Genomic DNA, 72,089 nt, shown 5'->3' with positions numbered 1-72,089 from the left:
GTCAGCTGGAATATATGGAATATCAATGTGCTCCTCCTCATCATCCGACTTGTCCATGTCAAATGCAAAGATTTCTAGGAGCCCAAAAAACCATCCACCTAAGGCATCAAGTACTCCGTACATATGTCCAAGTCCTCCTCCACGACAAGGCAAGGTCTCCCTGTGTGCATGCATGCTCTCATGAAAGGGCCAATCCCCCCCCAAGCTCAAGAACTGATCCCTTTTATGGACACAATGCCTCCAAAAATAGCATCATATGGGGAGTGCTTTTCTCGAGTGGCTCCCGCCACCCGCCGCTCTTGCTTGCCCTCTTAGCTCTACTCGCGATGATGGCATGTAGTGTGTCATCACATGTGGATATGTCTTGGAGCAGTACTTTTGCAACCTTGTTAAACCAAGTCATATAAAAATAACACCAATCATTACTTAAATGCACACATTCTTTTAAGAAATAGACAAGCTTTCAAAAACGTTCTTAAACACACATGTTCTTTTAAGAAACAAACAAGCTTTCAAAAATGTATCCCAAAGACAAAGGTATAAGAATACCTTTTACATTTGTTGCATGTAAACATGAGGGCTCTTTTCACGCTTGTGCAAAACAAACATTGTGATCGTGCACATCTTCAAACATTCAAATAAGAACGATTCAAAACAAGCACCTGTACCAAGAATATAACCAATGGACATATGATGGAATCCATTATTGCCTTGTATTCCACACCATATTTCTTCTCTTTTGAATATGGCTCCGAGCCTCCAAATTCCATTTGAATCCCACCACCAAACCCATGCGATGTGCGAGGTTCTCTACCATAATTGCTGTAGATAGAGACATTAACACAAGCACCCACCCCACGTCATCCATGATAGACGATGCTACCACCAAGGAAAACTAGAAGGCTTTCGGCAACCAGCCTCCATCTATCTTGTAGCTGCTGTTGCTGCTGGGTGACTTGTGCCATTGCATCTTGGTGTGCAATGCTAAGCATGTTTTTAAGGACTTATTTGTTTCTCAAATATGCATCATAAAAAACAACCTGTATGAAGGTCAATTATAGTTAGATCCACACTCCAAGAACTTTGCTTTGAAGCCCTTCGCTTAGGTCCACTCCCTTGATCCAAGTAGAAGCAATGCATAATTTTAAAACCATCCTTATAATTGCCGTCTAAGAGCTGCCTACCAAGAGCAATATAATTTTAAAACCATCCTTATAATTGCCGTCTAAGAGCTGCCTACCAAGAGCAATATAATCATATGGCCAAACGTTTATACTCTTTGAAGATCCAACTCTTTTTATGCTTGTGAATGTAGAAAGAGGTTGAAATGTGGTACACTCCTTCTTTAGAACAATAGGTGTTTCCTTATAGTTTCCTATCCATAAAGTAGCAACAACAAAAGATGCGCTATTGATTGAATCAGACAAGGAGCATCAATATGCCACAAAGACCCAACCATACATACAATTAAGTTTTGGATTTCCATGAGATGTTCAATCATACCTGTAGAATGCTTGGAAAAGGCCGACCTCCCTTGTTGGCCCCTTCTTTGCGCTCCCTCTCTTCCTTCTCTTTCATTGCTTGAAGCTCCTCCTCAATTTGCTTTTTCTTTGCGGCATCCAACTCCCGTGATGAACCGAAATTTGACATATACTGCCCCTTCAATGTTTCAAATATGCCACCTTCTATCCTTCATTGCTTGAAGCTCCTCCTCAATTTGCTTTTTCTTTGCGGCATCCAACTCCCGTGATGAACCGAAATTTGACATATACTCCCCCTTCAATGTTTCAAATATGCCACCTTCTATTCCTCAACACGTGATCCTTTTTTCATGTCTAACCACCACGGGCATTTTCTCCTTTCATAATTAGTCAACAAAAAATTCCCATCGGGTTGACCACCCTCTCTAAAAATAGGCGAAGTGTACATACAAAATTAGGGAGACTCATGGTTTGTCCATGCCTTACAAACCTTAGGCATTTTTATATTATGCTTATTGTCAATAAGATGCATTAAGAATCTGCACACCAAGATGAGTCTAAACTCTTAATGAAATAATAGCAAAGATATCTCATGCAAAGCTCTTCATTCCACAAAATGTTGTCAACACACAATATCATAGAGTAATGGAAAAACATATTCTCCATTAATAGGAAAGTCATGTTAGAAACGTATCTATGCACCAAGTGTCTAGCTGAATTTTGTATGTCCACATGATTAGCCCGAAAGTGGCCACATTTATCTGTGTCTCAAATGCATGAAATAAGACCCCTCTATACTACCCCTCTATACTACGCTACTATGTCACGGTAGTAACTATCAAGGGAGGGCTCTTCTGGCAGCACAATAACAATGTCGGACACCTTTGAGTTAGTAACGTGTGAGAGTAAACAATTTGATTCCTCCAATAATTGATCCATCCAAACTTCTTTTGCAATGTAAGGAATGAACACATGATCACCCATTGGCATGCCAAAAGACTATCTCATATTCTCATCCATCCCAAGGAGAGTAAGCAACCGCATTTTCAACCCTTTTGATGATGCCGTTGATGAAATGGAGTAGAGTTTCTCTATGGTAATACTAAACTCACAAAGAACCTCAAACCAGTCATCCCCATTTTTTGAAGGATTCACAACAGACAAGAGCTACATTCAAAATATTTCCAATATTATCAATTGAATCACCATTCAAAATACAATCTTGATTACCTTAAGAATATGCACCTTAAGCTTGATTACCTTAAGCATATGCACCATTTGATTTTGACTTATTGAACCACAACAAGATCTCAATAGGAAACCAAATCCACATACCCTTGTCATCTTTCATGTGTAAGACCTTGTGTATGTCTTCTTTGCCTTAACAACGTGTCCAACATACTACACAAATACATTTATTTTATCAATTAGTAATCCTTCTCTCTCTCTATCTCTCTCTCTCTCACACACACACACACTTGAAGGTTATATAAAGCAACATTCTCTCTCTCTCTCTCTCTCTCTCACACACACACACACACACACACACACACACACACACAACATTCTCTCTCTCTCTCTTGAAGGTTATATAAAGCAACATTCTCTCTCTCTCTCTCTCTCACACACACACACACACACACACACACACACACAACATTCTCTCTCTCTCTCTCTCTCTCTCTCTCTCTCTCACACACACACACACACACACACACACACTTGAAGGTTATATAAAGCAACATTCTCTCTCTCTCTCTCTCTCTCTCTCTCACACACACACACACACACACACACACTTGCTTGCTATTCACATTATTAAAACATTTTAAAATATTTTTATAAAACTAAAACATTTTAAAATACTTTCATAAAACTAAAAAATACACACACCCTTGTGATTCACATCTTAAAATACTCTCTCTCTCTCTCTCTCTCTCTCCACACACACACGCTATTCACATTATTAAAACATTTAAAACTAAAATACTTTCGTATTATTTATAAAATTAAAAAAACATGCTTGCTATTCACATTTTAAAATATTTTCATATTATTTAAAAAATCTTTCACTAGCATGGGCGGTGTAGGCTTACGTTTGAGGAAGCCGAGTTGAGGGCAAGCGAACAAAGCTACACGCAAGCAACCACCTTGACCACGAGCTGTGCATGATACCTGCAAAACCACAAAAAAAAAAACAAAGAGAGAGAGATGAGAGAGAGAGAGAGGGAGGGAGGGAGAGAGAGAGAGGGGGGAAGAGAGAGAGAGACATGGAGAGAGAGTGACCACCTGCAACCACGACCACAGCGAGCGAGCGAGAGAGGGGGAGGGAGGGAGGGAGGGAGGGAGGGAGGGAGAGAGGGACCACCCCAGAGAGTGAACCTACACAACCACCACAGCGAGTGAGAGACCTGCACAACCACCAAACACCAGAGAGAGAGAGAGAGAGAGAGAGAGAGAGAGAGAGAGAGAGCAACCCTTCCAGCAAAAGCGGCAAAGTAGCAATGACGAGACACCAACTAGGAAGTGAGGGGAGTAAACAACAACGATGGAATGGAATCGAGAGAGCGAGGGGAGCAAACAACAACAGAATGGACTTGAATCCTACAACCGAAGGGATGGAGGGCGACGGTAGTAAAAGGAGGCGGCTTGTAACTGGCACAGGCCTTGTGAAAGAAGGATGGAGGCCTGCAATAAAAGGAGATGGCCTACAACCGGCACTGGACGCTGCATGGCGTTGCACGTGGACACCTTTAAGTTAATAATATGCAGACGGCGTCATGCGGCACCTCTAGGAGACATGCAGGCAGGGCTAAAAAAAGCCGACACACTGCGGGCAACCCCAAATTCCCAATTATATATAGAAAGAAGAAAACTAAAATATTGTAACATAGTATTTGATAATGACTGAGTTTGATTACTTATATATACTTTTACATCCCTTTGCATACTATTGAAAATAAGTACATTCATGAATTAATACATTACTATGAAGATGTTGGAATGTGCATATTTGATTTTTAACTCATGTGATTTTGTTGAATTGATTATACAAGTGGATGAGCTTATATTCTCCAATTTTAAAGCTATCATCACATGCTTAAGTACTAATATACCTTTCTCATAATACAAATTTGATATAATTACAATCAAGTCATATAACACATCATGTGCCAAAGCGCATGTAAACAACCAAGGTGCAAAATTTTGATATATATTTCAAGTCAAAGTACAATTTTTACAAAGCATAGCTAAAGTGCGCGTTCACATCTATGATTTCTGGGGCACAATAGGAAGGCTCATTGCTCCAGCATTTTCAAATACCAAACCCGGATATCTGCATGCAGTCTCACCACATCATCATTTGTAAACTAATCATCACGAGCAAGTTGCAAAACAAGGCAAGGCAAGTGAAGAATAAGATTTAGGGACACAAAAACCACCACAAAAGGATTTTTAATATGAATGCTTACCCAACCCCTAGGCATCTTCCGATCGAAGTCATCCTCCGCCAAGCGCTTCATTGCCATCATGGTGTAGAAACCATAGTCAATGGCATTGGGTTGTTGGGGCCGCTCAATGGTCACAAACCCGAGCCTACGGAGACGCCACTAGGAAAAATCTGAACTCATTTTGGGGCCTTTTAGGGTTTAGGAAAAATAGCCCTCGACCAATCAATGGAGGGCCAACGTAACGTTGGAGGAAATAATAAATAGGAGGAAAAAAGAATAAAAGTCATATTCAGATAGAGAACGGCGAGTTTGCATTGAATGAAGATATCTTTTTCATTTATTATAATTGATATTATCATCTTCGGTGCAGGATTTGCAATGCAAAATTTGGTGATTTAGACATCGCCGACACATCCGAAGCAGTCCAAAACCCCCAAAACGACACCGGAAGCGCTGAAAACGGGCATCCGGAGGCCCTGAAAAGGCCGGCCAGGAAAATTCATCGGGAAAAGCGATGTGGTGTCAGTCTACTGCCAGACTGACACCAAATCGCTTTTCCCAGCGAATTTTCCTGGCCTGTCCTTTCCGGCCTTTTTTGGGCCTCCGGATGCCCGTTTTCAGCGCTTCCGATGTCGTTTTGGGGGTCGCGCCGACGATGTCCGAATCACCTGCTACCAGACTGACAAATCGCGTTTTTTGGCAAATCTCTGTAGTTGCATGTACTTGCTTTAATATTTTTATTGATTTTGGGAGAAAAAAATCAAAAAATTACGAATTTCTTACAGGGCCCCAAAATGAGTTCCCTCTTTTCCTAAATGACAAAGCTGTTAGGTGATGGCTCTGAACACGTCTTGGCCATGCTTTCCATCACCTTGTAGTACCATAAAAAAAGTGGGCATGTTAAATATCAGCTCGGGCAGATACATAAACCTGGGCACAGTTCAATAGACGGATGGTGGGGACACTGTTAACCCAATTCTAGGGTTAACAAGATCTACCACCATTATCTTACATCAAGGAGTCATGATAGATACACCAAAGGGTCATACATTCAAGATATGAAGCAATAGTGTCCAAAGCTACAACTTGCATGGGCGCCTGTAATGGTGTGACGGAGTATTTATGGCGATTTTTGCTTTTAAGAGCGTATGGTAGCAAGCTAAGATGAAGTCCTAAGTGATGTAATTCATGGATATATTATGAGAGTAGTCATTGTAATAGCATTAAGCCTCTTCTGTGAGCCTAAAGTACCTGGCCAGCCACAGTTTAAGTGAGTGTGAACAGTGAACACTTATGGCCATGTATATAAGTGAATATCTCTCATAATACAACATACTCTCCCATTGTGCAATTGAGTCTTGTTCTTGCTAATCCTCTTTGCTAATCTCTCTCCCTAATGCATGCTAGTGAGTGTGTGTGAGTGAAGTGAGGTGAGAGGAGGGACGAGTCCCCGTAGTGCAATGCGGCGGTGTGACAACACTCGAGGGAGGCATGGTGGAATTGCTTCTCAAGGAGTTGTAGAGATTGGGGACCTCAAGAGTTACGAGTTCGACCATTGGAAAGATCCTCACGACAATTGTGGTTCACCATGTAATCTCTTTTGGATGTGTTTCAAGGAGGGTTAGGGTGAGCCATAACATTTTTGGCGTCGTTGTGCCGAGGAGCCATTTCTTGGCTTTTCCATCGTTTTTCCTCTAATCTACACATTACCCATTGCCCATTATCTTGATTAATGGTTTTCCATGAAAAATATGTAGATTTGATGGTGATTTGTATGTGATTTGGTGTAGAATAACTCTCTTTTTTATTTTTTGAAAAGAATGCTTTTTGCTTAATTTTTAGCTTAATTTGTTGTTTTTATTGTTGTTATTATGGTTTTTCATGTTCTTAGGGCTTATACATAGTTTGTATTAGGCTTAGTTTGCATCCATTGCATAGCTTAATTGTGTGCTTGTTGTTGAAATTGTTTGCATTAGAGTGTTAGCAAGCATTAGTAGTAGCTTAATCTTTCAAAAAAAATTTTAAACCATAAAAAAATCCTTGAATTGGACTAATTTCTCTTAATGGATTGGTTTTTGTCTTAAGGGTGATTAATATTATTTAAGAGATAAAAAATTTAAAAAATGTGTTAATTGGGATCTAAACTGATCATATGAGTAGTCAAAATTAGTATTTTTGAGTGTTTTGAGAGCATCTAGATGTATCAAAACACCTAATTACATCAATTTCTTCATTAATTAGAGGAATTGGACTCTCTTTGCTTAGTTTTGCCTTAATAGAGGAGACCAAAATTAAGAGTCTAATTAATCTCTTATTTTAGATTAATTTACACATTTTGTTGATGCACATAGATTAGCATTGCCTTTCTTTTTTGTTAATCCCATTTTGAATTAACAAGTATGGGCCTCCAATTTGAGGACATTAATAAGTGTCATGAAAAGGCACTATAAAAGTTGTACATTATGAGATATTGGCCACCCAAGGTCTTAGTTAAGTAAGTTTTGGACGTCCAAGTGTGAATAAGGACCAAATGTATATAAGGCATTTTCTCATAATGACAAGACACAATCCCCCTTTGTGCTATTGAGAGCTCTTCTTATGCCTTGAGAGAGATTGAGAGATATTGAGAGAGATTGAGAGAGAGCATTCTATCATTTGTGCCTCTTCTATGCTTGTATGTTCATGCTTGTGTGGGAGAGTGAGAGAGAGTGATTACCTTATGCGACGGTGTTAGCGACTTTACGGTGATAGCGTGGAGGTAGAGCTTGGAGGTTTGCTTGTATGTTCATGCTTGTGTGGGAGAGTGAGAGAGAGTGATTACCTTATGCGACGGTGTTAGCGACTTTACGGTGATAGCGTGGAGGTAGAGCTTGGAGGTTTGGAGCTCAACAAGTGAGCTTGGAGGCCTCAAGGGACTCAAGCTCGAAGCATTGGTAAGTGCCCCACGACAGTTGTGTTCTATTGCTCTTCCCTTAGGTGAATGCATTAAGTTCCCTCTTGGAGATGTGGTAGCCCCCATAACATTTTTAGTATCGTTGTTTGCTGGGGAAACACCTTTGTTTCTTTCTTCCTCTTGGAGTTTCAACTCCCATTGCATAAGATTCATAATTGCCTTTGCATTCTGGTAATGCATTATGATAAGATTCATAATTGCCTTTGCATTCTGGTAATGCATTATGATAAGATTTGTGTGGAAGTAAAAAATCGTGAGAAATTGGTTGTGTTTGTTGTGTATGTGTGTGGTGGAGTGGTCTTGGAATAGAGCTTCATTGTTTTTTTTAGTTAAGTTTGATATTTTCATCACTAGAAACATCAACGTGAACGAGCAGATTGGTGTTATGTTTTTCTTCTTTCTAAAAATTCACAAAAATCTAAAAAATAAGGAGCCACTGATATTGTGCCTTGAACTTGTATTCCACTCCTTAGGTTTGTCACAATCATTTTGGAAACTGTTGGATAAGTATTTTGCACCTAGAATCACATTAGTTGATGCGGGAAGTTTCCATATGAAATTGTAGGAAAATGTTCACGTCCTGAATTGTTTTTTGCAAATTCACGCCGTTAACCACTCTCGACATCAACGCGATGATTAACGCCACAATTCATGGGATTACCTTGCCAAAAATAAGTAGCCTTTTCTTGACACATCTGACGCCACGAGGTCTGACAAAATTAAGAATCGTGAATATACAGAAAATCGTTCACGACGTGAACTATTTCAGAACGCTTCACTCATGGCATGAACCAAATCGTTCACGATGTGAACCATTTTCTGAACCTTCATGGCGTGAACCATTTTTTGTTCGTGAACCCATTATTTTTCACAACGTGAAACCTTATCTCTTCATGGCGTGAACTTTTTCAGCAATCTCACACCTTAATCAAATCGAACTCACGAGCTTGGTATAGTCAGGTTAAGGCTAAGGAAGTCTTGAAAAATTTGACTCTCATAACAAGGTAACGTGGAATTTTGATCCCAAGAGCAAAAAAATTTTAAACACGTGAAAGTGCAAAAAATCGTTCACGACGTGAACTATTTTTTGACACTTCATGCTGTGAACTATTCTTTGCAATCTCATGGCCTCAGAAACAGGTCGACAGAATCTCATCAAAAATTAATTGGGTAAATCACTCAGGATCTTCCTATCAAAAAAGTGTGGGTTCAGGCCACTCAGTAAGCACTCACTTGAGTGTCTTAAGGAATCTGACCACCGTTGAAACTAGTAGTGAAGAATCCATGGAAGAAGGGCTGAGGTACTCTGGGTTTGGGGAAGAGGAGAAACCACCCTCCCCAACCAGATCCAGTGGTATTATTGATATAGCCTGGGATTTTTTTGGTCTCCAAACCAGTCACATCATGAGACAAAGAAGCACAATCTACGGGCATGGGTCCGTCAACCAGCATTGGACTTGGTCCAAGGCAAGAAGTGCCCATCCAAATGTCAAATTCGAGGCTGTCAAACACCGGTACCACCCAAATGAGACGAGAGATAGAAAGTGCGGCCAAGACGGGTCAAGTATTTTTTCCAACCTCAGAGGAAGTAGAGTTAGATCTAAAAAGGATCGAGGTGGAACGACAGCTACTACGAGAGTTGAGCTTAAGGAAATAAGAGCTCGATACTTGAAAGGCGAGAGCCGAATAAAAGGAGATGGGAAGTTTAAACTTACTCCAATCATGGGGTAAGGACTCGAAAATAGTCATGGGAAGAAGTGAGGGAGAAATCCCAAACTTAGAACCCATAAATGAAGAGCCCAGAGCAGTTGAGGAAGGATTTGTAATCCTAGAAGAAGAGGATAATCTAGCAAGAGCGACGGGTGAAGTGGAGGACCGTCTGTACACCAAAAAGAACATTGAACAGATGATCAATCATCCTATGTTCCTATAGGACATGAAATTTTTAATTCTTCAAAGGCGTATAGAGGAAACTAATGATGAGCCATTCCAAGGTGTAGTGGCAAGACCATCCCATGGACCAGGGATACCTAGAAGAGCCAACACAAGAAGAGGACGAGATCTAGGTAGGGGGAGAGAAATTCCTCAAAGACCAAGGGTGGATCCAACCATTGATCTTAATGAAGCCACAAGGATGGATCTGTTGAATATGGCGGTAGAAATGGGCCGAGGAATGGTTAGGGAACTAGGCACTGCTCTAGAATCTCGACCCTCCCAGATGAAGCCACACATCATTTCTAAGCTCGTCCAAAATTCTCTGGGGACGGGGATCCTATTCAACATGTAGAGAATTTTGAATCCACATGCGAAACCTATGGGCCGGTTAGTGATGTGACAATGATTCATGATTTCTCATGACCCTAGAAGGGAAAGCGCATCAGTGGTTCCAAACCCTCAAACCTGAGGATAAGGTGAACTTCACACGACTCAAGAATGTGTTTGTGCCCAGCTTTGTCAGATGTGGCATAGCTACACAATATCAAACAAAAGGAAATGGAGTCAATGAGAGACTATGTGTCTCGATTAAAGCACTTAAATTCAAGGTGCAAACCACGGGAGAGCTTAACTGACGATCAGTTATTGCCTTGCTTCCGGAGAGGAGTTAGGGACCACAAGATGCATGATTATTTGGTACTAGCCCGACCAGCCACTCTAGATGCATGTTGCAAACTGGCAATTGAATTTGAAGATAATATGCTAGAATTGTCGGAATCGAAAGATGTCAGAATATCTTCAGGGGCAACAACGACTTCGCGTGTTTTGAGTCACCAAGAGAGATTAGATCTCGGAGCAAGCAAGTCGAAAAAATGATTGTGGACGAGCTCACTAACGGAATACTAGAGAAATTGAAGGTAAAGGAGGGAAGAGAAACATATGGGCATGGGAATAACCATCTTTACCCTCATAGGGAATTGGTGTGGTGCTTCATGTGTAGATTGAATCACACTACCACTGAATGTCCATAGTTAAGAGCAAGGTCACTACACTATTGTGCACACTGTGTAAAATTAGGGGATCATGACACTTCAATGTGCAGATATCCAAGGTTCCAAATAGTTTCACAGCTGCTAGCACCTAGAGCTCCATTGGCCTTACCAGCACCACCTGGACAAAACACTACAGCTCTACAGGACAACCCAACTCTTCCTGTTTGCCTAGGGGGATGTTCCGAGTATAGGACACTCCACCTCTACCACCACTTGCTCTACCACCACAACCACCACACGCTAAAATCAACCAAGTATTAATTGAAGAGCCATCAGAAGATATTGATATGGTACGTGAAGTAGAACTTAGTGGAGAGTACTATGAGGAAGCTGCGGAGGTCACACCTGAATTCTATGTCCTACAGAATAACATGCCAATACTTGTGTTTCAAACCATGGTATAGTGGAAGGGTAAGGACATAAACTCAAACATGAGGAGAGGACCGCTACAATGTTTTGGTTGTGGTGGGCCGCATCGAATTGCTGAGTGCCCAAACAAAAATGTGGTTCATACGCACCAACCCCAACAATTGTCTGCTTCGCCCAATGACATGCCAGTACTCACTTGTACTAAATGTGGTATTGATCCTTTGATCAAGGATTGTCCATACCGCGCAAGTGGTTCGACTTCCACTTCTAATCAGGCCACCATCCGAACCATTAGTGTGCAGCTTGGAAATATGACGCCACTCAATGTCCTCACACAAGCCCATGCCCAATTGGGAGACAAGGGGAAGAACTGAGCAGATGCGACCATTTCCAAAACTGGCCCCACAAGAGAAGAGTGAAAAAAGTGGGTAAGGGTGACACAAGGGTCACAATCTGAAGAAGATACGATCGACACCGGATCCACCCAATCGAGAGAAGAAGGGGATCAAGCAATCAATCACAAAGAGTGTGACCTAGAGGAGCAAAGGGAAAGACCATCAACCCCTAAAGCAGTCGGTGAGTACCCAAATGCTAAAGAGGAGATAAGGAAGCTCAAAGATGCCAGAGCCTTAGTAGAAGATTGTCAATGGCTACATGAAACCAAGCTAACCAGGTCAGGGATACCATGTATCCAAGAAACAGGCCAACAAGGGAAAGAGAATCGGACGTACCTACTCCAATTCTAGAAGAAACGGAAGAGTGATCTCAAGCAAACATAATGACCAGGATGTTTGAGGAAAATGCGCAGAGTGAGTCCATCCATTCCTTCCTTAGGGATGAATACGAGACACACATATGGAGGGAACCCTCAATCACCACACAGAACCCAGAGACATAGGAAGCCTCGCGCGACTGTATTCCTCCGAACTTCAATGAAAACTAGATGCATGTGCTAGTTACCATAGATGTGATGCAACTTAGAGGGACCCAATATGTGGAATCTGGACTATCCCTACTACGACCTCTGTCCGTATGGTTAATTGGCAAACCATTGATGAAAATTTAGAAGAGGAAGCCTCTAGCATAGAAGGGACTGTAACACAAGGCCGTACTGTGATGACTCAACGCCACAGAAGATGGAGAAAACAGAAACGATATATTGCCCGACGAAATGCCCTATTACAAAGAAAACCCATGGATGCCCAGTGGCGGAGATACCTTAGAGCCACTAAGGTTTGGGGTGAGGAATTGAGTAAGATATCACTAGAGGGGAAACATAAGGAGAAAGTCATCCTTCAAGAGCTAGAAACACCTAAGCTTATGAAAGTTGGGCATCGAAAATGGAACAAAGCTCTGGCAGAAGCTGAGCATGAGGCTAGAAAAGTCATGGCTAAAATAAAAAGTGAGAATGAGGATAAACCAGACTTGCTCTCAGTAAGTACCATACCACTTCAAAACCTACACTGTTGAACGAATGGAAAGTGGTCCGACTGACGACAAAAAGGGTTAAGGAGGATGGGCTGTCCACATCATACGATGGCCCACGCGAGTGAAGTCAAGGAAGTTGATATTGCGAGACAGCATAAGCTGACAGCAACCCTATGGGCATACCAAACATCATATAAGGTAGCAAACAATGGGATACACTCCCTTCCATCTAGCTTATGGTCTTTAGGCGCATTAATGCCTATGGAATACCTAGTTCCGAGCTTAAGTATTGCAGTGTAAGAACGTTTGACGGGCGGAGAATGCATTAGCTTGAAGGCTAATCAATTTAGAGAAGCTTGATGAGACCATACTAATTGCATCGCATGGACTCATGGTCAAGAAACTATGCGAAAAGCATTGGTTCGATAAAAACTTAAAACAAAAATAACTGAAAACGGGGGGACCTTGTCCTCATGTATGGGGTAGGAAGCACCAAGAAAAAGAAACTCAAATACAGAGGCCTAGGACCCTTTCGAGTGTCTGAGATCATACCTCAAGGGTCGGTTAGAATTGGGACAATTGACGGCATACAGATGGAGGGTTACGTTAATGGAAGCAAACTCAAAAAATATTTTGGACCCTGACCCAAGAGATGCTCTTGCAAGAAACAACAACAACAACTCGTCGCAAAGGAAGAAATCCAGCAAGCTCAAGAAGAGGCTAAGGCAAGGGAGGCCAAAGCCAAACAATTACTCCAGAAGATAATGTTGCACGTGAACATGGCTTCCTTGACTCTCCTATAGACGAAGAGGAACTGAACATTGAGCTAGCACGACTCAGGGTGGAACTCTCTATGGCTAAATGCCATGCAACGAACATTGCTCTAATAGATACGTGATCAAGTCATAACCTGATCTCATATGAGACATGCGTAGTCTTAGAAAGGTGTTACCAGTGTGCACTTGATAACTACGAAAGCTGAGGGAGTTTTAAGTGATAACATTTCCATCAGAAATAATTCCTTGGTTGGAAAGGTGTTTGTCATGCCTGCAGGTTCCATGGAAGAGGAAATAATCCTAGGACGACCCTAGATTTGCACCAGCAATTGTAATATCCAATGGGAGAAGAAGATAGCACTGCTGCACGGGGGCCACAATGTCATGTCTGTACCCTTATGGAGCCTGACAAACATAGGGAAACAAGCCATGATTGAGGAGATAGCAACACCAAGCACGGTGACATCAAATCATGAAGCAAAAAAATCATCAATTCCGTAAACCCCACACAAACAATATCCAAAGTCACAGGGTACACAACAATGGGTGCCCAAGGTTCAGTGCCCAAGGTTCAACTCAAAACCAGCCCCACAAGGAGGAGAAGGAGGTTAATAACGAAACCCATAAGAAGGATTCAAAAAGGGGCCAAAAATCAGAAATGGCCTTTACAAGCAGGTTGGCAGTACTCTAGACAAACCAACACCCCACAAGGCATTCGTAATAAGCAAAATGGGTCTGAAAGGATTTACTACTGGCACAAGGATACTACCAAGGCAATACGACAGTGTGGGTGCCCAAAACCCACCTAGTGGCCACCATTTACAAACTGCTCCGAATACAAAGGAAAGGGTAGTAAAAGCATGTGAAACCAACTTCCAACTAAAACCAATGCTCAAACTGCCAAAGCAATACCAGTAGCCAAGGAGCTGGATAAGGACCTTAAAGGGATAAATAAAGAAGTTCAGCAAAGGGACAAGGATAAAAGCCCCAAACCATAGGACTCAGTAAATAACATTGTTCAGTTGGGTGGAAGGAAGAATCAAACACTCCCACAACACGGAGCTAAAATGCCTACAACAACACCTACCCAGAAGTGCCAAGGTGTCACCTTGGTTCCCATGACAATAGAAAGATGAAGGTATCCATTAATGGATACAAGGTAAAACTAGGTATCATTCACTCATTTAATGCATGTTTGAATGACTGAGCATGAAGAGAAATAGAAGGTATCAATCTTGCACACTCATGATCCGAAAAAGTGCCAGAAGTGCCAAGGTGTCACCTTGGTTCCCATGGCAATAGAAAGATGAAGGTATCCACCATTAGCCACACAATGGATACAAGGTAAAACTGGGTATCATTCACTCATTTAATGCATGTTTGAATGACTAGGTATCAACAACACCTACCCAGAAGTGCCAAGGTGTCACCTTGGTTCCCATGGCAATAGAAAGATGAAGGTATCCATTAGCCACACAATGGATACAAGGTAAAACTGGGTATCATTCACTCATTTAATGCATGTTTGAATGACTAAGCATGAAGAGAAATAGAAGGTATCAATCTTGCACACTCATGATCCGAAAAAGTTCACGCTGTGACCTAATCTTAAAAGGTTCATGCCATGAACCAATCTTAAATAGTTCACGCCATGAACTAATCCAAAACATTTCATGCCATGAATTGGTCCAAAATGCTTCACGTTGTGAAAAAGTTACTTCTCACTCACAGGCCAATCATAAGATGCCATGTGGCATTCTTTATTAAGGTAGCCGCCCAGTCCGACGGCCGTGCTATAAATTAAAAAATCTTTCCTTTTTTTGTCATTTTGCATCATGTGCTCCAACTCGAATCGTCTTCCATCGTGCCCTCCCGCAATCAATCTTACATTGCATCCCCGCTTACTCCAACTTTAATCGACATTCACACATTAAGGTGGGAGCTTGGGCCCTACCTTGTTTTTCTTTTCTTTTTCTTTTTCATCCTCTTTTAATTTTGATTATGATCAACCAATGTCTTGCACATTATGATCAACCACCAATGTCTTGCACATTTTAAAACCGTCTGCATTTTCATCATACTATTTTTGAGTTTTTCTCTAAACTCCGCTATGTGGACTCATCACTTGCATTAATTGAACCTTTAAGAGAAAAACAAAACATAAAAACGTAACCTGCAGTTTCACACATGGAACTGCCAAAAACCTATAGTTTTACGGAACTGAGCCTACAGTTTCATGCTACGAACTCTCACAGGATTCCATCTCATGGAAATCCCTCACACGTTGTTAACTCTCATAGGATTCCGTCTCACGGAAATCCTCCTCACGTTTTTAACTCTCATGGGATTCCATCTCACGGAAATCCCTCTCATGGGATTCTGTCTCACGGAAATCCCTCTCACAGGATTCCATCTCACGGGATTCCGTCTCACGGAAATCCCCCTCACGTTTTTAACTTTCATATTTTTAACTCTCACGGGATTCCATCTCATGGAAATCCCCCTCACGTTTTTAACTCTCACGGGATTTTTCCTCAGTTTACTCCTCGTCATGACCCGAAGTTTCATAGAATTGCCAAAAACTTGCACCTTCATGCTCCATAATTGATCTATTCAAACTAACACACCTTGTTTATTGCTCCCACCACTAACACTCTTCTCATCCCAATTAACCTTCTTGCCATTAAAAAAAAAAAAGAGAAGAGAAAAGAAAAGAAAAGAAGTGGTACTTGCCCTACCAATCTGGAGACTAATTTTCTTTACATGTACAGATGTCGATCTCAGACCCCGAAGCCGTAGAGACCCCCACAGTAACACAAGCCAGTGCTACAAGCTCCCTAGTGAGTTAGAAGAAGAAGCCGACATGCGGGGACCAAAGATGAATTAATAGGGCCCATATGCCCAAGCCTTCCATGGTGCCATCATCAGCAAGGAGATCCATACGGCCCATGGAAAGGTGGCACTGTAGTATCACACCCCGGAGTGCCTCCAAATCTTGGAAGAGGCAGAAGTAAAGGAAAAACTAGAGAAAGTGGGCCTCGACAGAATGGCACAGATTCTTCCCAAGAACATCGACATGGAACTTTGTGCGAGTATATTAAAACCTATGACAAAGCTACCAAGCGAGGCACAGTAACGAAGGCCGATGGCACAACAGAGCAGGTCTTGATCACAAAAGATCTAATCCGTGAAGCTCTACAGCTCCCACCACCAGTCAAGGTACACGCTCATGCCTTTGACAAGATGCCCTTGGATGCTATGCTGAACAAGAGCTCATATAACGCCAATGGGGCTGAAGATGAGAATATCCGAGATGAGGCCATGGAGAAGGCATGCAGGGCAATGTTGTTGATCATGTAGGTGAACTCAGTGGACTGCTACACAGGGTCCCATTAAACAAAATTGCAAAAGTCCATGAAGAGAAGGAGGAGGACTGGGCATACTACATACACTGGGACATGGAAAACTACCTCAAGCCCATCAGACCAAGATATGAAACCCCTACATGCTGACAGGTCCTAAACCATATGGTGAAGAGGACCCTTCCAGAACCCAAACTAGCAGAGCAGATGCAGTTAGCACTACTTCCAGAGCAACCAACACTGACAGCTCTGCAGAGATGCAAGAAGACCAAGCTGTCCTCATAGAAACGCAAGCCATAATCAAGGAGATAAAGAAAGGGAGGAAAAAGAAAACAAAAAGGAAAATGAGGGATATCATTCCTGATGTGGCTGAAGAATCACAACGGATAGATATTGAGTTGGCGCACGAGAGATTAGATCATTACCAGGAAGTACTAACACTGCAAGAAGCCACTGTCAGTCAGGCCACTCAAGAACAAACACAGAAGATTACTCATGAGCCCAGCTCAGCTTATATTCAAAAACCTGTTCCTCGCTTCTTAAGGATTCTACCATGGCGGACACACCTGCAGAGGTGGAGCCAAAGACAGTAGTAGAAGCAGTGCCGGCTGAAGAATCACAAGAACTTGAGACAACAACATCAATCCCATTGCAAGATCCAACAACGCCACTTGATACAGGTAAAAGACCAAGAGGTGAAGATGCATCCAGTCCGAGCAAAAGAAGGCGTCTAGAGGATGAAGAAAGACTACCCCAGTTATCCTTCCTACAGAACATAGATTATGAACACTTCTGCAGGAAACTATGGAAGGTTTGGATGGACTACTAAACCTGCCGCATGCTGGACTAGAAGGGGCTGCCCCAAGCACAAGTGCACCACTATGGGAGCACAAGCAAAGAGTATGGCATTGCCATCTCCTCACTACACACATGCTTCATGATCATAACGCTGCACTTTGGAAGCAAGTTCAAGAGTCAAACACACAAGTATAGACCTTAAAGGAACACTTGACATCAACAGAGGCCATGCATCGAGATGTAATCGTGAAGAGTTTGAAGGCCAATGAGGAGCACGAGGCCAGGTAAAAATCACTGGAAAGTAATAATTTGGTTCTAAGCCAAATTCTTGTTGTTCAACGAATTAAAGAGAATACGGATCTTAAGGCAAAAATGGAACAAGCTAAGGAGCAACTCCAAAAGGAGGTTACCCACAACCACAAGCTAACAGCTCTTCATGGCCAGCAGGTATAAAAGAGTGCCATCATATGTCCATGGCCAAAGAAGAAGAGCTGCAAAACCAGATCCAGCAATTATCCTCAAGCCTGAAGGAAGCAGAAAGTAGGGCTACTCACTTACAACAAGAAAGGGAACAAACAAACAAGGCACGTGCAGAGAAGGTGAGAGCCCTTAATGATACCATTAGAGCCAATCAAATTGAAATGCAAAGAATGGAGATAGCACACCAAGAGGAAATAGCACAAGTCACTCAACAGTTTACAAGATAGCCAAAGACTGGCTGCCAAAAGACTTCAGAGAATCACAGAGGCTCAAGAAAGAGAGGCTACTACCAGACGTGCCTAGGAGGACACAACGAGGTGCTTCAAGGAGTTGGATGCTGCATGGATGGTCCGCAAAACAATCATATAAAACCTCCTCAGCAAGCACCAATGACTCCCATCTACAAAATTTGGAACGCGAATCGGCAATATAGGATCACAGTCAAAGACAAGAGCCTACGGATGAAATGTGCCTACTCCTTGAGCGAGCCTCGGAGATAGGTCAATTGCTAGTAACCCCTCGGGCCCACTCCTCAAACTCTTACTCTATTTTTGTCTATAGTAACCCTCTCCTTACTTCAATACAATATAATCTGAGGACCTAGGCCTAGGTGAACTAACCCTCATTAAGAAGAATATTGAGCGTGATGCTGACCCCACTATCATAATGGGAATTTTGCAAGAGGAGATATAGTATTGACTAATCCAGGGTATATCTACTTTTATCCATTACACCCTATTGTGTGTTAAACCTTCGTAGTTGGTGTCAGTGGTAGCACAAAGTTATCAATGGATTATAAGCCATGGGTGGCTAGAAGTCTACAATACTCACCAGCATTTAAACTTATGTGAGTCTTCTTTATATCACCCTTTCAGAATTCTAAAACTATACTCTAATACTTATAAACATTTAGAATCCATGTTAACAAGTGTACTTTACACTTTTGATGCCACCCACTCCCCAGCTTAGGTCATGGTCAGGAAGAGACACCATCTTCATTTTCCATCTCCACCACTTACCCAATATATTTTAATGTCTCTAGTAAACTACTTAATCTCTATCCTAATGCCCCACCTATTAACAAGTCTTAGGCCGACTGCATCTTTTCTACTCTCATTCCTCAACATATAGATTTTCCCACTAACCCTCTAGCGCCCGAGGAGATACTGGCACCTCACTTGTCTCCCCAACGACAACCTTAGGAGGTATGCCATACTGTCCCCCAAGACAATATTGAAGCTTTTACTGATGATACAATTTTGGAGTCATTGTTTGGTGCAGAATATGAAGGCTTCATTCGAGCTGGCAATCAACTGTTAAAGCCAAAGCTGATGTTCAAGGTGTTAATGCAAATAACACCATTTGAGCCAACTCGAAGAATTCTACCTGAGGTCTACTCCAAGGTCACGCCGACAAAACAACATTATGTACCATACCGTCTAGCACCTCACCCAAATCTAGAAGAACTACTCCCTTTGGCTGGAGAGGGTACACTGTGGTCTAATGTGGCACGGTAGACAAAATTAGCCAATCCACAATTGGCCAACCTATTGGAAATCCGAATAGTTACCTTCATATAAGTTATTGCTTTCGTAGAGGTGGTGAAAAGCTCACCCAGTCCACACACAAGGGGGCCATGCAACTATCAACACAAGTCAGAGGATTTTGGAATACAGCCGGACTGGAGAAAGGAATTCTTAACAATTCCATGTCTATATGTGTGCCCTACCAACTCAACGAGTTGACCCATTGTACATGCCACTAAAGAGAAGATGGACTCCATTGGAGTTTCAGGAGGCCAAGCAGCGTGACTCGCATGCCTCATAATGCCAATCCTTAAAAAGCAACCAAAATACAAAGCCCAGAGGAGTACCGCTTCCCCTTTCAAGAGGAAGACATACTCTCTACAGAAGAATCATTTGAGATAGATTGCACGAATTATGTGCTTGAGAAAGCACGTGAGGAATTCGATAATTCCCTTACAAAATTAAAGCAATCTCTCAAAACCTCATTTGGAGGAATGCTCTTCTCTCATGGTGGTGAAGCCAACATGACATCAACACTTGTGCCTTTTAGGGCTCAACATGGGTTATACCAAGATATAAACTCCATAGAACAGGACTGTGAGGATTCACTACTTTCCAAATAGACCTCATTAAGAATTGTCAGAGGGCCAAGTGTGCCAGTGTACACATTGGGTACTCTTGAAAAAGCTGAGAGCCAAATAGAGGACGAACGTGAATGGAAATATGAAACAGAAACAGGATCTAAAGCTGAAACAAAAACCAAAACATCCATGGTTCCTCGTGAAGATTCTATCATGGATGGTTGAATTTCCCTATAGGCAATGATGTTAAGCGCAAACATGCATTGATTAGCCCTTGTGCTAGTTAACATCATGACAATAGACACGGGTGTCATTGGGGCAACCTAAACTCATCCCTACAGACATAGTCTTGCAAGAGGAGCCAATGGACAAAACATTGGAGTTCCAGGTTACTTTAGCTACACTACTCAAACAATTGGTGTGGCGATGGAATTTACATTCCATGTTCCTCTAGATTCCCTTGAGTATGATGTAGTTCTTGCTAGAACTTGGATAGGTGAATAGTTGTATTCAATAGATCAATCCATGTAAATAGTCACCTTGAACACTCCTACAGGAAATTTACAATTGCTATTACGGGAGGAAGAGACCTTGGAGGAGTTGGAAATTCTAACATATCTTACTGAAGAGATCCCTAGGATTATGGTTGGATTGGAAATTTGAAATAAAATCACCATAGCTCAAGCACAGCTTTATCCAACATGAGAACACAATCTCATGACCCTCGAGTTATGGGATTTATTAGGTCAACCAACACTCAAGGCACATCCTGAAAGAATTCCCTTTACACAAAGACTTGAACATGCCATGTTTGGGGTACTTTGAACATACAATGTATATTGAAACTAAACCCTTACTTTCAAGTTTTTTGTGGTTAAGTATGTATTGGAAGAACATTTGATCTTGGGACATAAATAAACTATTGCTGCCCAAGCACCACTGTGCTTTGCTAGCGATAGAGTCATCGTGATGGTCAATGACAAAAAGTTGACAATACCGTACTGCAAGGAAGATGATCCAACTTTAATGGATTTCTATGATGCTGAACGCAAAAGGTTACAAGCCTCTTCCACAGAAGCCCCTCTACACAATGACCTACCATCTTTGTCAAGGACCGACTCCGATAAAGCATCTACTCTTTCAACCCCATCTTCACCAATGAAGCTAGATGCCAATCAACAGCTATTCCTGATGAAGTTCCCACAGTGCAGCCATCTATCTCTGACAAGGAACTCAAAGGAAAAGCCCCAAAGCCTATGCCTCTTCATCAACAAACCTCATTAAAGGAGACAATCGCATGCTTGAAAGCCTCATCATTGACCAGCCACTCCACAAGAGACTCTAGCCTCATCATTGTCAACAATGCCCATGAGTCTCAAACCTGCAGCTTAGCACCAACCAAAGTTAAGAAGGGCCCAAAACCTTCCACATCAACCCAAAAAACTCCACCAAGACAACCATAATCAAGGTATCTGAAAACGGAATCGTTCTCTAGGATAGCTTGTGGAACACTTGAGAAATTCAACACATAAATTCAACCATGAAAACACATGCTTTGCAGGTTTCAACAAAATCAAATAAATTGAACAAAAGCATAGCAAACATAATACTTAGCTCCAAGACAAACATGCTGGGTGCAATCTTCCCCCCCTTGTGCGTAGCCTTCCCCCACACAAGAGTATTTTTATTAGCTTTCAACCAAAAATAGGCCATAGCCCCCAAAAATATACAAAGTGTGCTTTTTGAGAGCACGACACTCTTCCACAACAAAAATAGAGTGTCCCAAAAATTGGGGCTAGGGTAAAGCCTTTAGGCTTTAATAAATTCAACATTATAAATGTATTTTTTCCAATGTATCAAAATGGAAAAATCAACTACTAAGGTTACAAGCTACGCTTGTAAAAATAAATATGATGCGCATAAGAAACATTCTCCTCGACATTATATTCATCAATCCTCGTAATCTTCATCACCTGAAAATATAAGCCCAATTAATAATTAAATTAATCCCACAAATATTAAACAGGCACAAACCATCAACAACTCATGAGTCTACCAGGCGTAAGTACCCCAGGAATCACCCTACCATACGAACCTAACTGAAATAATCATAGATGGCCCCAAGCATACGTCATATACCGCACGTATTAATATTTATAGTGGTGTCACCCACGATATTAACCTAGCTGGCATGACGCAAGAGTAACCTAGGCATCCCCCAAATTACTCAAGAGGGAAAAATAATATTCTTAAAGAGGACTTAAAATATATTCTCATGACATTCCTCTTGCTTGAGTTTGCAATTGCCCTCAATTGCAGGTTTGCTGGGTTTGAAAAGAACGAAGGATCTCAGGATAAGCTCGAAAAAATTTCTCGGGCGTCCATTTTGCATCTTCTTGAGGATGGTTTTTGAATGTCAAAAGATATTTGATGTATTGGTTCCCAGTTCTTGTTGTTGTCGTCTCTTGATCAATAATAGCATCAAAAACTAAGACTTCTTCCTCTCCTTCAACAAGAGGTGGTTCCTCATAAATTGGGTGAGAAGGAAGTGTTCCTCGAAAGGGTTTCAAGAGATGAATATGGAAAGAGTTGTGGATATTCCAATTAGATAGTAACTCTAGTCTATAGGCCACATCGTTAATCTTTTCAATAATTTTAAATGGTCCATAGTATCTAGGTGCAAGTTTAACTGCAGGGAATTTTTCCACACTCTTCAATCGTCGCTTCTCAATTCTCAAAAGTACATAATCACCTTCTTGGAATGAAAAATAGATTTACGCTTCCTTTTTGCTTGAAAGGTATACTTCTCTTGAGCTCTTGCAATACAATCACGCACTTCAGATAAAATGCGATCAAAGTCTCGAGTATATTGGTCAGCAGCTTCAATCTTATGGGAGAGTCTAGTAGCTGGAATAGGCAATGCTCTACCATAGATAATCTCAAATGGTGCTCGACCAGTAGAGCAGAATGAGGAGTATTATTATAAGCAAATTGGAGTAGATGTATGTACTTATCCCATGAACTAGGTTGCTGGGAAACATAGGCTCTAAGCATATCCAAGATAGTGCTATTCGTGACTTCGGTCTGTCCATTTGATTCAGGATGAAAAGTCGTAGAAAAATCTAGCTTAGTGCCTAAGTTTGAGAAAAGAGTAATCCAAAAGTGACTACAAAATTTGGAATCTCTATCAGAAACTATCACTTTGGGTAGACCATGATGAACAAAGATTTGCTTGACAAATATGGTCGCAGCTTGCTGAGAAGTTAGTGTCTTTTTACATGGAATGAAATAGGCTTGCTTACTAAACCTGTCCACCATTATCCAAATCATGTCATGATGACTGGAAGTAGTAGGAAAGCTTGTAATGAAGTCCATAGACACTTGTTCCCATGGTTGGTCTGGAATGGGTAAAGGTATAAGCAATACCAAAGCTTTGCCTTTGTAGCTTTTAATTGCTTGACAAATGGTACACTTAGCTACAAATTTTGCTACATCATTTTTCAAATGAGGCCAAAAGAATTCTCGAGAAACTACTTGAAGTGTTGCGGAAACTCCTCTATGTCCCATGAATGGTGGTTGGTGCATCTCTTCCAAGACAAGTTGTCTATAGTCTAGACATCCCGTGACGTCAAGAGCACGAACCACCCAAAGAATCTAACGGAGAGGGATTCCGTAAAGGAGACCACCTGCTACAAGAATGGTGTCTCTTCTGCCAACTAACAAAGAACAGTGTCTCTTGTGCCAACTATCATAGAACGTTGAGTGTCGGCTATCAAGCAGAGAGCAGTGCTTGTCCAGTCGCTCCAAGAACGATATAGAGGGAGCCCACTACAATATCTCAAGCCTCTTGCTGCAAATGACAGGCAAGTGTGGATAGAGCGATCAATGGTGGGCGTGCACCCCATTGGACATCCCATCATGCCTCTAACAAGCGAGCATTGTTGGCCTCCAAGCGCTCAAGTTGTTCCGTCATTATGCCGCAAAACATAGCCGTCACTCTCTACATCCATGAAGGACTAGGAACCGGTGATCAGGGTTGAGTAACACATAATCTTTTCTCAAAGAAAAGATAGCCATCATTTGGGCCTAAAGTGGCAGTAAATATCTCTCATAATATAACATACTCTCCCATTTTGCAATTGAGTGTTACTCTTGATAATCCTCTTGCTAATCTCTCTCCCTAATGCATGCTATTGAGTGTGTGTGAGTGAAGTGAGGTGAGAGGAGGGACGAGTACCCATAGTGCAACGTGGCGGTGTGATAACGCTCGTGGGAGGCGCGGTGGAATTGCTTCTCAAGGAGTTGTAGGGATTGGAGACCTCAAGGGTTATGACCTCGTCCATTGGAAAGATCTTTATGACAGTTGCAGTTCACCAAGTAATCTCTTTTGGATGTGTTTCAAGGAGGGTTAGGGTGAGCCATAATAGACACTTACCGGTACACCTTTGGAAGGCAGTCTTTTGGATCAACAAGGTTGAGAGAATCAAAGAAGAGTATCCTAGGGTTCACCTTGGGAAGTCGTAGCCCTCTTATGTGAGTTGTTATACAAGGCAAATAAACACCAATGCTCCTTGCATAGAAGCACAAACCAAGAACAAGTGACAAAAGTATATAAAGAGAGTACAAGCTACCAGAAAAGGGGCCCTTACCAGATTAAAACTGGAAAGAAGACAAACACGTAGGACATGAAATCGAGTCCCCCCCAGCATGCTGAGACTGCGTGTTGTTGTCTTCTTTCTTGGGTGTGACTGAATCGGCATGCCAAACCATAGTGTTTGAAGACTGAAGGATCCTATTCAATAAGTGTTCTTTTGAGATTCGTCTCTGGGTTGGTGTGGTGATAATGGTGTACGGTTGGGTTTGCTATATAATGGCCTTGGTTTTGTCTTCGTTTGGAGTCAGAACGTTCTCTCGACACTAGGTTTGGATTCCGAAGTCCGTTCAAATTTGAGACTATGAACGGTGACATGACAACCTTGGAGAAATGAATTAAATGCATGACCCTAGTTGAGCTAATTATCACACTTCAAGATAAAATAAAGCTAGGGGTATGGGTTGTGACCCTTCCAAATACTTCTAGCTATGTATGAAACCATGCATTCTCTCACACTCACCGCTTTTATTAGCCCTAGCTATTTCCACCCTTTTCCTATCCAACTACTCACTCTTAGCACCCATTTGCATGCTAGCTAGTTACACACACATGGGATTAGCAATTCACTTTGATGAGGAAGTCACTCGGTGTGACAAATCCTTACCACATTCAAATACCCATTGGTGCATTCATACTCATTTACCATGGCCAAAGGAGCACCAAGGTGGCATTATATCACCACACAAACTCTAAACCCTTCGCCTTAAACTCGAATCTTGATCCCTCTTGACTAAACAATAGACCACCCAAAGAACCAACCAGATTATAGCATTTGAAAGGAGGTCGTCCGCAACGTACTCATCATGCATATAGAAAACAAGTTCATTTCCTTAGTGCTAGCCTCACCCCCAACAAGCTATTTACCACAGCCTTGTCAATCTCTGCCCCACAACGAGAGGCATCCTCATGCCCTCAAAGTGTATGGAGCAAGTCACGAACAGCCTACAATAAACAAAACCCCACAGTCATTGACAGGTAAACCCGGGCACATAAACCCAAGCACAACAGTGTGTCTTGCTTGTACATTGAGAAGAAAGGCACATATACTCAACTCCACTCGGCCAAGTGCTTCATTGGTTGGCCCACCTTATGCCCTGTCTCCATGGGCTCCACCACTCTAACTTGCATTTGAAAGGAGGTCGTCCACAACGTACTCATCATGCATATAGCAAACAAGTTCATTGCCTTAGTGATAGCCTCACCCCCAACAAGCTATTCACCAGGGCCTTGTCAATCTCTACCATAATGGGAGGCATCCTCGTGCCCTCAAACTGTATGGAGCGCCACGACGAGCCTACAACAAACAAAACCCCACGGTCATTGACAGGTAAACTCGAGCATATAAACCCAGGCAGAATAGTGTACCTTGCTTGTACATTGAGAAGAAATGCACATATACTCAGCTCCACTTGGCCAAGTGCTTCATTGGTTGGCCCACCTTATGCCCTGTCTCCACTGTCAAACTTGACCTCAGGCTCGAGGGGAACTCATTATTTTTATTGGTGAGGGGCATAACATTCGAGGCCTCAAGTGCCTTATGGTGATACGAGCACTACCTCCTCCTCTCGTCACCCTCATTAATACCATTGCCCTCATCATCACCCTCCTCAATGTAGTCATCATCACCCTCCTCAATGTAGTCATCATCACCCCAATCATCGGTTTCCTCGTGCACCTCCTCAATTATCTCCTCTCTATTGTCACCCTCCTCTGGGTCCTTGTTCTCCTCTTCCTCCGCATTCTCCTCAATCCCTCCTCACTCACACCCTTGACCCCACCATCACTCTCCTCCATGGCACCTCTAGAAAGCCCATGATCCTAAATGTCTCTATCATCATCCTCGGAGCTAAGGTGAACATTTTTGGTTCACGTTATACGCCTCTGCAACAATCAATAAACAAGAAGTTATGAACAAAGCACACATGAAAAACTGTAGATCAACAACAAGTAAAAGAATGCCCCACATACTCACAGTGGTGTCATACCCCTCCCATATATGCTTTCGTAGGGCCTCCTTCTTCTCCTCTTACCTCTCCTCATACCTTTGGACATGCCTCTTTACAAATCTATTGATGAACTTCCCCCATGGCATAACACGTTGCTCCTCCGGGATTGCATCCCATGCCTTGATTGCCCTAATATGAGCCCTAGCCTCCACCTTTCACGTATTCAGAGAATATTTGCGATCCACATCCTTAAATCGATTGATTGACCGTGCTTGGTCCTCATTGATGACTTTGGGGCACCCCCAAGCCTAGAGCCCATGCGTCTATCCCTAATCTTGCACGGGATATCAACATCTAAGCCATGTGCACGCTTCAAATGTTTGACCATCCTTGTGTGCTTTTCCATGCACATGTTTCTTTGTGGACACATCAGGGTGGCATGGCACTGCCTAACAATTTCCCCCAAGGAATAGCTTTATATAGGTTCTATATAGAGCTGTAAAGTAAACTTGTTAATTAATACACAAACTAGTGGTGGTACAAGGAAGATAACCCTAAACCCAATCACACAGTACCTTCTCTTCGTGTGGAAGGAGATTCCGCAAAAACAATCCTTTTTGTCGGGCATGTCGCCAGCTTGCCTTTCTGTGAGTGTCGGTGTGTGTCGCATGCTCCTTCCCCTTCCCTTTAGCCACTTGCAGTAAAAGGAATAATTGTCTTAGCCCCGTCGAAATCCCTGGTCCCTAATTCCTTAACTTATACAAGTAAACCTGAGCAATGGAGAGAGAGAGAGAGAGAGAGAGAGAGAGAGAGAGAGAGAGAGAGAGAGAGAGAGAGAGAGAGAGAGAGAGAGAGAGAGAGACCCAATTACATACATGTAACATCCATGACGGAGATAGAGAGGGAATGAAAGATTGAGAGAGAGGGGGGAGGGGGGGGAGAGAGAGAGAGAGAGAGAGAGGGGGGGGGTATCGAACCTTGCGTTGAACTATTTTTCATCTCGCTTTTGAAGGCTCTTCTTCATCGGGCAAGGCTTCTTTTCTGAGAGCCTCTTTTGCTAATTTTCCCCTCCTTTGAGTTGTTGCAACCTTCTCCTCCTGGATCTCAATGAGAACGGGCATAGTACTTACTGTGGGGGGTGTGCCCTCCATCGTTTGCAGCCCCCGTTCCTTTTCTCTTTCTTCCATCATCACCCTAATTCTCCTTTTTAGACTTCTCCACGTGTAGCACAAGCAAAACCCAACATCAAAGCCACTGTGGTATAGATAAACCCAGGCAAGGTCATACAGGTGAACCCGAGCATATACATGTAAAACTTGCATTGAATACTTACCGTGGGGGGTGTGCTCTCCGTCATTGCCGCCATGTTCCTTTTCTCTTTTCACTATCACCTGTCTCCTTGTTAGACTTCTCCACTTGCAGCACAAGCAGAACCCAACATCAAATCCACTATGTACAGGTAAACCCGGGCAAGGTCATATAGAGACGAGCATATATAAGTTAACCCGGGCACCGAATACTTACTGTGGGGGGTGTGCCCTTGGTCGTTTTACAGCCCCACGATTCCTTTTCTCTTTCCACCCATCATTGTCTAATTTTTTAAACTTCTCCACTTACAGTTTAAGCAGAACCCAACATCAAATCCAAACATATAGGTAAATCCACCATCATACAGAAAAATCTGAGCATCCACAGGTAAACCCGAGCATATACAGGTAAACTCGGGCATTGAATACCTACCGTGGGAGGTATGCCCTCCGTCGTTGCAACCCCTGCCATTCGTTTTCTCTTCCCACCACCACCACCATCACCGTCTAATTTTTTAAACTTCTCTGTAGGCAGCCCAAGCACAATCCAACATCAAATCCAAACATAAAGGTAAACCCGCCATCATAGAGAACAATGTGGGCATATACAAGTAAACCCAGGCCCCGAATACTTACTATGGGGGGTGTGCCCTCCGTCGTTACATCATCCGCTATTCATTTCTCTTTCCACCATCATTGTCTAATTTTTTAAAACTTCTCCACTTGCAGTCCAAGCAGAATCCAACATCAAATCCAAACATACAGTGGTCATATAGAAAAACCACGGCATCTGCATGTAAACCTCGGCATATACAAGAAGTAAACCCGGGCACCGAATACCTACTGTGGGGGGTGTGCCCTCCGTCGTTGCAGCCTCGTTTAAATTCTCTTTTTCCACCATCACCTGTCGCCTTTTTAGACTTCTCCACTTGCAGCACAAACAGAACCCAACATCAAATTCGCTATGTTACAGGTGAACCCGCGCGGTCATACAGAAAAACTTGGGCATATACAGGTAAACGTGGGTATATATTGGTCAAGGACATCGAATACCAACCGTGGGGGGTGTGCCCTCTGCCACCGTCATTGTCCCCACTTGTTTTCTCTTTTTTCCACCATCACTCGTTGCTTTTTTAGACTTCTCCACTTGCAGCACAATTGGAACCCAATATCAAATCTACAATGTATAGGCAAACCCGGGCACGAAGTACTTACCGTGGTTCTTTGGTCCGTTGTCATTGCAGACCTCATGCGTTTCCTATTGCCCGTTTCCACTTTTACCGAGGGGAGTAGGTCCTCTGTCAGCCGCTCCCAACACAACTATTCTCTTGTTAGGCTGACCCTTCTCCACAGTGACGCGTGGTGGCGGAGGCTTGCGAGGTGGCTGCCTAGGTTCCACCCTCTCTCCTTTTATCCTGCCTTGTAGCATCAGACAAAGTGCGTGCAAATTGCGGGGCTTGGGCGCACAAGGGGCGAAGAGCGCTGCTGCGTGTAGATTCCACAACAACCAAGCAATGTCGAGTACAGGCCGCTCAAAATAGTGATGCAAACGAAGTTCGCAAGCTAAATGAAAAGTATGACTGCCTTCCTTCATGCGCTAGGCTCTCTAAACCCACACACAAACGCTACGTGGAAGGCATTGGATTCAAACCTCGAGCAAAGGACTCGCACATGTGGGCTATGTGATCTCCTCATGCATGTAACCACCCTCGGTACTACACGTGGCATTTTGTATACTCACAGAAGTGACCGCCTCAGTTTTTGGACCTCACCGCCATTAGCAGAGTAGGCCTAGCCCCACTTTCCGACACCATCCCACTTTTTCTGACGAGCTCACCATGCCCAAGTTTACAAAGAACGATGCCACCTGCCACGTGTACGCTTTTTGCGATCTTGCCTCTTTTCGTGCCGCTCATCGCAGGCATTAAAGGCTACGTGGAGATAGTAGAGGGGCTCTACTCACCTTGGCTCCTCTAATTTTCTACAATGCGTCCTTCCTCTCCACCTTAGCAGCTCTTGCAGCGCCTCGCTTTCTACCACCCTCTTCTTCGACCCTCACCTCACCACCATTGGACTTCTCACAGGAGCCTCGAAGTTGCCACCACTACGTACTACGGTAGCTGCTCATGTAATCACGTGCGTGCGAGTGCCAGCTGGAAGCGGGTGAGATCCCACTGCCCAAACCAAAAGAACAAAGTGAGATCGACCCTGTAACACGCCCTTGAAATTGCCATGACCCATTTGATCTACCATGCAGGTACGGGAGGGTGGTTTACATCTTCTCCGAAAGGAGGAACATCAACTCCTGTCGGGCGGAGCTCAAGCTACTCAGACAGACAATACATTAACCGGACACTCCAACCCTCACAAAACCAAAGAACTAGAGAAGAGGGTACAAGTACCCCGATGCCAAGTTCCCACCGATCCCACACGACCTTATGGGAAAGCAAGGCGGCCCTATCTTCTACAATCTAAGTTTTGGAAGGACTGTGCCATGATACATCAGGGCCTCTTCCATCCACCTTTTGCTTGAGAAGGATCCAATGGCTCTTTGTAGGGGTCATGGTAGCACAAGAAGGATCCAATGGCTGTAGGGGTAATGGCAGCACAAGGAGGGTTGAAAAAATTGTACCTCACTTACTAGTTTATCCATATAGATGGTTGTTGACAGATTGCTTGTTGTTGATCACACCTTAGGTGGTGTTTAAGGGATGTACCTCACTTACTAGTTTATCGACGTCGATAGTTGTTGATGGACCACTTGTTATCGGTCACACCTTAGGTGGTGTTGATAGCTTCTCTTTCAGGTCATGTGCCAATTGGTTATATCTAATAATGGCAGTTGTGGTTATGGATTGCCTCGTTGGGTCTCAAGTTCTCGCATTAGGTAAAATTTGGACTCGAAAAAAAAGCCCTCTAAAAAGAACCATGTCATCACTTTGCTAGAGAAAAGGAGGCCATGATAAACTTTATGAATCTTATGTCAAAACCCCTACATGTGACATATTGTTAGAAAGCCCTTGAAAAGTAGATTCTAAATCTACCACCTCCTACCAGTTTGGAGATGATATGCTGAAGTTAGGTCTTTCCACTAAAAAGGTAGATTCTCCACTAAAAGAGTAGATCATAACCGTTGGAATATCTACCTTTTAGTGGGAAAGGCCTAACTTTAGCATATCAATTCCAAATTTGTAGGAGGTGGTAGATTGAGATCTACTTAGAAAGGCTTTCCAATGATATGTCATATGTGAGGGTTTTGATATAAGATTCATAAGGTTTCTTTTATTTCCCCAGGATGTCTGCGAAAATTAGTCCTAAATCAAAAATCAGGGAAACCTATGCAAGATGGAATCCTTGGAATGGATTGGCTCTGTAAGAATCAAGCTGATATTCATTGTCACAAAGGAATCATCTCTTTTAAATTTTGCCTAATGCTTCTGTTTCATCTTCTTCTTTCGGAATCACAAGCACATTCGAGTGTCTGCATGCTTACTTTTGTTTTATGCGGGTATCATGTCTTGTTGATTGCTTTTGGAGGTTTAAAAGAGTGATGTCATTGAGTTCTTCTTTTTGTGCATGGCCCCTACTAGTATAGTACATGAACATGTTCAACAATTCAAACTTTTATAACTCGAGCATCTTTAAGAGCTTTATGTAAGAGGACTCACTTATTAAATCTAGGTAGTAGTTCTATGATGAGCTAATTATGTAAGAGTTTTATGTATGAGGACTCACTTATTAACTCTAGGTAGTAGTCCTATTCGATGAACTAATTACAGCTATTGACAGCTTTGTGGTGAAAAAGGAAGAAGCAAAGGGAGAAAGTGACATCGAGTGTTGGTTCTCCAATTCCATAGACATCAGTAGTTGCTAACTTGAATGCCGTTTTTTCCAATATTTTGTCTCAAGGTGATAACTATGTTTTAACTTTGAATAATGTGAACATGAAATAAAGTTTTACCAACAAATGTATAATGTTTTGAGTTTATTTTTCAAAAGTGATAATTATGAGCACTTTTTTCATTTAACTATTTCCCAAAACACAAACTAGTATTTGGAATATATATAACCTTAAATTTTACAATGCCTCCATAAACCCTAGCCCTATGCTCATCAATCAACACCCTATCATGACTTCCCTTATAAACAACAACCACACAAGAAAATACACATACTCATGTTGTTGATGATCACTCAAACTCATGGATCCAAGCTTTATAGTCTAACATGTCCACTTATGTGAATGCTATTCTTGCCCATTCTCACATGATAAACCATTAAATGTGGATGCCATCAATTTTGTAGGAAAATGCAATGTGTAAGTGGGCACACATGTAAAGTTAATGTAGAGCCTTTCATGATTCTCATATGCAAATAATTTCCCTTTTTTCTATCATCTCTTTGAATCCAAAGTATTATATAATTTAACAAATCTAACAACAATACACAATGTGGAGTCCTTGGGAGATTATCTCAAAACCCTTTAAAGATTTTGACACAAATAATAAGAACATTAGAAAAATAATAAGCTTGAGGAGTATATTGAATAGTCTTGAAAATTGTGTATTGAATGGTGAAGAGTATCCAACATAAGGTTAAAGGATTGTTTTTTTTTGTCGTGAAGGAACATATACCCTTCATCTCATCTTTGGTAAAGAGAATTAAAATTTAAACTCAAAGCTTGGCAAATGTAGGCCTATACTCACATCATCATAAACACTTTACACAAAGTTGCATACTCAAAGCTTGGCAAATGTAGGCCTACACTCACATCATCATAGACACTTTACACAAAGTTGCATACGCAAAGCTTAATTTAACTCTACACTTAGATGAAAACATTTTAATCATAGATAGCTGAAAGGTAGATGCTTTAGCTACTTTATCTAGGGATAAGAAAGTGATGATCTTATAAATAGTGGTGATGTAAAAATTGAAGAAGAGTAGTTGAACTCAATGATGACATTATAAATTTTAGCCATGATTTGTATTGTGGTGTAGAATTTTTTGAAAACTACTATGCTCAATTCATAATTTGAATCATTGAACATTATTGGAATTGTGGAAGTACAGATTTTTTATTTTGTTGTATGAGAACTTGTACCCCAAATTTTGGGCCTCAAGGTCATATTTTTTGCTCATTTTGAAAATTTATTTACTTCTGAGTAAAGAGTTTATAAATTTTGCTTTAAAAACATTTATCTTTTAAGCGAATATTTTGAAGATGATGAATGTTTCTCCTCAATAGTTAACATTATCCATTTGATTTACAATGGTGCCGTCATAATTTTGTTGTTAATTGAACTTCTTCAGTGGGAACATTACTATTGTTATCAAATTGCTAAAAACCATCTAACAATATTATTGAAAGAAATCTTCAAGATTCATTGTAGGGAATTCAAAGGAAAAATGAGACCCTAAATCATCAAGCATCATGTTGCTTGGTACTTGCAATCAAAGTACCACTTTATTTGTCACCATCGTATCATTACTTTTCATAACTTGGGACTTCGAAAAGTTGGGTATGTCATGTGGGAAGGAGGTCCTCCTTTTTCACCTTAGATACACCAACCTAAATGAGGGTTCACCTTTTAAAATGCATTGAACTTGTAAAGGAATTTTACCTTTGGGTCAACGGCATGGAATAGTTATTGGGGGGTGAGAGGTCCTTGAGGGGGATGGTTGTACCACGACAACCATTGGGGGTGAGAGGACCTTAGAGGGGGTGGGACTATGGTTGTACCACAACAACCATTGGGGGTGAGAGGTCCCTCATGAGGGGGTGGGACTATGGTTGTTGTACCACAACGACCATTGGGGGTGAGAGGTCCCTCGAGGGGGGGGTGGGACTATGGTTGTACTAGAGAATATGAGAAGGTTGTCTTTATTGTATAAAGTTTGGTTAATGTTGGGTATGAAAGGCAGGGATGGGTGAATATAGTTGATGAGATACACTTGGGGGGTAATTTTGTGGGCAACGGAGTACCTATCCCCTTTTTAAGGGGTGGGGTCACCATATAGGGGTTGGCGGGCTCACATCCTTTGAGGATCGTTCTCGAGTGGGGGAGATAATAATAAGCCCCACCACAACGACGCCAGGAAGGGATGGTGTCGTACGCTTGTAATTTCGTACCCTTGAGAGAGAAGGCCGTCCAAGGGATCTGATGTTAAACGGTATGTACACATTTTTGTTAGGAAGCCCATGTGCCCCAGAGCACGCCTAGCACTTCTTCACGAGACGCATGTATAGGTTTTGCACGAACACCTTTGCGTCCGTCGATGCAAGGGCAGGACATATACATATTCATTCATACATACATACATACATACACTATTGGCCACAACTTCATGATTTAACATCATACCTCACCTAGCATAAAAAAGCGTTCACATTTTTCTTGTTTTCCTCCACTTATCTAAGGGTACTCCCCTCACCCGAGTCACAACCTTCAAATTGCATAGAAAGGGTTCCCATTGACCTTGTTTCCTTTAGACCCCCACTTGCCCAAGGATACTCCCAAAGATAACTCCCTCACAAGAGTCACAACCTTCAAATTCTAAGAATTTTTTAATCATCACCGAATGATTCTCTTGAACCTAACAAAAATAAAGGCCATGGAACTTAAAAGATGTGAAGCCATACATGTCTCTTCTTGCCATCGGTCTCTAGCTCAAATGGTAGCACCCTTGCCCACACAAGTGGCGGTATTCGAATCTATCTAATTTCTGTACCCTCTCTCGATTCAAAAAATAAAAAACAATTCTAACCTTGTCTTGAGGGCATTTCAAAGGTTAATTGCCAAAATCTCTTTTTCAAACTACTTTTAAATAAAATCTAGTCCATTCCACCAATGCTAAAAGATAAGGTCATCTCAAAAACCAATCCTATATATAAAAAGTAGATTGTAATCATGAGTTTCCAAAATGGCTCTTTAAAGACACAAAGGAGTTGCTAGATGTTACTTTGTAAGGAAAGGTATTGCACACATTCCATGTGAGAAAACTATCTTACCATGTGGATTTGGTCAATACCCAGGAAGTAACTCTTTTAGGTCAAAGCACAAGAGAATATTTTCCTAAATTAAAATAATAAACACTTAAAGTCTTGTGGCTAGCTTGATATATCAATTTTGATCTCTAAAAATTACGATGATAATAACAAGATATATATAACTGAAGGAGTGCATATATAAGACCATTTTTATATTTACTCTACTTATGGTCTAGTATCAAACATAACAAGTTCACTTCTTAATATTTTGAGTGTGTGTTTATTTCACAATAAGGTTGCTTTTATAGGTATGTGTTTTTATGCAAAATGAAATACATTTAGTAAACATAGATCTATATCATAAGATTCTTTGAAACTCAAATACATTTAGGAAACTTAGATCTATATCATAAGATTCTTACAACCAAGTCCTCCAATACCGTTCTCTCCTCACTATTAAAGTATTGAGTTTGTTTTATTTATGTCCATTGAAGGGTTTTCGCATTTGATCACCCTTTTTATAAACATAAGCTCCCTCTATAGCCTAAGGTTGAAGGATATTTTGCTACATCTTTCTAGTTTAAAGTATTGAAACTATTTTTTATTAGGATGGCAACGTCCAAGCAAAGATATTTCACATATGAATAATTGTTGATGAAGATGTGAAAAGAAAAAGATCATCTAATGTGCCAAACGATTGGTATTGATAATTTGAAATTTGGTATCTCTATTAATGCCACAACAGATCAATTATATATAACCTAGGATGAAACCTTGCGGATATCTTTGCTAGTAATACACCCAATTTTAGCAATGTAAAAAAATTGTTCAAATGAGAACACATAGAGAATATCATTGACAACATGCTACAAATAAGTGCAAGAGTATACAAACTCATTAACCGACATTAGATGGAATAGTATACAAACTCCACTTCTATTGGTTGTTCTAATATAAATTTTAGCTTGCTCTCTACTTAAGTGCTACAATATCTCATGCTTTTCTATGTCACGTGTACATGTAAAGGTTAAAATGTAAAAGAATGATATTAAAGGATTATAACTATCTACATTTCTCAAAACAATCATCTTTATAGATATTCTATAAAGCAATCATCTTTATAGATATTCTATAAGACAATCATCTTTAAGGATTATTACTATATCTATGTTTCTCAAAGTCGCTCATCTTTATAGATTTATTTTTTTAATGAATTATTATTCTATTATCTTAGACATTTTTCCTCTAGTAATGTTTAATGTTTCTCATATTTCTTGCCCATTATTAAAAGAAGTCAACAAACTATTATAATTTTCTTGAATCTGATTCATAGTGTGTCGTCCTAACATCAACATTGTCTCCATCTTAAAAGGTAAAGCCAACTTGATTAAGTTTCATAGGATGATTTGTTCTGCTTTTATCCCTTTCTAATGCAAGCTAACCTTGGCTTCTTATATGTGACCAATTACTTCACAATCAAAATCTCTCTCTCTCTCTCTCTCTCTCTCTCTCTCTTTGTGCTTATAAAATAGCCCTCTTCATGTGCACTATCTATATAGTCAAGAACAACTCCAAAGGATCACATTTAATGGGTCACCCAACATTGCTAACAAGCAAGCTGAAGAGTTAAAGAAGCCATGCAAGCAAGAGATGCATAACTCGATGCTACAACATACAACTTAGTGCAGCCAAAAAATACCTCCATGTAATGTGAAGCTGTTCTTTTATGAATTTGATTGTAATATGTGGCTTGGAGGCCATTAGCTCTTTTTGTCTCTAGTTATAGTATCTTATTTACAACATACCTATTTATGCAACTTCTTAAGAAAAAGATATCTAGGCCTGTCCTAAACCTTAACAAAACAAGACTTTAGATTTTATAAAGACCTTCTATTTTGATTACTAGTGCAACCAAATAGTCACTCATAATGGATTTTAATTCCTTCCTTGTTGTCAAGTGTAAGTATCAAGGCATATTCGTTAATAATAATAATTTTACATTTCTTAGAATATTTATTTTGTGATATTTTTCTTTATCTACATGCACACATCGCAAGTAGTTCTTCCCCTCACCTCTTTACAATGAAGCCCCTAATCGCACTTAATGAGAACTAAACCCAGGTCCTCTCCCCACAACTCCAATGCTCTATCAACATGAGCTACACGTTGAATGGAACCACTCTTGTCCCCTCAATGACTAAACCCAAGTCCTAGAGGCCCACAACTTCAATGCTTTATCCACTTGACCTACAAGTTGATGGTACAAAAGGGACCAATCTTGTCCCCTAAATCATGCATGTGATGTTGCTACCAAGTGTAAACAAGAGTTACCAAGCATTTCACCACTCAAATCATTTTAATTTGTTAAATCATCTTGTGTGGCATGTTGCACCACTATTTTTAATCTGTGCATCATTGAGCATAGTTACCTCATCTTTTGCAGCTGAAGATATAGTTGCATTTTGTTAGCAAAACCTTCTACTTAAGAATAGGGAATCAACCCTTTAATAAAATAGGAAATAATCCTTTCACAAAAGAAAAATTTACGAACCCACCTACACTTTACAATCTTAATATTTTTTATTGAAAATTTTCTAGTGGAGAATCAATTATATGGGGTGAAATGAAAATGGCTAGACATATCAGAGGACCAAATTAGAGATAGCCCAAATATGAAAAGGGTAGAAAGAACATACAAGGAAGATACTAGCATAGACATAATAATAAGTTTATATAAAATATGTTGTAGATAGGGATCATGATGTAGGAGAATTCTTTTGGCCAAGACTTAGGTCCATAAATATGAGAACAACAAATGTAGGTAGACGGAAAGGGTGGAATAAGCCTTTGAGATAGGGTCCTTTGCATGAAGGCTAGTAAAGAGGAGACCCAAACCACAATATGCTTTTGGTTGAAATTCTTACTCAACACAATCACATCCAAATGTCCACCTTTTTATACTTTTATACACTCAATCTACTTTCATTACTTCATATAGGATTAATGTTCAATCTCTTGTAGAATCATACATCAATGTTTGCCTTCAATTACAAAAAAAAATCTTCTTGTCAAAACCTAAAATATACCAACATAAAAGTATAGTATGTAGTGCCATCCAAGCAATGAAATTTAGAAGGAACCCCAATTATCTTACATACATACATACATAGTATGTTTTTGGCAACAAACTACATTATTTAACTCCACTAGAGTCCAGGTACCTTTATCTTCAATTAGTCTTCCCAGTAGCTATTGCTTTAATAAAAAAGAACCATATGACTATATATCTTTATTGCTGGTATTGTCAAATAAATGCCCTCATGAGCATAGCTTCATTACAATGGCTCTTTCATCATCTTGGGCGTCTCTCATATTAACTATGAACTACCTATGCTAAACTCAATTAGTAAGGAGCTCCACTCTAGGTGTTTACAAAATTTAAAATCTATCATAGCACGTAGTGCACTTCCTAGATTTCTGACCTAGGGTGAGGTACCGTTTCATTTAGAAGAGTTGAGTGTAGCCTTCGCCATGTCCGAGAGACCAACTACTAACAATGTAAAGGACATGAACTTCAAGTAGCCTATGCATGCCTTATGAACCTCCACAAGTTTGACGTTCTTGACTTGTAAATCTTAATAATTGATTTTCATTTCATTGCTTTTACTGTGTGGGTTCATGGACTCTTTTCTTCACAGGTGTTCTCTTAAACCATGCATGTAACTTTATTTTGAACCACCACTAGCAAAAAGCAATGTAGTGGTCAAACTAAGGAATACAATTTCAAGGTTTGTTGGCTCTAAGTTAAAGGTTCGTACAACTAGAAATATTAACTAGCTATTGCTTGTGTTGTTTATCTTATATCACTCATGCTGTTATCTAACCTCACTCACCCAAAAAAAAACATCATTAAAAAACATTTTAAAAAAATGAGTTCAGGCCTCACTGTCACCGTATTTGAAGAAGACAATGATGTAGACAAGGTTGTAGACCAATGGAACGTAGGTTACTTAAGAGATGAGAATGTCCTCAATAATTTAAAGTCCTTATATATGGTGACTTTGTAAGCCTTAAGCGCATTAAAAAAACCCATTTAAGGGTATAGATTGATTTCAGAGTTTGAGAGAGCACAGCATAGCATGTTTGTGAAAGCATGCTACTTTATAGATGTATATATATATATGTAGGTACGATGTGAGTTTTGGGAAGAGCAAAAAGAGATTGTCAAAGCCAGCTGTAGATTCCCAATCTTTTGAACGTGTACATAACATCAAACCTTTTTGCATGCAGGGCCCGGGAGCGGGTGCGCTTCTGAGCGGGAAAGGCCAACCTTTTGGGTGGGGTGGACGGAGGCTCTAAAATTTATCGCAAACTCCTCCCATGTGTGAGCACTGAGAGAGTTGATATTATAGGGGGCCACATGGGAAGGGAGCCCACTTGGTCCCGGCATCCGAGTTCAAGAGCAAATCGTTCTTTGTGCAGTGGGCTATAGTATAAAAACCATGTAACACAGCTCTCCGTAAGCAAGACACACACACACACACCAGTGTACAGCACAGTAAACATGGAAAAGGTCGAACGAAGCCCGAGTCTAAGGTATAGCCTTAGCTAAGCCCACATGTCTATATATATAGAGAGAGAAAGATATATATATATATATATGCTACGTGGTATCCACAACTTATCAAATGGAGATGAGGTCAGGTGGGCTAGAGGAGCCCAACGCACAAGTTGATTTCCCATTGCTCGAGGCGGCGGCGGAGGCGGCGGCGCCATTAGGAGGCAGAGACGCTGACGATGAGGTTTGGGAGGCAGCTTTAGCCTTCTTCTTGGGAACATCCGTGAGCATTTGAACCACCTCACGCATGGTTGGGCGTTGCATTGGCAGGTCCACGAGGCAGTGCAGAGACACCCGTAGCACCAGCATCACCTCCGCCATCACCGCCTCCCCACCAAAATCTACCCCCATTCTCGAGTCCAGCACCTCCAGCACCCCCTCCCTTGTCTGCACCTTCCGCCTCACCCACTGCGCTATATCCACCCCCTCCCCATACTCCGGCTCAAATGGACGCCTGCCCGTCAGAAGCTCCAGAAGCACAACCCCAAAGCTGTAAATGTCACTCTTCTCGTCCACCTTTAAAGTGTAAACGTACTCTGCAAATAACAAATTAAGGCACAACTAAGAATCACCACATTATAACATTATATATATAACCAAGTTTAAAAAATTTAACCCTGAGATCGGCTAAGGGCTTCTTGCTTGATGAGGCCGCATTACCTGGAGCTATGTAGCCATAAGATCCTGCCACAGAAGACATGGACTCCGGGTAATCCAAAACCTTTGCCAGGCCAAAATCCGCCACATGAGCTTCGTACTTCGAATCCAGCAAAATATTGTTGGACTTTACATCGCGATGCACGATGAGAGGGGAGCAATCATGATGTAGGTAACGCAGACCATATGCTGCTTCCACCGCAATCTTGTACCTCTTGGCCCAATCCAGCGAGCCACCTCTTGGCCCATGCAACATCTCGCCCAAGCTTCCATTGGGCATGTATTCATACACGAGAAGATTGGTCTCCCTACTCGAGCAGCATCCCAGAAGCCTCACTATGTTCCTGTGCCTTATTTTGCCCAACGTCTGTATTTCTGCAGAGAAGCCATGATCATCTGACCCACCGACGCCAACCTCAGAAGCTTTGCTGTAGGTCCCCGGCAATCTCTTCACGGCCACATAGCCGGACGGTGTAGCGCATTTGTAGACGGTGCCCGACCCCCCCTTGCCTATGATGTTATCATCTGTGAGACAAGAAAGCACATGATTTGCTGTGAAGTCCAACTTTTGATAAGCAGTTAGCTTCCATGGGCTGTCCAGTGTCTCTCTTCCAAGCAACGAACAGAAAGCGTGCCGATTGTAGAACACTCCCACCACAAATACTAATACAGTGAGAGATGAGATGGTGCCCACGATTACCCAGTACATGAGGGCTGGCTCGCTTTGCACCCTGTGCCGAAGCTGAGTAGAGGAATCTGCCGAGCTGCAGGGGATGAGCTGAGCCCCGCAGAGACCTGCGTTGCCTACAAACGAGCTCGCATTGAAGGTGGCAAACTGGCCTTGATCAGGGATTATCCCCGACAGATTGTTGAAGGAGAAATCGGCCGCTGTGAGCGTCTGCATTTGCTGGAAAGAGGAAGGTATGGCGCCCGACAAGTGATTCCTCGATAAGTTTAGGAAATCTAGTACCCCTAGGTTCTCAAGTTCGGCGGGAATCTCCCCCTCAAGCTCATTTCGGCTGAGATCCATATAGGTGAGATCCCCACACTTCCCCAATGCAGCCGGAATAGAGCCGCCCAGTGAGTTGCCACTGCAATCCAGCTTCGACAGACGCTTCAAGCTGCTCATCTCCGGCGGAATGCTTCCCGAAAGCGCATTGCCGGGTAACACCAGCGTTTGAAGGGAGGACAAGTTGCTGATGCTCCCCGGTATGGAACCGCTAAGCTGATTACCAGACAAATCTAGCCTTCCCAATTTGCTGTTAAAGGGAATGTTGTCGGGAATGCTTCCGTTGAGCTGATTCATGGGAGCCTCCACAATCTGCAGCAAAGGGAGCGCCAGCAATCCCGAAGGGATTGCACCCGATAACTGATTCTGGCCTAACCTGATGCGCGCTAGCTTGCTACAGCTACCTAAGCTCTCTGGAATGGGCCCTGTGAAGAAATTGTTGAAGAGAACCAGTCTCTGAAGGTTACCTCCAGAGCAAAGAAGGGGTGGGATGCGGCCGGTAAAGGAATTGGACGAGAGGTCTACAATCAAAAGCTTTCCATTCGAGCCAAGTTGCTGGGGCACAGAGCCAGTCATGTTGTTCTCCCACAGAGACAGGACTTCCAGGGAGGGGATGTCCCCAATGAGAGAGGGGATTTCGCCATGGATTTGATTGCGGAAGAGGTTAAGCAGCTCCAAGTTGATCAGATTGTTGAACTGCTGAGGAATGTGGCCAGAGAGTTGATTGTTAGAGAGATCGAGGGACCTCAAGTTCACCAAGCTGCCGAGCTCAGGCGGAATGGGGCCTGTGAGTGAGTTAATCTGGAGGAAGAGGGAGTCAAGCTTGGTGAGGTTTTGAAGGTAGGAGGGAATACTCCCGGTGAGCCCACAATCGGCCATATCCAATAGAACCAGCTCAGTGAGACGGCCAAGAGCAGAAGGAATTCCTCCGTCGAATACGTTGAAGTAACCCAGGTAAAGCTCCTGCAGGAGGGCGAGGTTGCCCAGCTCCACGGGAATTCTTCCCGTTAAGGAGTTACCTGAGAGGGCCAAGTAGGTGAGGCTCTGCAGAGCACCATACTGAGGCGGAATGGAACCAACGAAGTAGTTGCCTCCCAGGTGGAGATGGCGCATCCAGGTGAGCTTGCTGATTTGCAAAGGAAGCGGCCCTGTAAAATTGTTGTTGTAGGCGTCCAGTACTTCTAGGGAGACAAGGTTGCTCAAGTTCTGAGCCGGGAAGTGGTCGCCCAGAAAATTGTTAGAGATGTTAAAGAAGCGAAGGCTGTAGCCTATGTCGCAAAGATTCGAGGGGAGCCTACCGGTTAGATTGTTCACAGCAAGAGAGAGGTTCACCAGGTTATGTAACCGCCCAATTTCGGGTGCGATAGAGCCTGAAAGGTTCATGTTAGAGAGGTCTAAAGACTCTACCACCACCGGCGATGAACCCCAGCTTGGTGTGCTAGACATGTTGCAATGCACGCCATTCCATTGGCAAGGGGTGCGGCTGTAGTTGACGGCCCCATCGTCTTGAAGTACTACCACCCAGTCATTCAAATGCCCCTCTGGATCCAGTAAGCTCTGCTTGATTGCTATCAGAGCGTTTATTTCATCATCGATAGGAGCAGAGGCCGGGCAGTGACAGAGGAAGGCTAAGATCACGAGCAAGGAGAAGACCAAGATGGTGAAACAAGAAGCAGCCATTCTCTCTCTCTCTCTCTCTCTCTTTTGGGGCAGTCAGCTCAATTGAGTCACAATACAAGCCAGATTTTATGTGAAGGAATGGGGCAAACACAATGTGAAGGAATGGGGCAAACACAAGGCTAAGAAGAGAGACGAATTTGAACAAGTAACTTGTGTTGCATCAATGCATGGCTAACATTGAAAGAAAGAACTTCGAAGGAGGAGGGAAGGTAGAGAAAAGGTGAGAGCCTAGGCGAATCCTCAATACTTCATCCCTTGGGGAGATACTAAATACATATATTCTACTAGAGCAGACCCACCTTATGCATCCATCCATGCCTATGCTGCCTGGAGAAATGACCTCCCACCGGTTCTCATCGTCTTTCCCCTTTACACCACGACTTCCGTTGCAAGTACTCGCAAAAGATTCTAATAGGACGCTACACATGCGTTTATCGTGTCAGCATACGACGTGGCAGAGCTTCCGCGATTTCTCATTTTTACACCTGCTCTCATAAATCGCCTAGAATTTCACACGCAAGCAATGGGCCCTGAACGATTGGGTTTAACCCCTAACTGAACGAGGCTTTCTTTCACTTCCATGGTTTATTTACTACAGGGCCCTATAGTACGTGGCATGGTGGACGGGTAACGGGGGGTGGGCGGTAGCCTGCAGGTGGTAGGAGAGAAGTAGGCCGTGCCATTTTTCATTTTATATTGCCATATATAGATGGAGAAGGAGATGGGTAAAGTGTGAGAGAATTCAATTAAAAAATAGTCTAAGGACGAGACGATGATGTCTACTCTACCTACAGCTCTTCGGTCTTGTTTAGATTCAATTTTAATACTAAAAAGGCACAAAAAGCTCCATCACCGAGGACCGGACGTCAAAGGGGCGCTTCGTTTTTGTTTAGGTTAAATTTTAATACCACAAGGCACAAGCTCTAGCAATGAGGACCGGACGTCAAAGGGGAGCTTCGTTTTTGTTTAGGTTAAATTTTAATACCACAAGGCACAAGCTCTAGCAACGAGGACAGGACGTCAAAGGGGAGTAGTTCTTAAGCTCGCGAGACCTTCATGCAGGGTCCACCGTGACCCCGTCTGAATGGGCGCGCAAAGGAGACTAAAAAATTTCACGAGGTTCAAAGCAAAGCAAACATATATTAGGTGGATTACGGATAGGTAATAAGATTAGGTTAAATAGGGACAACAGTCCCCAAGCTGCAACCTCCAACAACATGCAAGCCATCTCTATAAAACTCTTTGTTAATCTCTTAATGGTATTGGCAACTGTGTGGTGACGACACCACATCTCGGGTTGGCATTGGGCAATCGAGAATCCAGCCTTCTTTGTCCCTAGCGCTGAGAGTCTAGCTAGCCTTGCGAATATGATTAAACTAATGGGGGTCCTGGATCCTGGTGCCGGTGAACGGGCAGATGGGCGCTTTTTTCCAGAGCCCTATGGTTAAGTTGCCTACAATCACTAAGGAATTTTGAAGACTTAAAGGTCATTAGGAACCAACAGCACTCTGGTGTGGCAGACAAGAGACTCGGAGATTGGTGTTTTCCATCAGCCAAATTTCAAAACAAAAGCCTGCGCAAGAGGGGGCTTAAATTTGCAAGGCGGATGTGCTGAGAAACCGTTAATTTAAACTAATGCGCCTCTTGCAAGTTGACACATGAGAGTCCGTTTAACGTTACACAAGGCTTTGGCCTTTGGCCTTGACGCTTGGGGACCAAAGGTCAAGCGTATCGCCCCCATGCAAATTATTACATGCACCGCAATAATAATTATTATCGAATTTTATGGGCCAAACCCCAAAAGCCTCCCAAGTGAAGTTCATTAAAGAGCCACTCCTCCTCAAAAGATGATGGGTATTTAATGTATGCCCATTGGTCATATGGTAACCGCTCCGTCTAATGATAAATTGCCGTGAACCAAAAATTTAATTTAGGGCCGCCTGTGTCCCACCGATCTATGATGAATCCTGAATTAAAAAAATCATGAAAATTGTATGATGATAATTCGTCTACGCTATGGCAAAAAATCCAAAGGCATAGATTTGACTCTCCCAAAAAAGAAGGCGCTGCCATAAAGCAATTTTGACCCTAAAAAGTAACGCTACCTGGCCAATGCGTAGCGTCCTCAATATACTCGTGGCAGGGAGAATATTGGGCAGAAGAAGAAGAAGACACCCCTGTGTTTGCAGCTGCTGTACTACAAGGCTGCCGCCTGTAGCCTCCACTCACACTCCTCTACGCCAGCCCAAATTTAGGGTTAAAACTTTACAAAGTTCCAAGTTCAAACATTTTACGGGAGATTTCCCGAGGTATTTTTGCATTATTATGAGTCTTAGGTAGGTGTTCCTAATTCTAGCTTATAAGGTTAGTACTAAGACAATGATGTGGGGTGTGACCCCTTCTTGAAAGACGTTATAACCTACAAATTGACACTGCACACACTTAATCTAAATACACTATTGGCCAGGTCGCATGGGGCCTTTTGTCCAGCTTTTCGGCTCTCTTAAACGGGCAGGACTCGCAGGGGGAATTCACACTGCCCCAATGAGAAAAACCACTTGGAGGTCGCATTTAGACCTGCCCTTTGAACAGAGAGAAAACGCTGGGAGGTCGCATGCTGTTCGAATTTTTTTTTCCGCCCAAATTATTGGCGCTCCTCCTCCTCCCTTCACGCTCTCGTTTGGCCTCAGTTTCTACCCAGGTACTCTTTTGCCTCTTGCAGAAAGCTCTCTCTCTCTCTCTCTCTCTCTCTCTCTCTCTCTCTCACACACACACACACACACACACACACCTCTTGCAGAAAGCTCTCTCTCTCTCTCGCGTGCGCGCTCACACACACACACACACACACACACACCTCTTTGCAGAAAGCTCTCTCTCTCTCTCTCTCTCACACACACACACACACGCACACACACAGACCCACCTGGCGCGCAGAACCCCCACTCCTCACAAGTCTGGCAGAGCTCTCAGATTTATAATCTTCCTTCTTGTTGGAGGCCTGCAAAGGAAATCTTACTCCAGCTAGAAGCTCACATTTGGTGGTGCCTGATCATTAACATGGCCCTACCAAAGCACATTCCATTTTCCCTCATGTCTGGGCTTATTTTCACACTCGTGCTCATTCTTCGCCGCCGTCAACAACTACGAAGCCTCTGTTATCAATCACAGAAGATTCATCAAAGAAGAGAACTCGGCCCTTGCAGCAAGCCATCATGGAATTATTTAATACCTCTGCTGCATGCTTATGTTGAGCACTTTTGCATGGAGGCTTTCATTGCACACAGGGTAATTTCAGAGTGGTATGTGAAACCACGAACACCCCAATGGTGGAACAACTATGTTGGCTTTGTGCGTGCAGATGATAAGAGGTTCAGGAGTGTATTTAGGTTGCCTTTGTGCCTCTTCCAAACCACAGTGGAGCTTCTAAGGGTGCATTTGCAACAGGACGACATACCAAGGTCATTTGCCAACATTAAAGGGAGGGTGCTTCCTGTCGAGAAGCAAGTGGCAATGGGGTTATTTCGTTTGGCAACAGGTACATCCATGATAGCTATGAGTGAGTTGTTTGGTGTTGGAAAGTCCACAGTTGTTGAGTCTGTTGATAGATTTGTGAAGGCCTTGTTGGTGCATCAACGCCAATACATAGCATGGCCAAGAAGCTCCAATGAGATTGAAAAGATCAAGGCTAGCTTTTATGTCAAGCAAGGCTTGCCTAATGTTTGCGAAGCTATGGATGCTACACATATTCAGATGGAGAAACCAAATGGTGAGCTCGGCTTGGATTGGTATGATAGAAACAAGGACTACTCTATGTTGGTTCAAGCTGTGATGGATAGTGACATGCGTTTTTTGGATGTATTTGCTGGATTCCCAGGGTCGGTCAATGACAATAGATTGCTTAAGAACTCAGCTTTTTATTCTTGTGCTGAACGTGGTCTAATACTAGATGGTCCTGACTATGTGAATGGCTCTTTCTCCATACGAGAGTTCATTGTGGCTGATGCAGGCTATCCGCTACTTCCGTGGCTAATGAGACCTTACAAGACTCCCACCACTTCAACAGAAAAGTTGCTCAACTACAAGTTATCGTCTACAAGAATTGTGGTAGAACGGTCATTTGGACTTCTTAAGATGAGATGGAGATATCTACATGGCAAAGTGATGAATCCATATCCACGTAAGTTGGCCCGGGCCATTGTTGCTTGTTGCATGCTCCAAAACATGTGCATAGAAAGTGGTGTCACAATGGAAGGGATTGAGAACATCACTATGGATGTACCATCAAGAGATGATGAAGCCACAAGTCCCATCGACGCCCCAGCAGCGGATGCCACAGCCATGAGAGACTCTCTAGCTAAATTCTTGCATCCTTTTTTATAGAAAGGCCATCATGTAAGAAATATATATCTTTGCTCGTGTATGCATCCTTTTTGAGAGAATGACCATCATGAAAGACATATATCTTTGCTCATGTATGCATCCTTTTTTAGAGAATGACCATCATGTAAGACATATATCTTTGCTCGTGCATGCATCCTTTTAGAGAGAATGACCATCATGTAAGATATATATATCTTTGCTCGTGTAATAAAAGTTTTGTTGTGGGTTAAATGAATTGGTCTTTGAGATAATTTGGAATGATGTTGGTGTCCTTGGTTTGAAGAGCTGAATAGCTAGTTTTTAAAAAACTTTTATATACTTTGTTTGAGAATAACTTTAAGCATGTAATTGGTAAGTGTGATCACTAAAGAATGAGGCTTGACATTGTACTCCCTAGAATTATTGTCCTTTGTCCTTGTTATGAGAAAGGTGATCAATAATATGCAGTTGCGCATGTTTACAGATAGCTATTTGTGCAATTCAATGGTGGTCCATCTACATGGCTATGACTAGGCTTTTAAGGAGTGTATTCTTGAATAAAATCATTTTCTTTATCTTATTGGATATTCAGCTTGTGATATATGAAATTGGGTTACATGGATCTACCTTCTTGTTGTGTTTGTCTTCGTTGTTGTGAATTCATCTTGTGTCTTGACTCGAAAGAACCACCGCACCTTGGAATTGACTCTCAGAAGCAAACAAGGGTAACACAACCGCGTGTTTCTCAGAGCCTAGGAGGTTGTGCAATGAGGTCATGCTTGTAGATTTTGATGGGCCGGATGGCTAATTGTTGGTAGTAGGCTCCCTTAAGTGTGATAATCTACAAATCAGCTATACTTGTGCATAGAGCGGATTCTATGGTAGTGGGTAGTCCAAACGCTGTGATAACCGCTAAATAATCTTGTTGGAATATTTCAACATATAATTTGTCACTATAGATGTGAAGATATGTATTTCTATCAGGCAGACACAACAACCAGGTGTAGAACATGGTTTGGCATGACAGTGTGTGCCAGAGAAGCTATACAATGAAGTCATATGCAAGGTTGTGTTGTCTAATTGGTAGTAAGACAGTCTAAGCATGATAATCTATAAATCAGCAATTGTCTTGTGCATTGATAGTATGTGTATGCATGATAATCTACAAATCAACCATTTTCTTGAGTTGTCTAATTGGTAGCATGACTTGTGTATTCTATTTTCGTATTAGGATGAAGGAATCATAGCCATGGTGAAGTGAATATATGTGTATGTGTGTGTCTCGCTATGCCACAATAGACTTAGAGTGGGTTTAACACCAATTTTTGTGCTCTTGAGTGCATCAGAAGCTCATATAGGTGAAGTCATTCGTGGTGAACTGCAGGACAGCACTTCAGTTTTTTGAACATAACTTCCACTAAAAGTGTCTGATTGACAAAAAAATTAGTGCATCATGAAGCTCACATTGAGCTTTATAAACTTGCAGAAGAGGTGGCAACCTGATTTAGTCTACAACATGGTCAAAAAGCTAGTTGAACAGAGCAGTTTTTGCATCATCGTTCCTGGTGGACTGCAGGACAGCACTTCAACTTTTTGAACATAACTTCCACCAAAAGTGTTTGATCGACAAACAAATTAGTGTATCATGAAGCTCACAATGAGATCTATAAATTTGTAGAAGAAGTAGCAGCCTGATTTAGTCTACAACATGATCAAAAAGATAGTTGAACAAAGTAGTTTTTTCATGGCAGCTTAACTCTAAATTGGAGTGTTTAGTACAAATGTTTAGCACAAATTGAACCATGGACAATGCTAGGTACAAAGTTTATTGTCGATAGATATATCATGTACAAAAGTGGCTTGACATTCATATAGCATGATCGGATTATACATACTACATCGGATCGAATAGAAAAGGGCTTTATATATTGGGCAAAATGAGATAGGAAATCTGCATAACCAAGAAGATGTGATGCCTTAATACATATCTTGACTTCCCATACAAGATGTGTGTCATGCTAATTTCCCATGCTAGGAGATGATGCATGCATAGCAAAGCATTTGAAAGCTTCAGCAATTTGCTTCAATGCCTCAGTGCTCTCCTCCTCCAATGCAAGGCGCTTTCGGTTGAGTGCCATAGACTCTTCAAATTCAGCCCTCGTCAATTCCACGACATCATCATCGTGCTTTGTCCTCCTCGAATCAATGCCCTCCATGAAAGAGAGAAGTTGCTTGGTTGTGCCCTCTAATTCTTTCTTCAAGATGGACATTTTATCTCCTCACTTGCACTTCTTACCAGATGAGCCCTCGTCAAACAAGATCTCCTCCTTCTTGTCCAGCTTTGTAGCCTTGTCTGGCGAAGTAAATGAATCTCCTATACATCAGAAAAATAACATTAAGTATGGATCCTTTACACTAAGAATTAAGTATGGATCATTCACAACTGAAAATTAAAAACAACAAATGATTTTGCATCTTACCCAATATATCCTTTGAAGTGTCATACACAATGTTTGCTGGATTAATCAATCTATCTGACCCAATACGGTCAAGCATGGCTGTGTATACATCTTCTGTAAAGCTTTGAGGCAACTTCATCTCGTCTCTCTGAGTTGAGCTCACCCAATAACTATCTCCACCAGAAGGAATATGTTATTCATAGTCATGAATCTTCTTGAATGCAGCTAGAATGCGGTCCCAACGAAACAGGCATTGGTCGGCTGAGCGGAGCACCCCTCGCTAGATACAATACTTGGATATAAACTCCCACCGCTCGTCTTGTGTCTTTAGAACAGCTCCTAAATTGCCTTCTCTCATATCCTCTAGAAGCTTTGCTCTGCCATCTAACAAAGTCACTGTTTCTTTGAGAGTCAAATGCCCGCTCCGAAAGAAAAGCTTTGGCGGTATTGGCTTATCACCATCAGAAACTATCCGTTGTGAATCAATGTCTGTGCTTGAAGGCATAGGCTGGGAAGTGACAGTTGGAACCTTTGATGGAATAGGTTGAGATGCAGGCAGCAAGGTTGTCTTTGAAGGCATAGGCTGGGAAGTGACAGTTGGAACCTTTGATGGAATAGGTTGAGATGTAGGCAGCAAGGTTGTCTTTGGAGCACTAGAATGCATGTTTGGGGATGAAATAGCTAAAGCTTTCTTTCCTTTTCTAGGCTTTGTAGCTTTCTTGCCTAGAGCATCTTGGCATGGAGTATGATTAGTAATGTTTGACAAAGGTGTTCGTATAGCAGATGGGTGGGCTGAAGACAAAGGAGAGCAAGAGCTGCCTCCATGTGTGGCAGCAGGGAAAGTAGTTTGAGAAGGTAGGTTAGTTTGAACTTGAGGAGAGCAAGGGCTACCTCCATGGGCCATAGACGGAAGATCATCAGTAGTAGTCATGCTACCAATAGAGGGCTGCTGGCTGCATTGTGTGGAAGGGACAAATTCATCTTCGTCCCACTCCATATTCAAATCTAATGAGTAGTTTTCCATCCCATAAGACCTGCAAGTGGATGCAAAAGAAATCAGTAGCAACTCGAAAGCTAAATTGTGAGCGATAAGGAGCATGAGAATGAGCATGGGCAAAGCCCATGAGCTCCTGTTAGAGATACTGAACTTCTAAAAATTCAAGAAACTAAGAAGAAGAAGAAGAAGAAGAAGAAGACCTACATTGTTACTGCACAGATGTAAAATATCCCTCTGCTGTGAAATAACCCTCTGTTGCAGATACTGAACTTCTAAAAATTCAAGAAACTAAGAAGAAGAAGAAGAAGAAGAAGACCTACATTGTTACTGCACAGATGTAAAATATCCCTCTGCTGTGAAATAACCCTCTGTTGTTGCAGATGTGAAAAAGCTCAAGAGGAAAAATCCCTGCTGCTAATAAGCTATGAAAAAGGTAGGAGGAAAAAGCCCTCTCCTGCAAACGTGAAGAGGAAAAAGACCACATTTGAAAAAATTTAAAGGTCGCATGTCTCAATGTTTTATGAGCATGACACCTGGCACAAAACAATTGGTGTAATTTGAAATGCAGTCGAGCTGCTCTAAAAATTGAATCAATTTCCCTCCCTACAAATATCTCAGGATCCTGTTATAAATGTGTAAAAGACAGGTTGGCGGGCTGAGCCACGTGACCCCTAAGTGGCTGCCCTTCCCACTAATAAAGCTTGAGAGTTGTAGCCATGCGGCCTGGCCCTATGTAGAGAGGGGTCCAAGGCAGTGTCATAAAAAAAACCTTCTTTTAATGTATAAATGTGTAAAAGACAGGTTGGCGGGCTGAGCCACGTGACCCCTAAGTGGCTGCCCTTCCCACTAATAAAGCTTGAGAGCTTTAGCCATGCGGCCCTGGCCCTATGTAGAGAGGGGTCCAAGGCAGTGTAATAAAAAAACCTTCTTTTAATGTAATTTTCACGGCTTAAATTGAGAAAAACGGATTAGCCTTGTATTTAAAGATTCAAAATTTTAAAGTTTCATTTTTAAATAAAAATCGATTTCCTTTTTTTCACTAGTTAGAAAAAGAGTTTATTTTTGACACTGGTCCATGGTCCTATTTAATCTCTATGAGTGGCTTAGAACCTGCCTGGGGTGGGTCTTGGAGGTTATAATTCCTCCTTATAGGTTATTGGCCCCTTCTTTTGACCAAACCTCTCTCATCTTTGTGTGCATACTCACGATCATCAAACTTGATACACACACACACACACACACACTCAAAGTCTTTGCGCATTATCTCCACTTCTTCACTGAGCTGAAAAACTATACCTTTTTTGTGTGTTTGGTGGAAACATAGCTGGGATAGTGTTAGAAAAATAGGGAGACCTTAAGTTTTCTGTTGTTTTGGGGTTTGTGTGTGATTTTGTCAGAGGCAAGCAAAAGAAAGATAGCATCAAAGTTGGCGGATTCGGATACCATTCTCTCTTCAGTTTGAGGTTAGTTTTATTGTTGCCTTTTTTCTCTCTATCTATTTTTGTGTTTGCAGTTAATATGTGATGTATAGATAAAGACATTTTTTATGTTCATATATTTGGTTAGCTAAGAGAGACAGAAGAGACTGCATATTAAAATATTCTCTATTTCTCTTTGTATCTCATTGAGTGTTTTAAAATTGATAATTTGTCTGGCAAATGTAAACGTAATAATGAATTTTGCCTATCTAATACTTCTCATTTATTAGATCATTGCCTTTGAGATTTTAGAGAGAGTTTTGGAGAGAGACAATTAACTATCTTGTAAAGAGTTAAGATTGTGTACTTTTTCTAAAAACGAATTATCTACATGTATATAGTGTTGGTATACAGTTGGCATATTAGGGTTATGTTATATGTTGACAAAGATATAAAGAGATGTTTGGAGAGTCTTGAGATATTCATTTTAAATTTCAGCAAATGGAGATCCAGAATGATAACAACGGCTCACATGCTGTAGTGGCTGCTAATGGAGCTTCTAATTCAAAAGAAGTAGCTTTGTCTACTCTGCCTGAGTTGATGAATATTCGAGCTGTAAAACACCTTGCTCGGTTCAAGATCTCCATCTGGACAACTAAGCTCTAAACATCTACAAACTATTGCGAACATGTGTGAGCACAGTGAGAAAAATCAGGCTGCTTGCAAGGAGTACTTGGATGCCCTTTGGGATGAGATCTGTGGAAGTAGCAGAGATGAGTTTACACATCATCTTCATTGTGTTCTTGACAATAGTGGTCATATGGAGGCTAACCAACTAGACATGATTTCTTTCATGGAAAATATGCATGTTGAAATTGGGGAACGTCTAGGTGGATGTAATAGGGAATGTTTAGATGAATGTAATAGGGAATGTAAAGAATAAGTCGATCCTCTAAAAGAGCAAGTACGTACATTAGGCGAGGAGGTATTGAGTCTAAAGATATCGGTTAATCGACTCAATGCTATTATGAAAAAGATGAGCTGTATGTTTGAAACCACGGTAGTTGCCTCGAGATTTTGTGAGAGTAATGATGTTTTTGCTGAAGGAATAAATTGTATTGCAACTTTCAAGATTTGGCTCTCTCTGGTGATATTTATGAATTCTCTATTTTCTCAAATTATTTGCATCTCTCTTTCTATTTTGTTCTCTCGCACTTCTTTTTCTATCTCTCAACATGTTTTTTTTTTGCTCTACCTCTCTCTCTCTTTCTCTCTCTCTCTTATCTCTCCTCTTCTGTCTCTCTCTTTTTGGAAATGGAGAAAGGTTTTCAGTTATTATTGTCATAAGGAGATGGATTGTATAGGTTAGACACACTTATCTATTATAAAGTTCTCTAATAATTACATCATGTTTGCTACTGTGTGAAGTCTATCGCCATCGATAATGGTTCTTGATGTAAAATAAATGTAGTAAGGTAATATTATGTTGTCCGTTTGAAGTTAAGAATTTTGTAAAAATCATATTAGTATTTGTTATTTTGTTTTTCGAAGGAAGTTGAAGATGGTTAGGAGCTGCATATACCTAGGCTTCAAATTTTGGATACAACATGCGTGTCTCGTCATTTGTGGTGCACTAATTTGGAAAAGTGAGGCGTCAAGGAAGCTTGGACAATATGTGGGCAAACATTGTTGTGCAAGTGGAATATCTCTTTACTATCTTTGGAAAAATGTCCTCCTACATTGGTTGTTATTACTTGGTAATGAAAATGCAAGTAAGGAATATAGAAAGAATATACGCTCTTATAATAATTCATTGGCATTTGTTTCACTGGGTGCTCACTTGGATAATCAGTTCACTATGGGACAGGAGTATTTAATTTTCGAATCCATGGTACTACCTATCATCATGTTGGTTCTATAATACATGATGAAATGCAGCTCCTCAATTTGCCCAATTGTATGTGTATGATAACGGAGCATGAATTGAAGAACATACTTCATATAATGCCTTCTTTAAATCATATTGTGCTTCAAAGGTTGTAAACAATGATGTATGAACATAATCCGTATGCCTTTGCACTTCGTACAATGAAAGAAATGTTGTAGACAAGTCCACATGTTGATTTGAGGATGGTCATCACGGAAGCACGATCAACTCAAGGCAATACTTGGTTCCTACAGGGAGTGAGATAGCTGCTATTATGTTGGTCAAGGAGATGATTTTCATGTAGGTCATAGAGATATTCAAATAATGTCTCGCACACAGATGCTATAAAAAGAATATCTAGCTTGCATCGTTCTTAGATGCCTCTATTATATGTTATTATGTTTCCTTGAGGAGAGGATGGTTGGCATCTTGGAATTCCACTTCATGGTAGGAATAGACAAGGTTTAAATGAGGAGTCAAAGACTGTAACTCAGCGGCAATATTATCCATATAGATTATAAATAAGGGAAGATACAAATGCCTGCCTTTTGCGCAGTGTCCGACTTTTGCAAACAACAGTACATTGTTGATGCATATAGTAACATGGAAGAATCAAGATTAGTATGGATACATAATAACCAGAAAGCATTGCGTGCTGAAGTATACCAAGGGCTTGCAGATATGGTTAATACAAGCGATGGGGTCAATAGAGTCTTCGACGGAGGCATTACTGAACGCAGGATAGTTCTACCATCTACATATACTAGGGGGCCTCAATATACGCATCAATTGTATCAGGATTCAATGGCAATTGTTATGAAGATGGGTAAGCATAACCTCTTTATTGCCTTTACTTGCAATCCTAAGTGGGATGAGCTTTACTGCCAGGTCAAACTGCCCAAGATCGACCGGACTTGATGGCACGAGTCTTCTATGATGAGAAGCATAAGGATATGATGCACTTGTGAAAAAAATATTATTTGGAAGCGTGGTTGGATTTGTTTCTGTTATTGAATTTCAAAAACAAATTACCACATACACATATATTATTGATATTGGAAAGTTAATGTAAACCGACTGAGATTGCTCACTACTATGATATGCTGGTATGTGCTGAACTTCCAAATAAGGTGATGTTTCCTGAGTTGCACAATATTATTAGTCATTGTAATATTCATAGACCATGTGGAGAACTAAATATGTGCTCTCCTTGCACGGTTAATAAGAGTTGCAAACATCGTTATCCTCTAAAGTTTTTTGAGACTATTATTGTTAATGAAAATGGGTATCCAACTTATATGATGTGACGAGACGATAGTAGTTTCATCCAAGTAAAGAATCATAGAGTGGATACTCAATGGGTTATTCCATACAACCCTTTTCTCTCTATGAGATACAAAGCGCATATTAACATAGAAGTATGCTCTACTATTACAATAGTGAAGTATTTGTATAAGTATGTATATAAAAGACATGATAGAGCTACTATAGAGTTGCAAGATATACATGGGGTTATTGATAAGGTTAGTCAATATCTGGATGCACGGTACATGTCTGCGTCGTTTGAGGCATGATGGTGGCGCTTATAATAATATGATTTGCATTATGAAAAGCTTGATATACAAAGGTTTCATGTTCATCTTCCGATGCAAAATAATGTGATATTTAATGACCATGATGATTTTGTGATGTAATTAGCTGTGATAGAAACCAAAGAACTACTCTCACTGAATGGTTCAGAGCCAATGAGTTGCATATGTAGATGCAAATAGCTTGCTATATGTTGATTTCCCTTGCAAGTGGGATCGGAATTCAACTCTTCGATTATGGACTAAAAGAAAAATGAGAAATATGATTGGACATATGTATAATGTTAGCCCAAGCAGGTGAGAAATACTACCTACGCATGTTACTCTCACATGTGTGTAAAGGCTGTAAATCTTTTGAGGATGTACCAAAAGTGAATGGACAATTGTATCCTTGCTTTAAGGTTGCATGTGAAGCCAGAGGAATGCTAGAGTGATGAGGAATGGTGTATATGTCTTGAAGAAGCTGCATTTCAGAAAACAAGATTCCAAATGCGTCAACTATTTGTCATTATACTGGTTTTTTGTGAGCCTATATCCCCGCTGGGACAGCTTTGGAGCAAATTTTGCACCAAACTTTCAGATGATTTTTTTCATGGCTTGTAGAGAGGGTGTGATAATATTGGTGTTTTTCTTTTTATAGCGAAAAACCAAGCTCTGTTACACATGCAAGAGCTCTAACAACAATAGGGAAAACGGCTACATGATTTTGAAGGGTTTCCTATTCCTGTTAGATCGTGTTGCTATTATCAACAATGGTTTGTTTGCTGATGGAAGAGATGATGTTTGATTCAGTTCGACAGTTGATTTGTCTATATCCATGGAAAGGAGTCTATATAGTTGTCAATCAAGAGCATTTGATACTATCCTTGAGGCTTTTGCTTTGAAAAATGGTGGTGTTTTTTTCCTTGATAGACCAGGTAGATCAGGTAAAACATATCTTTATAATGTCTTGCTATCTCGATTACATGGAGAGAATCAAGTTGCTTTGGCATGTGCATCGTTCGAAATAGCTGCAATGTTATTTTCAAATGGTCGTACAACATACTCACGTTTCAAAATCCCGTTGGTTCTGAATGCTTCTAACACATGTGGTATCAAAGGTAATAGCTCATTGGTTGAGGTGTTGAAGCTTGCAAGGTTGATCATCTGGGATAGGGCTCCAATGATGCATCAGTATGCCTATGAAGCACTGGACAAGACATTATGCAAAGTGATATTGTGTTTGGTGAAAAACTTATGCTCTTTGGTGGTGACTTCAGGTAAATCTTACCAATTGTTACAAAGGGGTCACGTGAGGATATTGTTGATGCAATGTTAAGCCAGTCATATATTTGGAGATATGTGAATGTTTTAAAACCTCACACAAAACATGCGGGTTAGACAAAGTGCATATGATTGTACAGAACTAGAATTTGTCAAATGGACTTTACAGATTAGAGATGAATCTTTAGGCCATCCAAATAATCACGGTAGAGTGGTAATTCCACCATGAATGTTGATCCATGAAAACTTCCTTTTGAATTTGGTTGAATGGCTGTACAAAGATGCTCAAAGAGTGGAGCATTATGCATGCTTCTTCAAAGACCATGCTATTCTTGCATCACGAAATCTAAGGTTGATGAGATCAATGAACTATCCTTGAGTACATTACTCGGCACTTCTTGAAGAAATAATTAAAAACTCATTAAATATATCAAAAATTAAAACAAAGATTTGAATTAAATTGAAATCAAATAACATAGCATAACACAAAGCAAAGAAAATAAAATAACATCACCATCAAGACAAGATTGGATGCAATCTCCCCCCCCCATGCCGTGTAGCCCCACTTCCACGACGTGAGTATTTAGAGACTTTTTGAAGAAATAATTAAAAACTCATTAAATATATCAAAAATTAAAACAAAGATTTTAATTAAATTGAAATCTTATTTCAAGGATAGAAATGAGAAACTTACTTGGAAGGTGTCCGAATGACTGTTTTGAGAAGGCAAAACTTTCATAGAAACATTGGAAAAATTATTTACTACATTATAGAGGATAACAACTTACAAGTGTCGTACATCTTTGCTACATAATACATCATTAAAAGGTCACAAATATTGCAAGTATATGTGATGTTTCAATTTTGGAAAATAGAGGAGCTTAGTTAGGAGTGTTAGAATCATTCTGAAAAAGAAATATTATTGCTTATGCTATATGGTACCAAACAAGTTAAAAGAAGTTCTAGGATTCATATATTTGAATTAATTATTGTCAATTTTTAAGCACATAATGCAATTAATGATGGGTTGAATACATACTCATATGATGTTGGGAAAGCACATTTACATGGTAAAGTATTAGATAAACAAATGTAGATATGACTGATGCAATTAATAATCACAGATAAGAAAAATTACCTCAAGGTGTGATGAGTTGATGATAAAACAATAAAAGTGGTGTTGGCAAATATGAAAACTCTTGAAGTTTCGCACATTGTTGTAGATATCCTAAAAATATTGTAATCTCTGCATCACAAAAATAATTAAACTAGAACAAGAATTTAGGGTCTCTTTTCTAAGCCTTGAAGGAAAGTCTTGGAGCAAGATTTTGGTCTCTATGATCTAAGGTCTTATTCCCAAGAGTTAAAGCTTTTTGAGGTTTTCAACAAAGCTTTCTTTTCCTTTTTATGGATTTTTCTAGCATGCAAACTATATTTTTCAGATAATTTTAATTAAAAACTAGGAAATAAACATTGAAATAATTAATTTTTGCACATGCAAAAATCATCATTAAAAAAATGTGACGATCTCAACAATGACATGAAATTTATTTGGATTTAAAAGAATACTGTCACAAATTTAAACAAATTTGAAGGATCGAGGAACAATAATTTAAGGTTTAATTGTAAACAGTATATACACTCTCAAAATGCTTGAATATTTGAAATAAAAATAAAAATAGAGAGAGTATAATAAATACTTAGCTTAGATATCGTGTCGGTTGGCTACAAAATAGTTGATTGGACAACACAAAATATGCATGCAATAATTTAATTAATTTACGACTAGTAAAGAGTAATTATAATGAAGACTTAGCTCACATGATTTGTGGGGGCCGTGCTGGAAAAGGAAAATAAATTTCTGGAAATAATTAATAGAAGTCTCGATGGTGACGAAGCAATGTTTCTTGTCATTGCTCTAATGAACTGGCCATCAAAATCTCTTGTTCCTTTGTCTCTTTCACCTCTTTGTCCACAAGTCTTTGACCGCCTTCAAGAAGATTAAATTAAACTAAAGCTATGATACCATTGTCATCACTCACGGGACCCTTTTGTACTTCTTGAAGAAATAATTAAAAACTCATAAAATATATCAAAAATTAAAACAAAGACTTGAATTAAATTGAAATCAAATATCATAGCATAACACAAAGCAAAGGAAATAAAATAACATCACCATCAAGATAAGATTGGGTGCAATCTCCCAACCATGCCATGTAGCTCCACTTCCACGACATGAGTATTTAGAGAATTTTATTCATAAAAATAGCCCAAGGAGCTAAGAATAGATGAGCATACAAATTGGGCTTGCTTTTCCCACTTTGGGAGTATTGCTTTACATATTTTTAATCATATCAAAATCCCTAAGTTTTGTACATATAAAAACCTATACCCAAATATAATTACTAATGGGCCTTGTTACATAAAATAACTTTGTGCACATTTGCACATATAATAATCTTGTGCACATTTGCACATTCCATTAAGATGAATTCTACACAAATTAAATTAAGCATTTTTTTTACGATTATTAATTCATCAAAAATATGATAAAATATATACCTTTAACAGTGATAGGAGTAGAAATTCTTACAGGTACAAACATTGGAGACAGGGTCTCTCTCTCCCAGGATAACATTCATATCAACTATGCTTCAATTGCCTTGTGACATGAGAAAGAGACAGTTTGCTGTGAGACTAGCTTTTAGTATGTCAATAAATAAGTCCCAAGGCCAAACGTTGAGTGCGTTGGGACTTTATTTGGCCACACAAGTATTCACACATGGACAGTTGTATGTTCCTATCTCACGTGTTGGATCAACTAATGTAGTGAAAGTCTGTGTGTAAAGGATACTGTGGAACATGAAAGCAGCATAGAAAGTTCAAACGAAGTCTATAAAGCCAATGTTGTCTACAAAGAGGTATTGCAAATGGCATGCAAAAGAATGTAAATGTAATCTTTGGCCAAAAGGTAGAGAGTGAGTTATTGATAAAAAAGCCTACAAATGACAAAGACTACATTCCTAGATATCTCTGTATCTATCAAGTAAGCATTTGAAAGGAGAATGCTTGCAAAGATGTGACATGTGCTATCTATGTTGTTTTTCTGTAAGTGTGCATGTTTTCAAGTTCATTGATGTTTTTCTTTTAGAATAATAACTATTTTATTGTGATGCGAAGACATGAAGTTTAATAGGAGTTGGATGGCAAAAATTCCTTCAATTTATCTCACAATGGCGCTACCCTCGCCCATGATATTGAATTGATATATATAAATCTACTTACATTGTGTGGATTAAATGGTTGACATTGAGGTAAAGCCACCATACAAATCTACAATATGGAGTGTCCCATCTATTGCTCAAGGGATGGTTCAGATTGTTGAGATGGTTGTAGGGGCTCGGTGAGTTCATGTTTGTTTTTTTAAACATTTGGATAAGCAAATATTTTACTTTTGACTTGCTTTCATTTATAGTGGCTTTATTTATTTTTCTTACTTTACTTAAATATTGAACGCCAAAGAGAGAGAGAGAGAGAGAGAGAGAGAGAGAGAGAGAGAGAGAGAGAGAGAGAGAGAGATGGACTGACCTTAAAATCTTGATTTGATATCACACGTATATTGCTTATTAGCATGGATGCGGAAAGGAGATCAATTACATGTATTTATGGTGATGGACAAGATATTGAAGGCATTCTTCTTAACGTTTTATAATATAGTCATCTTGTTTACTAATCTATTTAATTTTCATGGTTCAATTGTAGAACCCCCCCATTTTGGGAAGGACAAGCAACATCGTCTCTAATAATCATTCGAACTATTAGAGAGCACAAATGTATTACGGTATGAAAACTAGCTTTTTATGTAACTTCTGTGTTTTATGTAAGTAAAAATTATTATTGATTTTTTTCTTTGCGATAGGGGTCGAGATCCTTATAACGACAGTTTTGGGCTCCTTGGAATTTACTAGCTAAGATTGCAAAAGATTTCGGATCAACTTCATGTACATGTAATGTTTGTAGACTATGAAAAGCCTAATAAGTTAGATTTTCGGTGGATAAGCACTAGACATTACAAAATATTCTGATTTGCTGTCTATAAGCCTGTTCAAATGCCATTCGTCTTAAATGTTCATCCACCGAACGAGTTTTGTAAGGTTTTATCTTTTTGCTTTTTTCTCGGCATAAATTAAATCTTGCAATAGCTAATGTTATTATCTTAAATATTTTTTTTTGACAGATGGAGGCGAGGAGTACAGGCTTCCAAGGAGAGATAATCCAATCACCCAAAGAATGTTTTGATGCTTGCTCAGGTGTGTTAAGATTGTCACCACTATATTGGGTTGGAATGCTAGATGTAATTTAGGTTTCCAAGTTGAGGTCTATGAGGCCCAAAATGGACTACAAATATAGGAGTTATCTCTACTCTCCCTCGAGGACGAGTTTGTGCTTTTATACATGCAAGAATACTATTGCTCGTCAGGGACGGGTCATGCCACTGGTATCCATAACCTCACTACACTGAGGAATGAGCTTGCATAAAGGAAAAGTTATGCTTCTTGAATAAAATGCATTTTTTGTACTGGAATCTGGTTTAAACTTTTTTGATATAGCTTCACGCTTTTTTAAAAAAAGATACACACACACACAGATATATAGAGAGAGATACATACATACATATACATACACACACACATATATATGCGCGCGCGCGTGTGTGTATACATACATCTCTTCTCTCACTCCTCTCTCTTCTCTCTTCCTCTCTTCTCTCACTCCTCTCCCTCTCTTCTCTCACTCCTCTCTCTCTCTTCTCTCTTCTCTCTCCTCTCTCCCTCTCTCCTCGCTTCTCTTTCTCTTCTCTCTCTCCTATCTTCTCTCTCTTCTCTCTTCCCTCTCTTCTCTTTTATGTTTTCTCTCTTCTCTCTCTCTCTCTCTCTCTCTCTCTCTCTCTCTCTCTCTCTCTCTCTCTCTGTCTCTGTCTATCTTTGTCTCTCTCCTCTTATCTTCTCTCTTCCTCCTCTCGATATGTATACACATATATGTATCTATAAACATTTACACACACTACACACACACACACACACACACACACACACATATACACATATATGTGTGAGTGTATATATATATGTATATATAAACACATATATGTGTGTGTGTGTGTGTGTGTACATTTATATGTGTGTGTGTACATTTATATCTCTTCTCTCCTCTCTCTCCTCTCCCCCCCTCTTGCTCTCTCTCTCTCTCTCTCTCTCTCTCTCTCTCTCCCCCCCCCCTCTTGCTCTCTTCTCTTTTCTCTCTTCTCTAACTCCTCTTCTCTCTGTCTCTCTCTCTTCCCTCTTCTCTCCTCTCTCCTCTCCTTGCTTCTCTCTTCTCTCTCATCTTCTCTCTTCTCTCTTGTCTCTTATATTCTCTCTCCTCTCTCTCTTCTCTCTTCTCTCTCCTCTCTCTTATTTCACTCTCTTCTCTTCTCTCTCCTCTCTCTTATATTCACTCTCTTCTCTCTCTCTCTCTCTCTCTCTCTCTCTCTCTCTCTCTCTCTCTCTCTCTCTCTCTCTCTCTCTCTCTCTCTCTCTCTCTCTCTCTCTGTCTTCTTTCTTCTCTTTTCTTTCTTCTCTGTCTCTCTTCTCTCTTTCTTCTGTTCTTCTTCTTTTTCTTCTCTCTCTATGTTTTCTCTCTCCTCTCCCTCTTTGATAGTGGCAGTGGTGCAAGCAAAGGAGCTATTGGGCAAGTGGGGAGATGAGGGACTAACAAGTGGATAAGGTGTACCACGTGGCTGCTTCCACCCGCTCTACTCGCTTTTTGAAAGTTCCCTCCCTCTCTCCCCAAACCTATGTGAAAGCTCTTTCTTCCTCTCTCCTATTCTTTCTCTCTTGAACCTAGCACGTATAAGGCACGCCCTATTGTAAAATACAAGTATGCCATACACACACTAACGCATACAATTTACATCAAAATGCATGTGTTTGTGTGAGGCTACGATGGGCAGCTTGCAGGTTAGCAGGAGGGGTCACCGCCATGGCTGTGCACCATAGCATTTTCTACAATCGCCATTCAACGGTTGTTTTCCTAAACTTCCTATTTGAGGGATGCTTTTAGAAGCATGCATGAGCATCACACTCCTTGGGAGGTGGCCATGTTGAGGAACTGGGTGGAGAGCGAGCTGACACGTGGAGGAACGTCTAAACATGTCACGTGTAAGGCACGGGAATAGTGAAAATGAAGAATAGATATAGATAGTTTATTAGGAAGCTGGTGTCCCACAGTATACCAAAAATTTTGGTTTTCAATAATTCCCCCCAAAAAATCAATCATGTTGTGGTTAATTATGCACAAGGGATTGTGGACAAATGAGAGAGCCAAGAAACTTGGGATTGGAGAAGGGCTTTGTCCCAGTTGTAGATAAGAAGAGGAAACGCTTCCCCACCTCTTCATTTACTACAAATTTAATAACAGGCTACTTGAACTGGTGCAGTTATGTTTATCCCCCCCTCTTAAGAAATCTCAGATTATGTGGAAGCAAATTTTGTTCGGGGATTTCATGGGCTGCTCATCTAATCTTTGGAATACAATCCGTGCAGAATATATTTGGTGTATTTGGATAATGCGCAATCATTTTGTGTTTCATAATGCATACCCCATCAAATACCCCAGCTTGACTCAATGCAGATGAAGTTGATTCTCAAGGCGGATAACATGGTTTGCCAGGCCCAACAATCGAGGATTGATGTAGAGGAATCTTTGGCAATCAACGAAGCCAGAGGTGAATGTGCAAAAAAATATTAGAAGAATCAAAGCTGATCGAGAAAGGTAGGTGTAAGAGTGGGCAGAAGTTGCGAGCAAATTAGAAAAAGAAGATGCTGAGCTGCTGGCTAGGTTCATTTTGGAATTGTCTGCTGTGAAGAACTCTGTAGAATATTAGAGCATGAGTTAAGCTTCTCGTAAAAACCGTGATATGTTGTACTGAAGTTCCTTTTTGAATAATACTAAACATTTCGTTCTGTTTTTTTTTTTAAAATAAAGAAAGTGGCAAAGCCTGAAAGGTCCTGGAAGGGGTAATTAGTGAATGTGGTTCACAAAGTTTAAGGGGAGTGAGTACATTTGGACTAACCTCACACAAGTGACCTCCATACGGGACTTGGAAGTGTGCCTTTTATTTTATATTTTTTTTTGTGCAAGGCACACCATGGTTTTTTGTGTTGGCTCGCGACTCAATTTGAATCGCTGACCCTGGGTACATCTTGGAACTTGAACGAAACCAGAGAGAGCAAGGGGGAAGTGCTTGGCCAGCAGTGCAGTGGAGCGCTGGTTCCTCGGTTGGAACTTGGTCTGGATGGCTGCCCTAGACGAGCTCGTGTGGCAGCACGAGCACGGCGGGCTGCACACACACCCCCGGCGCCTGGAGCGCGGGGCCCAAACACGCACATCCTGTAAGCTGTGTAAGGCTAGACTCTTCGATGGCCGAGCGCCGTCACAGTACCTTGCCGGCATGTGCCCTGTCCAGACTCCAGACCCCGTGTACTCATTTGCACGCTAGGCTCTAGACTGCTAGACGTAGATCACAAAGACCCCCCCCCCCCCTCCCCCCCCGTTTTTTTTTTAAATTTTGGGGTGGAGAAAATGGACAAGGTTGGGCCACATTGTTTTATAGCTCAACTATGAACAACAAATGGTTTGCCTCAAGGCAAGGTCAAATCCTGACAATTTTTTTAAAGTGCAAAATACACTGAAATTTACATGCCAGCTTTCTACTCCCAAACTACTTCAAATGTTGGGAAAGCATTTGTAGTTTGTACTGGCCACCACCTATTCAATTCCCAAGAGTCTAGTCTCCTACCCTCCCCTATATCACAAAGGTATTTCCTAGATCTCCCCCCCCCCCTTTTTTTTAATTCTATTATTTATTTTTTGTTATCTAGGAAACTCTTTTTCCCATATACATCGTTTTCTAAGCAAGAGAAGTATATACTTCTTTTAAAGAAAAATGGATGTTTGCATCACATCTAGCTTAGCTTCTCTATTACTTATTGGGAGGATTTTGAAAATAACAAGTACGGTGACCCGCACGTTGCTATGGCCAAGCCATACAACACACACACACTACACACACTACTTCCAAGTAAAAATAAAAATATAGAATGTTTATACAAATGTGAGCCAAGCTCAATAAAAATACAGAATCTTTACAACGTTGTCTCTAGACATATACAAAATGCCTCTAAGCGGTTTCGGGCTCTGTAGCCTTAGCCTTGGCCTCCTCCTTTGACTCAGCCTTCGGCACCTTGGCCTCCTCCTTTGTCTCCTTTGTTGGCACCTTGCTTGCCTTGTCCTTGCCCTTGCCTGCAAATGGAAACTTCCTCTTTGCCTTGCCCTTGCTTCCCTTCTCAGGGACTCCTTGTTTAAACCTGAAATGCTTAATAGGGGAATGAAACGGCATCTTTTTTCTCTTCTTTGATGCACTAGTGCCAGCTGGTGGAAGTGGCGAGTCAGGGTCATCAGGGGTAATTGCATTATTGAGAGGATAATGTTTATCGCCTTTGCCTGCACACTCCATAGCCAGAACTCGTCTGAGTGAACAGACTACAAAACAACATAAAAGTCAATTAGAATAATGCGGGATCTCTCATGAAATGAACATAGAGAAATTATATTACAGTGACACAAGAAACTTACACAGCTGTCAAAATTAGTGTACTTGGAAAGGAGGAACTTCCAGAAATTTGCGACTACGTGCCAGCCACAAGACTACGAATCCTTTTGCATAGGAACGGATTGATTGAGAAATTTCCACTCTATATCCTTTTTCAATTCAAGACATAGAGTTTCAATCAATGCAGTCGCCCTCTTACATGCCCTACAGTTCAACGATATAAAAAATGACTTACAATCAACAATTAGGAAGCAAGAAGGAAACGATAAAAAGTATAATGACTTACAATTTAGACTGTCCGTGCATTCGGAGAAGGCTATTCATAAAAATTGTCCGGCATTTCACCACATTTATTAAACAAGCAGACCAGTGTCCTCTGAAATTGAGAAAGTAAACAAAAAATATAAGAAACCTAACACATGCAACTAAAAACTTAAATTCCATCAACAGCTTGAAATCCAAAGAAAATACATACTTCTCTATATATGGCAGCACAACAAAGCAGGTACCCGGACCAAATCCCTAGAAATAAGGAGCAAGGTCCTCTTCAGACCTCGACGGGTCAATCAGGATAGTTGACCAAAGGATCACAAATATATACTTGCTTTGCCTGGTCTGGCAAAAGCTCTTTCAACAGTACCCTGCAGATTGAATTAAAAACATTAGGAAAGGGAAAAAGAAATCAAAATAAGAAAGCATTCAAAAAAAGGCGAAGCGTACACACCTTACACAAGTAAGCACAATACTGTCATTGATCTCTCTATTCTTTTCAACGAGCATATAAACATCCATTGGAGCGATATGGAGGTACTCCTCCTGCTCGGCGCTGTACGAGACATTGCATATAATCTGACCAGGCACCGCCTTAAGTCTGTCGTTATTCTCTCCCTCCAGCTTTAGAAGGTTTTCTGCCAAATCATCCCTATTGACATTCTCTTCTAATAATGTCTCCTTTCCCTTCAGATCTGCCCCCTTTACAAGCCTCTTAAGCCCTTGTGGACCTGGTGTTGTCACCTCTTCAATAACCACCTTGTCAGAAGCCCTGTTCCTCTTCAAAGCAGGATTTTCTGCCAAATCATCCCTATTGACATTCTCTTCTAATAATGTCTCCTTTCCCTTCAGATCTGCCCCCTTTACAAGCCTCTTAAGCCCTTGTGGACCTGGTGTTGTCACCTCTTCAATAACCACCTTGTCAGAAGCCCTGTTCCTCTTCAAAGCAGGAGGAATGGAGAGGATTTTTGCTGCCTTCCTATCCCTGAATGGTAGAGGTCGCATGAACTTATCATACCTATACCTAACTCTGCTTACTACTGTCATGTCCTTGTCCATTAGTGTGACCTCCTGACATGGGCAGCAGCACAAATGTTACTATCATTTAATAAGTCTATAAGGAAGTCCTCGCATGACTCTTGAAGACATGCGAGGGTGCTACTTTGCCATTTAAAGTAACCTTTTCACTTTATTATATCGCTTATGGATCAAGAAAGGAGCTTTGGGGATGAGGAGATTGACAGCCGCCTGCACGTTCCTTATCTCCGCAAGCATTTTTCTTTGCCTCTGCAAAGTGACCCCGGCCTTTGAAATGTTCCTGCTGGTGCTGGGTTTGACATCAAGAAGCATAGTGTCACGTAGGCTGTAATGCCTGTGAGACCGACGGCAGACCGAATGGCCATGTCCGGGGTTCAGTGGGAGAGGACGCCCATGCGGAGTCATGGGCGGCTAGGCTAGTGTGGACGGCAGGCCACACACTATATAGCCTGGGGGATGAGGGGCAATCCTCATTCTTCCTCTATGGCTGGGTGGTGAGCCAGAGGCCGTCCCCTCTTGTGGTAATGCCCGTAGCGGCGTTACGGGAATGTAACACTGGTATCAGAGCGTGGTTCGATGGGATTGTCAGAGCCCGCGCGTGACCGGGGGACCGGAGCCCACTCGATGGTTTTCGACCATTCGTCTACTTATCCTTATCTCGAATGGAGGGTGTGGAGGGAGGCGGCCATGGAAGAATGCAGGGGAAGAACTCTCTCTTTCTCTCTCTCTCTCTCCCCGTCACACACAACAATAAGAATTGCAGGTAAGAGCTCGTTTTTTTTTCTCTGCGTTGAAGCTTTATGCGAAATAAATTTTCTTTGATAATCAAGCTTGTCTGCGAAGAAGTCGTTGAAGCTTGTCTGAACCAAAGCGTTTCGAAGGCAATGTTTTGTGTGTGGGAGACGTGGGGGGAAGAACAGCATACTGCGAAGAGAGTTTGTACAACCAGCCCACGGCCACGTTGAACAGTGTGTGGGGGGGCGTAGAACCCAGGAGTGCGTTGTGTGGCCTGCTGCTGAAGGCCACACTAGCTGCTGTGAATAGACCACGACGTGGGGGCGTAGAACCCAGGAGTGCGTTGTGTGGCCTGCTGCTGAGAAGGCGAAGACCACATTAAGCTCGGCGAATGGATGGCGGGCGGACGGGCGGAGATGACGGCCCTGCTGAGGCCCGGCCAGGCCAGCCAGGCCTATGGGCGGCCAGCGGTGGCGACGGCGCCGGCCAGCCAGCGGGGCGGCGGCGGTCGGCCAGGCCAGCCTTGGGCGGTCGGCGGCGGCGGCCAAAGCAGCCCAGCCACCAACGTTGTAGGAGGCGGCCAGAAAAATATATATATAATAATAATAATAATAATTATTCATTTTTTTATTAAAAATGAAACGGGCGGCCAGCCCAGCAAGCGGCAAACCAGGCAGGCGGCCAGCAGAGCGGGCGGCCAGGTGGCCATCAACGACCACCAGGCAGCCGACCAGCGCACAAAAGGAGAAAATATATATATATATATATATTTTAATTGTTCATTTTTTTAATTAAAAAATGAAGCAACGGCCCTAAGGACGCTCCCCACGGGCGGGCGGCCACGCCCGAAGCGGCAAGGGCCGGCCCGGCCCGTTATTTTTTTATTTATTGAAAAAAAACACACAAAACAATGGTACACCCCACGCAAACAAAGCCAACACGGCCGTCGTGCCGTGTGGCCGTAGTGCCTGTTTTCCACGAGAGAGACCCACCGCACACGGCCGTAGCGTCGCGTGCTAAGAGAGATAAAGCCCACGGCCGTAGTGCCGAGTCTTCGAGAGAGAGCCGTTCTATGGCGGTTGTGCCTAGTGAACACGTCTATGACCGTAGCACCTCGAGAATAACACATGTGGTGATCACACATTTGGTTCGGAGAGACTAAATGAAAGCGGAGCATACACATAGTATTGACCATCAAAGTCACGTAGTTTGGCTATAGTGTAAATCTAAAACCGCGGTGTGTTTACTTGGGCTAAGATCGGCATGGCGTCAGTTGTGCCCAAATTAGACAAAGTGCTTATCACGAGAAATCAAGGTAAGCCTAATTGAGCCGTAGTGCTCATAACCCTTCACAATCTTTTAACAGTTGCTAGAAGATTGCGATAAACTTTGGCAAATGAGAACCATGTACAAGCGTAGTCTTGATGTGGTTATGCCTCGTGTCCAAACAAGTTGCTTACTGTCTGTAGCAACAAAAGGCCTTGGCCCGTAGAGGCAAGCTGGCCCTTGTTAAAAGTAACAAAATAGTGTCACTACTTGGGCCTCGAGAGTGGTGACTAGTTTGATTTAGTCACATGATTGCCTGGTAAAAGTAATCCCTAAGGTGTGTATTACTTGAAATAAAGGGCCTAGCAGTGCTGCTAACAGTACTCAATTGAATGGTTTATCTAGGAGTACTAATCTGAAGGATTAGCATACGCCTAGATAATAATAGCAGATTTAGGATTGATTTGTAAAAATCAAAGATAAATCTGAAAGGGTATAGTCTTGAAATGTAATGCTCAATGCCCTTATAAAATTTGATCGAAGAGAACTATTCTTAAACTCACTAGCATGGTTTTCTCTTCTTTTTATTGCCATGCGTCGACATCCCACTGCTCCAGAGTTTGTGGTGATCTTTCGAGGGGGGAAAGAGCCTTTTTATATGTCACATCAATTGGTTTGGTGGTAATTTGATGGTATGGGACATCAAATTCTCACGGAATCGATTGTAGTCTTGGTGGAATGGGACGCCAAGGCTTGTGCATGTAACTTGACCCTTTGGCAGGTTGTATGTACACTTGTCTGTAGTGATAAAGTGTGCAAGGTAAAATTTGAACTTTGACAATTACAAATATAGCCATGAGTTGGGATAAAACCCAGTTACAGAGTTCGGAGAAGCTCTAGGTAGCAAGACCATGATGGTGTGCTAGTGCTAACAGAGTGATTTAGTTCCGGAGTGATCTAAATCTAGAGGTTAGCAGTAGACTAGTTTGGTTGGACAATTTCATGCATGGGGGACGCCCTATAGCATTTTGCAAGCGTAGTCTTGCCTATGTTCAACATAAGTGTGCGATTGTGAGCACATTTTAGCTGCTACCATATGAATTTGGGAAATATATTACTTTCCTACATAAGCAATTGTAATATTGCATGACAGGCTATTTTGCTTACAAAGTTCATGTGCATGTAAACCCTATAAGTTGTAAGACCCCTTGGGAATGAGTGGAGCATTCCATGGATTTAATAAGGTTTTACATGGCAATAGTGAGTAGTATCTCACTCCAGATGAGCCTGGTTGTTTTAATCGGATCCGACATATGTAGTGTACATAAACTCGGGCTGAGTTAGAATAGGAGGCTAAGCCGGAGAGCTTAGTGGTAAATCCTACTGTATCTGGTGAGTTTTGACTTAACCGGAGTGTTAAGAAGTAAACTCAAAGTCTGGGGCTGAACCGGAGTGTTCAGAGGTAGACACATCTTTTGTTAAATCGGAGAATTTAGCAACAGATGAGCTTGGGGTAAACCATGGTACCCAGGAAAGAGCTCTTCACACTAAAATAGTGCACAATAATTTTAGGGTGATAAAAATCCATCTCGCAGGAATGTTTTACAACTTTCCATAGATGATAGATGAAGACCATGTACTTTACGGAGTTAAAGTACATAGGTGGTGACTTTGGCGCCACATTTTTTGTAGAAAGTCACCAGTGGTGTGGTTAGGTCAGCCGAGACTCCACAAGACCTATACACTAGTTTTTAAGTTGACCTCTATGATAAGGACGTCCAAAATTTCGTGTTGCAATACCAGAAATTGTACTGCAATGTGCAATGGAGGGGTCAATTTGTGTAGTCACTTCTTAGCAGCAAGTGACTTCAGCATCTTGTTATAGATGGTTGTATATGGTACTCCCACTCGGGGGAGGTACGCCATTGGGTACGGAGTTACTCACAGACTAGTATGAGCTACTAGTGTGATGATAGTGGGTACGTAGTTACTCACTACTAATACATAACTGCTAATAATTAAGATCCTCGAGTGAAAGATACTCTAGATTACCGAACCACAATACATGAGTATCGAGGTACTCATAAATATGTTGACGTTGCTCAAATCAAGGGACCGATTTGTTCGATGGTATGGAATAAGCAAGGAGAGTGGAGTAACTTAAAAGTTACACATCACTAGTCCTAGTGAGTTGTCGAGGTCATCCGTAGTTTGATGATCCCCTCTACCTATCAGATAACATTCAATTTTGCAAGCCCTGACATTTAATCCGTAGTGATTATGAGTTTGGTGTGAGATATGGTTATGAAGTTCTTACAAGAGTACTCGTTTATTTGCTTGTCATTGATTATAGCTTGGTAGAGATTGCCACCTGTGATGGGTAGGTAGCTTTGCCGCTATAATAAGGAGGCAGCAAATAATGTTCTCATAGTTATACTTCATACCAACACCAAACAGGGATAGGATGAAATTCCTAAGTTTATCATCACGAAGTACTATGATGTTTGCATTTATATTGAATGTACGATGTAATGAGACATTGGGCTTGTGTAATTACCATCAATTATCTAGCAACCTATGGCTTCGCAGAAGCAAGCTCAGTCATTATCTGTGGATTGATAATGTGGTTATTAGTAGTTTGGAATTTTCTTGATAAATGGTACAACCCACCCAAATAATTCATAAGTGTGTAACCACTTATGAAGGGTAATAATATGCAACAATGAAGCACTTTGTTACAAGTGTGAAACCACTGATCTGTTGCAAAGCATTTTATCAATAGTACCACCATATGTATGTAGACACTATACCACATCTTCGTTGCAAGATGTTTAAAAGTTTCTTGGAAGGACTCAAGAATATAACATATGATATTAAACACGGTCTAGATTTGTTCTTGGACCTATGACACTAGCGCGTAGTCCGCTTAAGAGTAGAGTTTTTGAGGACAAAAACCTTTCTTGAGGGAAAGAAGGGATATCCTCAAAAACCTTTCTTGAGGGAAAGGAGGGATATCCTCAAATACCACATAAACTCGAATAGTTATGTGAGTCCAGA

The 72,089-nt window shown here is 41.3% G+C and overlaps 1 protein-coding gene across 1 annotated transcript; it reads right to left on the bottom strand.

The window, feature by feature from the left end:
- Positions 1-39,312: 39,312 nt before the first annotated feature.
- Positions 39,313-43,392, bottom strand: LOC147641720 (uncharacterized). Its single transcript, XM_086798923.1, has 2 exons — positions 40,370-43,392; positions 39,313-40,245 (listed from the first exon to the last, which is right to left on the bottom strand). Exons 1-2 carry the CDS (start codon positions 43,053-43,055, stop codon positions 39,776-39,778), a joined length of 3,156 nt encoding a protein of 1,051 aa, XP_086655049.1. The 5' UTR covers positions 43,056-43,392; the 3' UTR covers positions 39,313-39,775.
- Between the last annotated feature and the right edge of the window lie 28,697 nt (positions 43,393-72,089).

Source organism: Cibotium barometz, chromosome 1 (assembly GCF_041138505.1).
Source record: "Cibotium barometz isolate CiBa-2024 chromosome 1, ASM4113850v1, whole genome shotgun sequence".
Taxonomy (NCBI): Eukaryota; Viridiplantae; Streptophyta; class Polypodiopsida; order Cyatheales; family Cibotiaceae; genus Cibotium; species Cibotium barometz.
The sequence above is the reverse complement of the archived record's forward strand: the minus strand, read 5'-3'. Positions and strand labels throughout refer to the sequence as shown.

Coding starts and splice junctions, on each gene's coding strand:
- LOC147641720 (XM_086798923.1), bottom strand. CDS start 43,055: ATGGCTGCTTCTTGTTTCACCATCTTGGTCTTCTCCTTGCTCGTGATC. Junction 40,246..40,369: donor TTATGGCTACATAGCTCCAG/GTAATGCGGCCT, acceptor TGTTATTTGCAG/AGTACGTTTACACTTTAAAG.